The sequence below is a fragment of the Magnolia sinica genome, chromosome 19, assembly GCF_029962835.1.
Source record: "Magnolia sinica isolate HGM2019 chromosome 19, MsV1, whole genome shotgun sequence".
Taxonomy (NCBI): domain Eukaryota; kingdom Viridiplantae; phylum Streptophyta; class Magnoliopsida; order Magnoliales; family Magnoliaceae; genus Magnolia; species Magnolia sinica.
The window spans coordinates 17,009,701-17,081,789 of record NC_080591.1 but is presented as its reverse complement, the minus strand read 5'-3'; positions in this window follow the sequence as shown (position 1 = coordinate 17,081,789).

Here is a 72,089-nt window from a genome sequence, read left to right as displayed (position 1 = left end):
ACATCATAGTTGCCCCACCGTCCCTACCTTTGGACGGTGGGGATATGACCCATACATCATCGCTGGTCCCATCACCTACATGTGTGACACGTGCAGGGTGGGCCCCACATATGGACGGTTGGATATAACACATACCTCTGGTCAGACCCACAGAACTTGCTGACATGGGTACAGCAGCTGAGAGCTGCTAGGACCTCAGCTGCTAGGACCCACAGAACTTGCTAACGTCATCACATCAGCTATATAGTTGGGTGAGGTACTAGCTAATTAGCTCCCAGGTGGGTCCACACGTGTGGGACTCACTAGCTTTGGATGGACGATTTAAATAAAAACATAGCTCATGGTGGGGGCCCACAGACCTGTTGACGTAATACAGCAACTATGCTGCTCGTCCAACGGATGGATGGATGGCTTAGATAAAACACATATATCGGTGTGGTCCACAGTCCAGATGGACGGACAGCGTGGATGAGATCCATACATCAGGTGGGTCCCATAGAACTTGCTGATGTTAATGTACAGCAGCCAAGTGCTGCTCGTCCAGCAGATGATCGGTGTGCTAAAACACATACCTCATTATCAGACCCTTTGATCTGCTGACGTGGGACCACCAACAGATGGATGGTCAGATGTAACACATACCTGATGATTAGGCTCATAGAACTTGCAGACGTAATACAACAACTGTATAGCTGATGGACGTGTGATAAAACACTTGCATCATAGCTGGCAAACCACCGTCCAGCAATCTGGACAGTGGAGATATGATAAATAAATCATGGTGGGTCCACGAGCATGGCCCACTAGCTGATATACGTGTTTTCCCTGCATACAATCCAGAAGCATCTGTTGCTGGATGTCTATGGCTGGACGGTCAGGATGCAATACATCCATCATGGTAGCCCCCACATGTCTAGCTATCGGACGGTGTGGATCTAACCCATTCATTAGGGTGGGCCACAACAGGGAAAAAGAGAGAGGGAGAGAGAGAGAGAGAGAGAGAGACAGAGAGAGAGAGAGAGACGGTGTGTGTGCAAGGGAGGAGATCCGCCACTATGAGCTCTTCTCCGTTTACAACACATACGTCAAATGGGTCCCACCACAAGTGGGCCCTCAAATAAAATCAACAGTGGAAATTCTAGGATCACCCACCGATTGCTCTCCTTCTTAGCTCCTTGGAATCCCTAACACCTTGCCTTCTTCTTTGATGGAAGATGATGAAAGTTGAAGGGTTACATGAGATGAGGGATTGGGTGGTAGGGAGTGGGCCACACCTAGCTTCTCCTCTCCTTGGGAAGCTTGGACATTTGATTCTCCTTGGGAATTGCTTGGGAGTTAGAAATGAGAGAGAGAGAGAGAGAGGAGTGGTGTGTATGAAATGGGAAGCATGGGTCTCATTGACTTTTGGGATGAGATGAATGGGCTAAGCATGGGTTGCTTTGAATAGTTGGTGGGAGAGGTATGGGTGAGTGATGGGTTGTACTTGACTAGTAATTGATTGATTGATGTGATGTTTGGGTAGAGATTCTCTCGGCATTTACAAATGCGCAGCTTTTAAGATAAACGCGGGCCCACATCTCTTGGCCTGGGTATCGCATCGGTGCGCAAGACGCGGCGTTGGAACCGCGACGATGATGCGGTCATAATGGTATAAGTCTCGGGTCGAGTCAACTCAAATTTACAGGATACGACTCAGGGTCATGCACAAATACTATCTACACGTCACGGATCGCCGGAATTCGACCGGGAGGACTGCAAAAGTCTAGGGAATGGTAGGGACTAGGATATGGGCCTTACAAAGACCCTCGATACAACACCCGTGGTGAATCTATTCTTTAGGGAGGTCGTACGGCTATATGGGGTCCCTAAGACCATTACTTCTGATTGTGACACAAAGTTCATTAGCCACGTTTGGCAAACTTTACGTACTCGATTTGATTCACAACTTCAATTCAGGAGTGCCTACCACCCACAAACTAATGGGCAGACCGAGGTTGTGAATCGCACGTTGGGAAACCTCCTTCGCTGTATTTCAGGAGAAAAATCGAAGCAATGGGATTTGACCTTGTCTCAAGCAAATTTTGCATTCGACAACATGGTGAACTGCTCGACAGGAAAATCACCGTTCTAGATTATCTACAGACGAGTGCCTCGCCACACACCTAACTTGGTCTCCTACCCAAGCTCTCAGGCACAAGCATTGTAGCAGAACATATGGCAGACAGGATCATGGGCATCCATGCGGAAGTGCAGGCTAAGCTACATGCCTTGAACGAGAAGTACAAGGAACAAACAGACAAGTGTCGGCACCAAAAAGTGTTCGAGGTAGGAGATCGCATTATGGTTCTTCTGACAAAGAGATATTTTCGACCGGGACGTACAACAAGTTGAAAAATAAGAAGATTGGACCCGTCCCAATCATCTGAAAGATCAATGACAAAGCTTATATTGTTGATCCTCCAGATGACATGGTGATCTCACGGACTTTCAATGTCACGGACCTGACCGAGTATCATGAACCAGAGCAGGACAAGAACTCAAGGACGAGTTCTTTTGAAGTAGAGGGGACTAATGTAGAGCAGGTCACAGACAGTTTCATCGCCAAGATGGATCAGAAAAGGCCCGGTCGACTACATAAGTGATCCGGACTGTCAAACCTTAGATCGAGCGTATCTCATAATCCGGAATGAGTTATCGGGCGTAAAATATATGATTTTGGGGTAGAACGAGCTACTTTAGCCAACCAACCCCTCTGTGCCGGGTTACGTGAGCTGGATTTATGAAATACCCCTAGATCAACGATCGTTTCCTTATTTTAATTCCATTTTTACTATAAATAGTAAGTTTTAGTTTGATTATAACTCTTCATCTGTTGGGCTTTGGGAGTTGCGCCCAACGCGAAAAGAGCTTAGAAAAATTAGGAGAATAGCTTGGTGAAGCCAAATAGGACACTTACTATTTTTGGCCAAAAACCTTGCGCACTAGTAGATATCACGACTGTGTATAAATAGGAAGTTTACTATTTATAGTAAGTTGCGAATTCTAGGAGTTATAGTTGTAGTTTGCTTGTGATTTCTCTCTCATTGCTTGGTATCCCTATTTAAAGGGTTGGGAACTCGTTTATTTCATTTATTAATCAATTTCAAATTTTATAGAATTTATTTTCTATTTTGCTTGCTTTCTTTCTCGTGGATTCGAGAAGCCTCTGTGAGGAGTCTAGAGAAGTTCCATGGATTCGGAACAGTTATCCTCTTAAGGAGCATGGTGCTCGACCTCATCATGTTCATCCCTGTGTCAATCTACCTCATTTTTTGTCTCATGCCCCAAAATGAGTGGGAAAAATGGATGGATGGTGTGGATCAGATTCATACATAACAGTAGACCCCACAGATTTTAGTGGAAAAAAAAAAAAAAAAACTTTTTTCCCATAGCAGGGTTACAAATAAGCTTACAGGAAATGTCGACGTCAATATCAAGTGGTTGCCCTTAAATATAAGGGTGACTGGGTGAGTAATAATTACCCATATACATTTTATTTAATTTGTAAATTGGAAATCAAATAGGCTCTTAGTTGTTATAATTGCAGGACATGGCATTTTTGTATTTTAACTACTCTCTTTCTTTTTAAAAAGTGCAACATTCTCTCTCTCGAATCCCAACTTTCTCTCTCCCATCTCCCACTTCCCTCTCTCCGCATGCATCTCTTATGTCATACCCCATATTTTAATAATACCAAAGACAACATAATTACAATCATGGTAATAATAGAGCATAGCTCCAGTGCACATAGTGACCATTGAAGGTTGGCGTGTACTCATCATCCTTGTCGTTCAAAGATGGTTAGCATGAATTATAAGCATTACAAAACGTGAACAGGCAAAATCCCATCATCTCATGATATTTAAAGTTGGAAAATGTATTAAATTTTTTTTTTTTTTATAGGTTATAAGTCCTATGGAGGTTACTTTAAATATTCATTTGAAGCAATTTTAATTCTTTTCTTATTTAATTGGTAATTACCACATATGTGTGTGCGATCAACGTATGTACATGTTGCAAATGTGTCAACATGGCACGATAGGTCCAAGATCCAATCTATTTATCAAAATGGCACTATTGTATATAGATTATATGCAAAATTGCAAAGGACTGTGTTGTGCATTGAGTATGAAGATTAGATGAAGTAGATAGCGTACCTTATTGAGACACCATCGTTGTAGGCTTGATGTTATAGTCTTCCTGTTCTTACACCCTTAGAGAAGTCCTGTGATAGGAATTCTAGCTTCTGTTATATGTAGGATTGGTGACCCAACCTAGCTTTTTATAGTTTTAGAGAGTTGAGGAGTTTAAAACCCATTGAAACTCCTCTCCCGAGGCTCCACACGAATTTGGCAATCCCAGTCCCTCTAAAAGTTGTTTATGTATCACGGTTCTAGCATACCATGCCTTACACTATTTTAGATGTATCACAAGTTAGTGGAGTCCACTGGTACACCCGATCACACTATCCAACACTTTGAACAATCCATACCGTTGATCAATAAGACCCACTTTATAGAATTCTTACATTATATTGATGTTATTGATGTTTTTTTTTTTTTTTAACACACGCACACACACACACACCCCACACACACGCTCACAAATGCACACACACCCCACACACGCATGCCGTGGGATTTCACCACTGGTGGGTACTCGAACCCTTGACCCAGTGTTGAAACTCCTTGGAGTCTACCACCCGGGTAAGAGTAAGGACCCATGTTATTGATGTTATAGACCAACAATTAGGTTGATTCACTAGTTTGGTAGAGTATGGTTTGCAAAACAAATGTATGGCTCGGATCAATAATTGGTTGAAGTTTTCTAACCCATTCACTTGCTGCTAATGTTGGAGCCCACATGCAGAGTGGACCGGACTTTTTTTTTTTTTGCGAAAAGATTCACAAGGTCGGACAAACCCATTAGATGGACTAGTTCTTGTACCTACAGAGGTAAACCTGCTGTGGATATATATAAATCAGGCACCCATGGAGGTTAAAAAAAAAAAACAGAGAAATGTACATAATATATAGAATAAAACATAAAAATATCAAAAGATCTTAGATAGCATTCGTAATATATAGAATAAAACATAAAAATATCAAAAGATATTGAGATACCATTTGTAGGGAGAAATCATTGTCTCCAGCCACTGGGTGTCTAACAGCATTTTACACTTCATCTTACTCTCCACATTGCGTTTCATCATCATCAACTAACCCAGACAGTGCTTTCGTCATATGGTGCTTTCATTCGGTCCACAAGAACTTCAGTATTGACAATCAGTGGGCCCCACATGGTGGATAGTATATATCAACGATTGACCTTTTCTACTATAAAATGTGGACCATCAATTTTTATGCATTACATGGATGATGAGGATCATCATATGAAGGTGAGTTTTAAGAGGGATAGGAAATCAAAGGTGGGCCCCACATTACGGGCAGTCCATATCAACATTGGGACCTTCTCTATTACAATCTATAGGCATTATCCATTTTCTTAATTAACCATTGATTTGATGGTAAAGATAATCAGATCAAAGTGAAATTTTGTTAGGGATTATTAAAATTTTTTTTTTTTTTAAAAAAAGGCAACCCCAATAGTCACAATCAATGAGTGTACCTTTTCAACATAATAAATATGGCCTTCCTCTTCTTGTTCGTCCGTTATATGTTACATGCTACGATCCTCCAATGAAAGAGATTTTTCACAAGGATTGGCAATCAAAGATGAGCCCCACATTCTAGAAGGTCCAGATTAATCATTTGACCTTTATCATCATCAGTATGGGTTGTCTATTTTCATCAAAGTGACTTTCTGGGAGAGATTAAAAAAAACCAAAGTGCTTCTCCCACAAGATTTGAATTGTGGAGTACGAGTGTCCACAAGCTGATCAAAAGTTAAATTGATTGGCTGATCCTAATTACCTGATCGGAGGCTAACCAAACGACACTATTAAGAATTATGAAATTAAGGACAATTCCCATTGAAGATATTCTATTGAAAACATGGGAGGTGGGCATGGGCTTTAAAAATTCTTATCGCATGTGTATTCATGCAAATAATTAAAAACACAGGTGCATGAACATGATCCTCAACTCGCTGGACAAACATGTACCGCAAATCAATATAAAAAGAAAAAGGAATTAATGTTTTAGAATGTGAACAGCAAAAGTTTAAAATTCATGTCTGGATTTTGCATATAAAACTTTGAAGAAGTGTATTTTTGTATTGAATCTCTTGTGTTACTGGTCTAGCTTCGAATGTTGTGGGAGAAAGATATTCTGAGCATATAAAGTGGAGAAGATCATGATTAGGAAAAAAGGAGAAGAATATTATATAATGATTTGGAATAAATATGTAAAAATATCATTATGGATATTAATTGATAAAGAACTAAAAGTTAAAAAGAGAAATGTCAGAAACATCCTCATAAAATGAAAAATAAAAATAAAATCGATCAGGTATACCAAAGATTACTCTTGCTTTAAGAAGCATCTTACATAAGTGGCTCAAATTAAGTTTTTGTGACTCAGTGGATGAGCTGAATCAATGAAAAGTTCGACCAATCTTGTTCAAAACCTAGCATGTGTTTTTGGAACTGATCCATAGTATAAATTGACTAGTTTCTTTATGCCAATACCTTACTTGATTGGCTGAGTATTCAAACAATGTTCTTGCAGATTGAGTGCCTTCAATTTGATGTAGGTACGGGGTTTTTCGATCAATTGACAACAACATCGATCGATTGAGAAAATTCCAAATTAATTAATTTGCTTTCTGGACACTTTTGGGCATGTTCGATTAGATTGAACATGGGGTGTTGATCGATAGAAGATCGTCAATCGGAGTTGATCGATCGATGGTTCAATCAACGGTTAGCATTGGTTTTGCATAAGTGCAAAATTTTGTTTCTAATTCTGTAAGCAGGTTATATAAATTGTGTTTATATGATATTAGGATTAGTGCTAAGAATGTAAAACATGAGAGCTTGAGAGTCGAAGGGTTTTGAAGGGAGAAAACTAGGGTTTTCGAATTTATAAGTTTATTCCATCTATTGTAATTTTCTATTCATAGTGGATTATTTGTCACTTGTTGTCGTGGTTTTTTTCCTACAAAGGTTTTTCCACATAAAATATATGTGTTCTCTGTGATTGCTAGAATTTTTTGTTTCTTATTTGATTCATTCTAAGATTGCTTCCGAGCCTAACGTGTGGCATTTGTATATAATAAGTGGTATTAGAGTGTAGGCTTTACTTTGGGTTTTTTATATTGAATCTAAGACATAGGATCAAATGTGAAGTTCGAGACGGAAAAGTTTATAGATAAAAACAACTTTAAATTAGAAAGATTAAAGACGAAAATTAAACCTTCCTAATTCAGCAAGGGGTTATTAGTGCACTTATTTATGCACCTATTTGTCGATTATGTGAGTCCATGTATCAGTGAGTTGGTTGAGCCCTTGGAAGCTGAAGATCGATGACATAAAAGGATAAGAAGCATCAAGGAGTGAAGAACAGGTGAATCATGAGGTGCCTTAATGCCCTAACCTTATACCCAAAATAACCTAACCTTTAAATGATCTATTCCTTAATAAGTAAATCTTTATTTGATCATCTATCAGCCTTAGGAACTCATTTGAAACATAACAAATCTGGCTAAAGATGTTTAAATTTGTTGTAAACTAAACAGCCCAAAACAACAGACTCTCGATCAAAGCTCGATTAATCTTGATCAATCGAACATCGAGCTCAATCGATCGAAGATGGCAAACACTGTCCAATAAGTTCTTTGTCCTATTTCGACCAAGTTCGATCGATCGAAGGCCCCCGATCAATTAATCGAACTAGTCATTTTCTACCTATTTTATAGTCGATGCAAATCGATTTCTTTATAAAAGGCATTCGGGTTTTGAGCATTTTGATGTGTTTTCGTGTCATTAGATATTAGGTGATTCCCCACTCTTAATGTCTCTCCTAATCCTCTAAACTTATGAGATTCAAGCCATCTTCCTTGAGATTACCATTCGAATGAGAATTCTAACCTCTACTATGACGATGCACTTCATCACCACCATTTTCTACAGATCAGAAACCAAGCCTATAGGTATATCCTATCTATATCCTCTAGAATACTCATCTAAGTGAATTCCTACTGGGAATCAACTAAAACCATTAGTTGTAGGAGATTCAACCTAACTCCTACCACCTTAGTCACCTCATACGTATGTCGCACGCAATGTGCTTGATTGTGGAGCTGAACCATTCAACTTCAATGATCGTGAGAGTAAATGAGAAGTTGATTCAAGTACGGGAGAGCATTAAAGAAGCATCTCAAGAAGGTGTGACAACAGAACTAAATCCAGCAAGTAGTCATTTTAGAGTCTATACACTCCTTCCTTGTATTAAATTGAGTGTAGAGTTTGTGATCCAAACTCAAATAGGCTCTTGTGTGGGACTAAATTCACCGGACACGAGTGCATACGTATCAGTCTCTATAAGAGCCTCCGGTGGGAGCAAACATAGGGCATTGGATTAGGATCACATTCACCGGACACAACTGTGTACATGTTAATTTCCATCGGGAGCCTTCGCTGGGAGTGCACGTAAGATCTTGGATTAGGACTATAGTGGTTGTTGGCTAGCCAATAGAAAACTATTCAAGTTTTCGCAAGAGCCACCGACGCAAGTGGAAATGTGTTCCTCCAAAACGGGAGTATACATGTGTTAGGTCCTTGTGTGGGGTTGTAAAAGTTATATGTGAACCTAATTTAAAACCTCTGAGATAGTAAAATATGGTACACTCAAGGAGACTACATTCGTCAAAAGTGGAGTAAGTAGCCAAACCATTATATATGCTTGTGCTTTTTGTTGTCATTTATGCACATTTCTATTCACGTTTATAAGTTTAATCAGTTGAATAAAATGAATACTTGAATGGATTGTATGTTAGGCATTTAATTGATTACACGCGCGCGCGCATAAGCACACACTAAGATATCTATCTCACTTATGAATTAGTTAGTTATTTGTTGTATCTATTGTAGTCTATGTGATTGGACCCACTTTGGCTTGGAAGCCTAAGTGTTACTTACCTTAATTGTTATAATTAGTAATTTATTTAATTAAGTAAAGAATTTTAAGTGATCCTATTGTTGAGACTCAAATATTGCATAATTTTTCCCACTTATATCTTGGTTTTATGAACATGAATCAGCTTAATGTTCTATTTTTCTCATGTTTTTATTGCAATGTGAATTTAAGAGTTGGTGAAAAAGGTGCTAAAAGCATAGATATGATGCTCAAGAATCACCAAGGCAAGGGATGGATCTTAGAATACCAAGATTAAAGAATTCACATGCCAAATATCTAAGAAAATCAACTGAGAAATGAAGAGAATCAAAAATTTGAAGTAAAGAAAAGGAATCCTGAAATCGTCCTGAAAATGCATATTCTAAAACCCTAAAGTCTATTTTGAAAAACTGTGCAGAGTGAAGTTTATTTTAGTAAACTGCATAAATTTGAGGCAATTTCTAAAGTTTTCCAACTTAGTGCGAAAGTTAGAATTCCCCTCTTATAAATAAGGCTTCATAGGGCATTCATAAGCATTATTAAAGGCATTCCAAAGTAAGATCTAGGGTTTTTAGAGAGTTTTATTTATAGTTTTTGGAAAGTTTTATAATTTTAATTTATTTTTCTTTACAAGCTTTTTATTTTTTCTTGTTGCTTTTCTATTTTTCAATTTAATTATGTTTTTCTAAGTTCTCTCTAGCCCAAGCTAGAAGGAAAGCACATTGGTTTAATGTTTTCATAGTTATGATGATTGATTATTTTAATGGTGAGAAGAATGGTGTATGTATGTTATCTGTTGTTTAGGTTTAATTTTTTATCCTAATGTGGGATCCATATGTTTCCATCATATGATATCCACGTTGATGGATAGGCTTACCTTGGATCAATTAGATTTCCTAGATAGGAGAGGTTATCAACCTGCTACATTTCTTTGATTCATTATCTTATAAATATGAATTCTTAAAATCACTGGTGCTTGAGAATATATATCAATAGTGTAAATTCATGATTTTATTATCTTTTATATCATTTATTTAAAATATTTAAATTATTTTATTTTTCGAATAGGCTGACCATAGTGCTCGGATCTTAGTTGTGTTATCCAAGTCATCATGATTTTGGAACATTAACCTATGTGTGGAACTTTGAAGCTTGGGTATTGTTTTAATTTAGTTAAATTACATTCATTCAAAACTCACAAAATCAAATTATCAATTTAGTTTTTATTACTTAGTTTGTTTTGCATTTGGTTTTCTCCTTCTCGCGGTTCATCTCCCTGTGGGATCGACCCTGTATTCACGGGATACTACTTGTGTAAGATAGCTAAGGTAAGTTCTTTTCTAAGATAAGTTCTCTTCTAAACCCTCCAAAATTTCTATAGATTTTCTGTTTTTCTTTGAAAGTAAATTCAGTTGGGTCTTTCAAGCACTATCTGTGACATAAGGTTGCCCTACTTGAGATTTTATCACCCAAGTACTATGATTGTCCTATAGTTGCTGTTTGATCACAAAGATCATCTGCCAAATCTATTTTTCGTATTAGCATAGTTTAATTTCTGCATTAGTTTTACTTTTGTTGATTTATTTTTTATTTTTGCTTTGTGGTTTAAACCCTCATAGTCGGGTCTGTCGCCTGGGTTATTGATTTATTTTTTCTTTGTAACTTGAACCCTCATGATCAACCCTGCCGCCTGGGTTGTTAATTTATTTTGCTTTGTGGATTGAACCCTCATGGTTGGCCCTGCCGCCTGGGCTATTGGTTAAGTTTTTATTTTTATTTTAAGTATCATACTTGCTATTTGAATTAGTGGTATTTGTTGTGTGGTGTGTATGGTTTATGTCTCGTTGGAGTAGGGATCAAAACAATCGACTCTCCTCTGAAGGCGGACTAGTTCCAGGCCTTGATCATTCACTTAGAAGAGGCACTTAACATCACTTGGATTCCATGACAGACCCAGTTGATAATCCAAATCTAAATCTGTCAGATCCAACTATAAATCAAAATAGAGAAAATCAACGTAATCCTCCTCTTAAGGATGAGAATGAAGTTCATAGGAATGTGTTACACCAACCATGGACTTTACATGAACATCTATACCCTGAGAGATCAACTTTACCATCTTGCATAGTGTTCCCTGCTCACACAGATAACATTGATTTTAAACTAGGTGTGATTCAATTGATTCCTAAATTTCATGGCTTAAATTTTGAAAGCCCTTACTTGCACCTCAAAGACTTTGAGGAAGTAATTAAAACATTACAAGTAAACAATGGCAATAGGGATGCACTTAAGCTTGGGTTATTCTCATTTTCTCTAAAGGATCGGGCCAAAGCATGGCTCAATTCTCTAAGACCTATTACCATCACTACATGGCAAGCCTTAAGTAAAGAGTTTTTGAAAAAATTCTTTCCCAAGTACAAAATAAATGCACTTAAATAGGAAATCATGTCGTTCTCCCAAAAGGGGAATGAACTGTTTTTCCAAGTTTGTGAGCGCTTCAAAGACCACCTACTTATCCACATCATGGCTATGAACCATGGTACGTGATTGATGCGTTCCGAAATGAGCTCACCATGGATACTCATCAATTCATAGAGATGATGTGTGGTGGAACCTTTCTTGACAAAGATTATAATGAGGCTTAGGATTTTCTAGACATGTTAGTAGAGAATACGCAGACATGGGATGTCTCTGCTAAACCAGACCAAACTAGACCTATTTCTAGAGCGAAAGCGGGGATGTATGTCCTAAGAGAGGAAAACGACCTTAATGCAAAATTCGCTCCATTGGCTAAAAAGGTCGAAGCCTTGGAAATTAAGAAGGTTGATATGGTTAAAGAAAACACTTCCTTAGGCAATTTTTGTAGTATTTGTGGTAGTGCAGACGATGACACAAAAGATTGTCCAATAATCCCAGTTGTACAAAATATCACGCATGAGCATGAGCATGCAAATGTTATAAATAACTACCAAAGATCAGTTATGCAACCAATGAGAAACACGTACAATCCAAATTGGCGTAACCATCCTAATCATAGTTGGAGGAATGGACCACAAATTAATGCGCCCAATGCACCTTAAGGCCCTCCACAAAACAACTTCTTTGGGGCACCTAACAACGCACCATATGTACCTCCGTCAAAGCGATCATCTATGGAGGATGCATTTACCGCATTCATGAACTCTCAAGCTCAAATGAATCAGTCTCTAATCCAATCAAATCATGAATTAAATATGGTCGTGGCTAGGATTGAGACTCAACTAAATGCTAGGGAAAAAGGCATCATTCCTGCTCAACCTGTGCCAAACCCTAAAAACATATATTTCATTAGAGACTCAAATCCAAGCGAGCTACATCATGAACAAGCTAAGGCCATCATTACCTTAAGAAGTGAAAAAGAGATCGATAACAAGATAATGCAACCGGTAGAAATATCGGAGGATGAACCACCATCTTAAGAGAATGATGACCGGCTATGCTTCAAGAGCTGCAATAACAAAAGGACAAAGAGACTAAGTCATATGAACCTCCAGTTCTATTCCCATCTAGACATCGAAACTCAGCTGTCCCCATGAAATATCAAGAGGTGTTAGACGTGCTCCAAAAGGTAACTGTCAATATTCCTCTGCTTAATATCATTAGACAAATATTATCATATGCTAAATATCTCAAGGACTTGTGCACTATAAAGAGAATTAAATGTGCACAAAAAGGCATTCCTTACTGAGAAAGTGAGTGCTATCATTCAACAAAAGGCCATACCCAAATACAAAGACCCGGGAAGTCCCACTATTCCTTGTATTATTGAGAATTTTTAAATTGATCGTGCTTTGCTAGATTTGGGTGCACGTGTCAACTTAGTACCTTATTCCTCCATTAAGGTACCAATGAGAATTTTAGAAGACGTGTTAGTCCAAGTGGAGAAATTCTACTTGCTCATGTATTTTATTGTACTAGACACTGAACTATGTGTAAATGCTAGCGCTCAAGTTCCCATCATTTTAGACCACCCATTACTAGCAACTTCAAATGCAATAATAAATTACACGAATGGAATGATGAACTTATCTTTTGGTAACATAACTCTAGAGCTAAATATTTTCAATCTATGTAAGCAGCCCATTGACAATAATAAAATCTATGAGCTGAATTTCATGGACTACTTAATAGAAGAAGGAATTGGAACCTAATTTGACTAAGGAATTGATTCAAGTCTTTGGGGACTTGAAAAATTCTAATTTAGAAAAAGTGTTTGCTGAAATTTGTGATAATAATGAGAGCACTACCACCCGGGACATTGGTATGTACCAATGGATACCGCGCACTCAAATCCTATCTATTGAGGACTCGCGACCTCTGCCACCACCAACCAATGTTCAAAAGCTTGATCTAAAACTACTACCAAATGAGCTTAAGTATGTATACTTAGGTGAAAATAAAACTTATCCTGTGGTGATTTCTTCATTTTTAGACAAGGATTAAGAGATTAAATTATTGAATGTTCTAAGAGACCACAAAGGAGCCTTGGGCTAGACCATTTCTGACATCAAAGGTATAAGCCCTTCCATATGCACCCATCGGATCCACCTCGATGAGTACGGTAAACCAATTAGACAACCTCAAAGGAGTCTCAATCCAAGCATGATGGAAGTTGTAAAAAATGAGGTGATCAATTTGTTGGATATGGGAATCATCTACCCAATATCCGATAGTGTTTGGGTGAGTCTAACTCAAGTAGTCCTAAAGAAATCTTAAATAACTATCGTGTATAATTCTAATAATGAACTCATACCAACACATGTCACTATAGGTTGGCATGTTTGCATTGACTATAGAAAATTGAATTAGGTCACAAAGAAGGAACATTTCCCTCTACCATCATTGATCAAGTTTTAGAGAGAGTAGCAGGTCACTCCTTTTATAGTTTTCTTGAAGGAGATTTCGGATATAACCAAATAGCGATAGCCCTGGAAGACCAAGAGAAAACCATGTTCCATGTTCACTTGTCCATTAGGCACGTTTGCTTTCAAACGGGTGCCATTTGGATTGTGTAACGCCCCAGCAACTTTCCAACAGTATATGTTAAGTATTTTTTCAAATATGGTTGGGAAGTTTCTTGAAGTTTTCATGAACGACTTTTCTGTATTTGGGAGTAGTTTTGAGGAATGCCTCAATAATTTATCTCTTATCTTGTCTAGGTGTGAAGAGAAGCACTTTGTCTTAAATTGGGAGAAATGTCATTTCATGGTTCAAAAAGAAATTGTTTTGGGTCATGTTTTCTCCAAAAATGGAATCGAGGTAGATCACTCAAAACTGGACATTAAAGTTAATCTACCTATCCCCCGAACTATTAGAGATATTAAATCACTTCTAGGGTATGCTGGTTTTTATAGAAGATTCATCAAGGACTTTAGTGCCATTACTAGACCACTGACTAATTTTCTTCAAAAGGATGTTCCATTTAAGTGGACAGATGAGTGTGCAAGTGTTTTTAACAAAATTAAATCATCCCTTACCACTGCACCTATCATGCATCCAACAGATTGGACACTTACTTTTCAACTAATGTGTGATGCAAGTGATTATGTCATAGGAGTTGTTTTGAGCCAAAGGAAAGATAAACGGCCATATGTTATTCACTATGCGAGTAGAACTCTAAACTCGACCCAAGTGAATTACTCAACAACTGAAAATGAGTTACTTGCAGTAGTTTTTGCTTTGGATAAGTTTAAATAGTACTTGTTGGGATCCAAAGTGGTCATTTTCACGGACCACCCGGTTCTAAAATATTTACTATCTAAGAAGGATGCAAAGCCGAGACTTTTGAGATGGATCCTCCTACTCCAAGAATTTGACTTAGAGATAAAAGATAAGAAAGGAGTAGAAAACGTAGTGACCAATCACCTTTCCATATTGGTGTTAAATGATTCCACTGAGGAGATACATATCCATGACACTTTTCCTGATGAACAATTATTTACGATCTCTAAATTGCCTTGGTATGCGGATATAGTGAACTATCTTGTGATGAGAAAAATGTCATATCATTGGAAGTCACAAGATAGAAAGCGTTTTGAAACTGAGGTTAAAAACTTCTTCTGGGATGACCCATATTTATTTAAATATGGGACTGATCAGATTTTTAGGCGTTATGTCCCAGAGGATGAAGTTCAGAATGTTATTTCCTTTTGCCACGTGGAAGCATGTGGTGGCCATTTTTCTACTAAGAAAACCACTGCAAAAATCCTACAGTGTGGTTTTTACTGGCCAACCATATTTAGAGACACCCATGCTTTCTGTGTTGCTTGTGATAGATGTCAAAGGTTGAGAAGAGTGTCTCGACGCAACATGAAGCCTTTATCCCCAATTCTACCATTAGAGATTTTTTATTGTTGGGGTATTAATTTTATGGGCCCATTTTCTTCTTTTGGATTTCTTTATGTATTGATTGGTGTGGACTATGTTTCAAAGTGGATTGAGGCAATTCCAAGTAGGACCAATGACAACAAAGTGGTCATACAATTCCTCAAGGAAAATATTTTTTCTAGATTTAGAACTCCAAAGGCCATCATTAGTGATGGCGGGTCTCACTTTTGTAATAGGACATTTGAGGCTTTGATGAAGAAAGATGGCATCAAGCATAAAGTGAGCACCCCTTACCACCCATAAACGAGTGGGCAAGCTAAGATTTCTAATCGAAAAATCAAACATATTTTGGAGAAAACTGTAAGGCTAGATAAGAAGGATTAGTCCCTTAGACTATCTGACGCTTTATAGGCTTATAGGACTGCTTATAAGACCCCTATTGGAATATCCTCATATAGATCGGTGTATGGGAAGAATTGCCACTTGTTTGTGGAATTAGAACATAGAGTATACTGGCCAATAAAAAAAATTAAACTTTGATATGGACCAAGCAAGTGAACAAAGAAAATTAGAGTTGAATAAATTAGAGGAGCTGATGAGAAACTCTTATGAAAATTCTAAAATTTACAAAAAATGGACCAGAGCTTTTCATGACAAAAACATTTTGAGAAAAAATTTTGAACCTCGGTAAAAGGTCTTATTGTACAATTCCCGTATCCATTTCTTTCTGAAAAAAATTAAGATCAAGATGAACAGACCCCTTCATTGTGAAGAATGTATATACTCATGGGGCTATTGAAATTGAGAATCCATATAATGACAATATGTACAAGGTTAATGGTCAGGCATTGAAGCCTTATGTGAAAAACTTTTATTTGGGAGAGGAGTTCATCCCTCTTTATAAGCCAGAATATTCAAATTGATGCTCCTAGTATGACAGAGCATTTATGTAGGATTTGTATCATATTCAATTTTTTATTTTTTTTAGTGTCACTTAGCAGGTGAGTTCTTCAAGGTAGGTACTATCCACCCTTTCTTTTATTTTTATTGTTTTTTACATTACATTATTATTACATTGGGGACAATGTAGATTTTAAGTTAGGGGGTGTGGATAGTCATCCATGTGAATTTTTGTTTTAGGTTTTAGTTTATTTTTTATCTTTTTTAGGTTTCAGTTTATTTTTTAGATTTAAGGTTTCTGGGGAAATTTTTTCAACATTTTCAAAATAATATGTTTATATACAAGAATGTGAATATGATATTATGTGAATTTTAAAAGCAAAGTTAATATTTATTCTAGGTAGATAGTAATCAGAATTTTAATAACTGAAAATTATAGGCTTGAGTTCGATTATCTAATCACTAGTTTAAAGTAAGTTGTAATTTGATGTATTAAATTCACAATACAAGGGCTAAGTGAGGAATATGATATGTGAACTAAAATAACAAATTTTGATTCAAACAATGTTGAATGAATTAGTACCATTGATATATGCTTAAAAGAGAGAATATTGAAGAAAAAAAGTGAAGGAAAAAGAAAATTTTATCATAGAGCATGAATGCAATGACCATAACAATCGTGTCAATAATCCGAAGTAAGGATACCTAAGTATCCATTACTGTTATCATTACAAGTATAATACTTTAGGTTATGAAGCAAACCCAATGGAAATCTTCATCTAAGAGTGGTGTATAATAATGAGGACATGATGATAAAAGAAGAAATGACATAAAGGAAATGAGATAACTAAAGATTTCATATTCTTGAAATGATTGAAAGGAGTTAGGATAGAGAACATGCATATTTCTCAAAATTAAACTAGTGTCACCGAGTACCTAAGTATATTGGATCATAACTATTCTAAATTTCGATTAGGTCTCTGAACTCAAGGATGTAATGGATTAGGAAATTGATATTCTAACTAACTTCAGACTTAGGATAAATATTGTTTTGTTTTGGAATTCATATGATGAATTGAAGCATAATTGTATAAATTTTTGAGTGTTGAACTATTTTTCATACTTTCAATGTTTGTAGGTAACATTTCTAAAAACCCTCACGATATTATAACTCGTCCACTAGGGGAAACCTAGGGGTTTAAAAGCTTGTTACATATGCTAAATATAATCAAGATTACCTGCGAAAGTGGCATAGTTAAAATTTTTGTTTTCATTTTAATTTTATTTTTAGAAATGATTTTTATTCTTATTTTTATTTTTCTTCGCTTATTTTGCTCGAGACTAACAAAATGCTGGTTGGGGGTTGTGTTGAGACTCAAATATTACATAATTTTTCTCATTTATATTTTGGTTTTATGAACATGAATCAGCTTAATGTTCTATTTTTCTTATATTTGTGTTGCAAGATGAATTTAAGAGCTTGGATTGAAAAGGGTGCTAAAAGCATGAATTTGATGCTCAAGAATCACTAAGGCAAGGGATAGATCTTAGAATACCAAGATTGAAGAATTCACATGCCAAAATCCAAGAAAACCAAGTGAGGAATGAAGAGAATCAAAGATTTGAAGTAAAGAAAAAGAATCATGAAATCATCTTAAAAAAACGTATTCTGAACTCTAAAGTCTATTTTGGAAAACTGTGCAGAGTGAGGTCTATTTTATCAAACTGCTTAAATTTGAGACAGTTTCTAGAGTTTTCCAACTTGGTGCGAAAGTCGAAGTTCCCCACTTATAAATAGCGCTTCCCAGGGCATTCATAAGCATCATCCAAGGTATTCCAAAGCAAGATTTAGGGTTTATAGAGAGTTTTATTTAGGATTTTTAGAAAGTTTTATAGTTTTAATTTGTTTTCCTTTATAAGTTTTTTATTTTTTCTTATTGATTTTCTATTCTATAATTTAATTATGTTTTTCTAGGTTCCTTTTAGCCCAAGCTAGAAGGGAAGCACATTGGTTTAATGTTTTCATAGTTATGATGATTGATTATTTTAATGATGAGAAGAATGATGTATGCATGTTATCTATTGTTTAAGTTTAGTTTTTTATCCTAATGTGAGATCCATATGCTTCCATCATATGAGATCTACATTGATGGATAAGCTTACCCTAGATCAATTAGATTTTCTAGATAGGAAAGGTTCTCAACCTGTGACATTTCTTTGATTCATTATCTTATAGATATGAATTCTTAAAATCATTGGCGCTTGAGAATATATATCAATGGTGCAAATCCATGATTTTCTAATCTTTTATATCATTTATTTAAAATGTTTAAATTATTTTATTTTCCGATTAGGCCGACCATGGTGCTCGGATCATAGTTGTGTTATCTAAGTCATCATGATTTTAGAACATTAACCTATGTGTGGAACTTTGAAGCTTGGGTGTTATTTTAATTCAGTTGAATTACATCCATTTAAAACTCCCAAGATCAAATCATCGGTTTAGTTTTTATTACTTAATTTGTTTTATATTTGATTTTCTCCTTATCGCAGTTCATCTCCCTGTGGGATCGACCCTATATTCACAGGACTACTTACGAACCTCTGCACTTGGAGGGATGCAATCACCTATTCACTCCCCTATAGGACTAAGCTCTTATAAGCTTCCACATGTCGTTGTAAATAATCCACACAATTTCAAGAGTGTCGCATACTTCTTAGCAAAGCAAAATTTTCTAAATCGATAAAAGAAGATAATTGTGATGAACTTGATCAGAGGGTGATTAACGTAATTCAATTCTGCTTGGCCGGCAAAGTCCTTTATAATGTCATCAATGATACTACTACCGCAAGCTTATGGGCAAAGTTGGAGAGCATATACATGACAAAGTCGTTCTCCAATCATCTATATCTGAAGATATGGTTGTATACTCTGGATATGGCAGAAGGGTCGGATCTCTCTAAACATATCAACATCTTCAACAAACTAGTTTGTAAACTAACAAGTGTGGAGGCGAAGGTTGATGAAGAAAACAAAGCCCTAATTTTGTTGACGTCCTTTCCGGATTCCTCTGAAAATATAGTGGATACTCTATACCATAGTCGAGATACCTTGGACCTTGATATCGTTATCTCAGCCCTTCAGTCAAAGCAGCAGAGAATGAATAACAATAGAGAAGGTACTTATATGGGTGCACTAGTTACCAGGGGTAGATCGTCTGAGTAAGAGAATGGGAAAGTCACAATTGAGGTCCAAGTCAAAAGGCAAAGGAAAGTTAAAGTGTTGGAATTGTGGCAAGATAAGATATATGAAGAAGGATTGCATAAATCCCAAAACTTAGAAATATAAGAAATCAGATATTTCGTCGAAGGAAGCCAATTCAGCAAAATTTGATATAGGAATATCATATTTAGCCAGGACACTAAATTTGATAGCGCGAACAGATATAGATTGTATGACAAGGTTTCACATAGGATCATATTTAGCCAGGACACTAAATTTGATGAGGGTTCCTTACATGGGAAAGATGAGCACAATGAAACTGAAAAATCGATTATTGATGTCGAAACAGATAATGGTGAAATACATAAAGAATGCAAGTCGCGGGAAGAGGTACATGAAGAGGTAAAGCCACTACCTATTAGGAGAAATCCATTAAGGAATTGCTGAGTACCGTTAAGATATAGGGAAAAGAGTACACCAGTGAAAATCCAACAGACATGCTTACGAAAGTGGTTTCTATAGAGAAGTTCAGCTTTTGCTCGACTTCTCTGGACTTGACAAACGATGAATAAATATGAAGTGTACACATGAAGCAATGATGGAGGTATGAAGAAATTTAGAGATGGTGATAGCAGCTTGGAACAATGGAGATGCAAGGTTGAAGCAACAGTGGAGATTGTTTATTGAGTGTGTTCAATCTGATGCAGATACAAGATTTTTTTTTATCGATCGACAGCAACATCGATCCATCAAGAAAATCTTGAATTAATTAGTTTGCCCTTTAAACACTTTTGGGCATATTCGATTCGATGGAACATGGGGTGTCGATCAATCAAAATTGATTGGTCGATGGTTACATTGATGATGTCATTTATTTATTTTATTTTATTACACACACTCACACCTACAAACACAACAATGGGTACTCGAACCCATAACATGTGTTAAAACTCCTGTGAGTATACCACTGAGCCATGAGTAAGGACCCAACTAAACGTAATTTATTGGTATAATGAATTATGTAAGGATCTTTTTAAAGGTAATATATTGGTATAATGAATTATGTTATAATTCACATAATCCCATCAAACTAGATAGCCTCACTTGGAAGGAAGTAGTATTGGGACGAGTGACCTTGTGGAAATCCTCACGTTGCAACCTTTCCTTTGAGGTTGTAGTCCGTGCCTTCATGGTAGAGCGTGCGTTTCAACTCTGAGATTTGGGTTGGAGCTCATACTTACCTACTATTTAGTTCATGATAAGCATCCAAATAATCGCTTAATCATCTTACTTAGTTGTAATCCCTATAGCAACAACAACAATAATTAATGAGTTTTCAAGCCCCTTAAAGACAAATACATGTGGCACAATCAACCAGGGCTGTTGACCGACTTCCATGGTGTAAAAGAGGACCCAACCATGAACATAACTACATGGATGAGAACAGTCTACACAACAAGTGGGCCACATGTTTATCTTGAATATGTACAGTTGCAATTTATTTTTTTTTACAGACCGTTCATTTCCTTTTGTATAAGGGCAGCCCAGCTGATAGGTAAACCAGCACAGCTCAGCTGCGCTCGGACACTACTAAGGGTGCACACGGTTAGGTTCCGTCTGGTTTCAGGGTGAAGTCGAACCGAACCATTCCCAATAGTTCCTGGAAAACTAGAACTTGAACTAGACCATTTGCACCCTAGAACCGAATTGGAACCGCACTGTGAAAACTAGTTCAATTCTGATTCGGTTCTATGGTTCCAGGCTTTTTATAATCTAGCCCAAGCTCCTCTTCCGAAAATTTCCACAATGAGTTATCTTGTCCTGTTTTGCTTTTAAGATCCTTTTGTGTTCTCAAAATGATTTTGCTGCCAATGTTTATTCAATGTTGTGATCCATTTGGTGAATCTTATATTTTTTATGTTTAAAAAAATAAATTTTAAATATTTATTGACCAAGGGGTCTGGTTCCATGGTTCGGATCACGGTCCGATTTGATTATGCAAAACCCTATACTAAGAATCAAACCAAATTAACTGATTCTTTAATTTTTGGAAATGGAACCCAAACCGGTGCACTTCAGAACCGGACCGGTTTGGTCCGGTACCAGTTGGTACCAGTTACGTGTGCACCCTTAGACACTACCCATGTTGGTACTTTAGCACTTATGCAGCACGTAAAGGTGCTGCATTGGGGGCTACCAAACCTCTAATTATTATACCTGGTATGGACGGTTCGGATCTCACATGGAAACCTCCCAACTAACAACCCTAATCTCTTGTGGGACCCCACAAAATCAATTTCCTTTCATGGTGGTCCCCCACATGCTACAACCATCCGATCAAATACCTAGAATGTGCATAATAATTTCTAACACTAGATGACCATTCCAACTTTCTACGCCAATAATGGTAAAAATAAGATATGAAATTATAATCGAATTGCCCTTTTTAACCGTGCATATGACCAACTACATGTAATAAATATCTTACAGAAGTTAAAGTAGTCAGAAAATAATAGAAAATTAATGTCGTAGACTTGGTGTATGTAAACGTTTCCATGCACCTAGTTGAATTTCGAGTGTTTGGCATCCCCATCATCTGTTTGGGTTGTCCGTACACTCTTGTTTCACTATTGTGGAAAAACTACAGCCATCAGATGAAGGCCATAAATGTTCCTGGCTGTACATTTCTTCTACAAACGATCCTGTCCGTCCATTTTTTTCATCCCATCAAACAAGTGTTTGGATCGTCCGATCAGTGCGATTTTTCCAAGACAGCATAGGAAGAATGGATTGCACGTAATGGACGGTCCAGATAGGTTATTTGGAAGCTGAAGAATTCCAAATACAACTTACGTGCAAGCAAGGATTTTCCCACTAAGATAATTTCTGAAAATAAAAAATGTGAAAAGACCCATGCGACAAGCTTTATTTCCCATGTCGAGAACCTGAATCAAATCCTACAATATTGATTCCGACAAAAGAGGAATATTTAATCATATGAGATCACATCTCATTTGTTCTTGTGTGTCCCATTTTCCACTTTCCTCTGATTCGCTTTCTAATGTTGTTTAGAGAATTATATGATACTCGGCCTGAGGACATGGACTCCATGCTCGGGTTGTGGGTTTGTACACGTTGAGCACGTGTTGGAGTGTTTGGGGCCGTTGGTTCCCTGCGTGGATAGACCACAATCAAAAAATCTGGTACGTTGGAAGTCAATTGAATGTGTAAAACTGCCGTCCATTTCAGCCGTTGGTTCCCTGCGTGGATGGACCAACACCATTTTAATGGATCTAGACCCGTTAAGAATTCAGGAAGGGTTCATCAGCTCGGACCCAGTTAAAATGCGGTCAAATCGGATGCAGATGGGCTACTACCATAGCCCTTACAGGCGGTCTGAGGGCCCATCGTGATGTATGGATATTATCCACACGGTCCATCCATTTTTCCATATCATTTTAGGGTACAATCCGAAAAATGAGGTCGTTCCAAGGATCAAGTGGACCACACGGTGGGAATTAAATACCTACCGTTGAAACCTTCCTAGGGCTCACGGTGATGGTTAACTACCATCCAATCTATTCATAAGGTCACGTGCATTTGGATGAATGGAAAAAAACAAACCTTATCTTGGTCCAAAACTTTTGTGGCCCCAAAAAGTTTTCAACGGTAGTTATTTAATCGATCCACTTGAGCATTGGAACTGCCTCCTTTTCGGCCTTTTAACCTGATATGGAAAAATGGATGGATGGTGCAGCTAAAATCCATACATCAGCCCCTCAAAGCTCGGACCAGCTGAAGCGGATTGCATGGTGTACGACACACTACCAACCTTTGTGGTGGGTTGACGTGGCAAATTCTGTGGGCCCATAATAATGTATATGTTATATCCACACGGTCCATCCATTTTTAGAGATCATTTTAGTGCATGAGACAAAACAATAAGTCAGATCCAAACCATAATGGGTATCATTTCAACGGTGGGAATCATTGTTGCCACTACTTCATTGTGGTCTACTTGAGCTTTGAATCTGTATCTTTTTTTTTTTCAAGGCTTAAACAGTGGAAAAGAAATTCCTACCGTTGAAACCTTCCCTGGCTCCACCTTGATGTTTAGATGCCATCCAAACAGTTTATAAGGTCATTTTCACGGGGATGAAGTGAAAATACTAAAATCATAGACCGATATGAAACTTTTGTGGCCATATAAATATTCCAACGGTGGTCACTAAATATCCATTGTTTCCTCTCGTGTGGCCCATTTGAGTCTTGGACCAACATTATTTTTGGCTTCATATACTAAAATGAGCGCGAAAAAACGTACGTACTGGTTAGATTCCTCACAAACATCGCAGTAGTTCCCACCTAGAATCCTCACACGGGAACTTCCCGGGAATAGGTTTAACCGGAAATCCCGGGTAAAGCCTTTCCCATCAAGTTCATGCGCAGGGAACCTAGGTGGGGCCAACGGTAATGTTTGTGAGAAATCCACTCCATACATCCATTTTTCGAGATCATTTTAGGAGATGAGGCCAAAAATGAGCCAGATCCTACACCCAAGTGGGCTAAAAACATATGGATTAAACTTCCACAGTTGAAATATTCGTGGGGCCACAGAAGTTTTGAATCAGCTAATATTTATTTTTTAAGTTCATCCCAGTAGCAATGACGTTAAGAACGGCATGGATGGAATGTAAACATTACTGTCAACTCCAGGGAGGTTTCAACGGTAGGAATTTCCCTACCCACTCTTTCATTTAGTACGGCCCACTTAAGTCTCGGATCCTTCTCACTTTTGGTCTAAACTCCTAAAATGGGCTCACAAAACGGATGGACGGGGTGGATTTCTCACAAACGTCACGTTGGGCCCCACCTAGGTTTCCAGCGCCGGAACTTCAAACCAAAAGGCTTTTGCAGGAAATCCGGGTCCGGGACCAGCGGGCTAGTACCCAATCCTTATCCGATCGAGTCACGTCGGGTCAAGCCAGGCCCACTTTGATTTTAGTGATTTGATAATGTTATTATACATATTAAATATACATCATTTATTCTTATCAATCAAGTGATATTCTTAAGCCACATGCAAAAGAGCCCTTTTACACAATTTGCACGTGTCAAAATGGCACACGTTTGTAAGATCTGATCCATCCATCTGGTGGGCCTTACCATTCAAATACTAAGTTTGATCTACACCCAACTTGAAACTTAGGTCTAAAGATCCACCGGTACCCGAAATGCAATCCAATCCATACTTCTGGTGGGCCTTACCATTCAAAGGCTAAGTTTTTTCCAAACCCAACTTGAAACTTAGGTCTAAAGATCCGATGGGTACCACGCAAGGAATCGAAACCAACCAGATCTTGATCGAAACCCAAAGCCGGAAATCCCGGGCACCAAATCGACAACCGTTGACAGCCCTACAAAAATTGAAAGGTTGGGTTTGTAGCACCACCGAGATTGTAGGGTCATCGTCCATCCACATTAGTGGACAACAGATCAGTGGCCTGGATTACTTAACCATGGGCCCAATTGTATAAACTGGGCCAGGGCACGCCGTTCATGTCCTGGGTGAGTTATTCGATACTCTGTCTGTGTTTCTTGATATGCCGGCACATATAAATTGTATACGTGGCATACATAAACTCAAACGAATATGCCTAAATGGTAGAATCCACTAACTAATCCAGTCCTAAAGATATCATACTTTTCCTGTCTTTATGAGGTGACATTTCTTAATGGATATTTTTTTTTCTTTTCTTTTATTTGATTCGGGTCGTAGAAGCTTTAATGGCACGTTGGGTACTAACATAGGCTTCATAGGCGTATATTTTTCTGTGGTTTTTATTTAATTGATTTCTTTGGTGGGTAAGATATAATAAGCCTTCGAAATCAAAAGCATGAGTATGTGTCCCCCGCCCAACTTAATAATTTTTATAGAGAAATGTTAAAACACCGAATCATTGGTACGTATCACGGTTTTGAAATATGTAAGTGAGGCCCATGGTCCTGTGGTTCAAACCACTGTATCATTTCCATGCTTCAAAAGTCTCCCATATTAAACGATTCCAGCTACCAAGTTCGGAACATTTAGATGTATGAACTAGATTCCACGTCTTGTTGTTGCCCGTTGTTTTCAGTAGTTTGACCAGGTGGTGCATGCGGGCGTGCTATGATTGAATTTGTCGCTCAATTCAAACCGGACAATTATGATCTCAAGCGTCAAGGTAGGCAGATGTGCAATATAAGACTAGGATCGAATGAGATCAACCACCTATTCACCCACTCGCTCAATGTGTACATAGATTAGGCAATATATGTTCAGAAGGTAGGGTTCCTCCTTTAATGATGGGTTACTCCTATGCCTTCCGTATGAAATTACTTTTCAATATAGATAAAAGATAAATTAGAAAAGGATTCTTACAATCAATTGCAGAGAACAGTTGCGAAACACCTTTTTGGATGGAGAAGTAAATCGAACGTATGAGCATAGACTCAAATTACAGTTAAGATTTTCAGTTACTTGATTAATGCTACGGATTATACTATGGAATGTAAAGAGTGAGCGAAAAGTAAAACATTACAAAAAATAAGAGTGATTATACTAAGGAATGTAAATCACGAGCAAAAGAAAGGATAATTGAAAGATAATGTTGGGTTTGATTGGGTTGGTATGAGATGAACTTTCTCGCTGAATTCCTCTACTATTTGTAGCCTTACCCTGGCCGTCTAAATCATTCCCATATTCTAACGGTTGCTATAATCGTTCAACACTACATGGCCTTCTTTGCTCATACTCTTACCATATGTCCTATAACTGCTTCTACATGATTACTCCTCCCTCAAACGATTAAGGGGCTGCTTGATTTCCGTTTCCAACAGGTAAATACCAATAAATGTATGTCATCATTAATTAAGTTACCACCTACAAAAATGTCGGCTGAAATTGTGCTTGAATGATGTTGTTTGGTTGCATTCCTTGAGCACTGTAAATGACAGTCATTACACCCCACATAGTGTTTGTTTTTCAACGTGGAAATGTGTTGCATGAGCACTGTAAAATATAGCCATTACAGCGCTACTGACGTCACCAAGTGTTGTGGGGCCACCATGAAGTATGTGTTGCATCCACACCATCCATTCATTCGGATGGATGATTTTAGGGCATGATCCAAAGAATAAGGTAGATCCAAGGTTCCACTTGACCCCATCACAGAAAACAGAGGGGAGAGTAACGCCACCGTTGGAAACTCCCGAAGGTCTGCCATAATGTTTAACAGAGATCCAAACTGTTCATCTGTTAACGCAAACTATTCATATGTAAACGCAGACATGAAAGAAGGGAAAACACAAATATTATCACGGTGGAGGAAAACTTTTGTGGCCTTTAGAACTTTTTAATGGTGGGAGTCACTCTCCCCACTGTTTTCTTTGGTGAGGTCCACTACAGGCTTAGATCAGCCTCATTCTTTGGATCATGCCCTAATATGATATCTCCAAATGGATGGACGGTGTAGATAAAAAACATTCGTCACGGTGGGGCCCCTACAACTTGGTGACGTCACTTTGAGACCAACTACTCAACATGTCAGACGCTAATCTGTGTCTGCACCGTCTTTGATGAAACCGGAGCCACACCTAATCCACTTCTGCTTAAACCTAGGTACTGAAAAAGGACGCCAATGTAAGGCCTCCTCCCATATGCTTGAAAATTCCACAAGTGTGATAACTCCGGACCGACCATCTTGTAAGGTGGCTCACAAGTATTATATGGTACAAGCTACAAGCAGTTCTTCATATATGGTACAAGTATCCTATGGTATTTGTGGTCCAGATCCCATGTAAGTATCCTAAATATATTTGCTATAATGGTCCACACACCAGGTAAATTAATACACCTGCATCAATCGGTTTTCACATAGCTTTGGGTATACATTTATGTTCGAGACACGAATCGGGCCCACCATCACTTGCATATTTTATCCAACACCCTGCAAAACATCACATATCAATTTATCAAATAAGATATTACAAAGCAAAAGGCCAAGACAGCGTAAGAACATCATATAGTGTTTTACATCAACATGATACAAGATATGCATCTAAATAACAATCAAAACAATGTTGTCTATTGTTGGATATCCACTACTACAACTTTAATGGTTCATAGAGATGAGTTGAACCGCCATAATGACAAGCAATACGCCTAGTAGGAGCAGCAGTGCAGTACCATCATCTTCGTTTGATCTTATCTCCGCCTTCAAATGTGGGGGGGGTTTAAAGTTGAGGCCCCATAATCCGAGGTATTTTGATGGCTAATATGATTAACTTGGAATTCATGGTCATGCAACGCCTGATGTATAACCCCAATGTTATCATCACCACTCACGTTTGGAAATTCACCACTTGGCATGTTCGGATGTTGTGCTATCGCACTGAAAGCCTCTCATGCACAGATCGTCGTTTCTTGCGACTTATACGATTTGAATAACGCCCTGCAGAACTCGTCTACCTCCGTATTACATTCATCCCATGTAAAGTAAATACCAGGCCGTCTTCCCTTGAATACAACGTAGACCTTGCCCATCTAAAATGAAAAAACAACTTTCATTAAAAAACAGATATATATTTGAATACTACCATAAATAGAGACATTAGAGGACAAAAAAAAGTTGTCATTAGATGAACAGTTGAAACATAATTAAAATACTTTTTGAAAATAAATATAGCATAAACAAGCATAGCAAAGTTCCAAAACAGATCAAGCATCATAACATAACATCGAATCATCCAAAAAGAAAAAAGAAACCATGTATCAAATGTTTATGATAGGTGCATCCAGCAAAAACTATTAATTTTCTACTACAGCGGCCCAAGTGCTTCACTGATTGGACTTCATTAACATCTGGAGAAATTCCAGCCTCCTATGATTAGGAAGGTTAAAGAAAGCAACACCATATTCTTCCTCCTTGGAAAGTAGTTTTGTTACGCAAAGTACTTCTTGCCCATTCAGTCTATCCAACTACTCTAGTTCTATAATGATAATAGTCATTCTTACAAAATTCTTTCCCTTTGACATATTTGTCACAATCGATTGCAGAGCTTCAGCCATGCCAGTCAAACCGTGAACAATCATATCTGTCGGACGGGTAGCCCTCGACCTCTTCCTAGAGTTTGCACTGCTGTTAGTAGTGTTGGAATTGTTTCCCTTTGTTGGTGGAGTCGAATGTTGTATGTTGGCGCCTTCACGATTGTCCCACGACCATTGGATATTTGAGCCACTGTCCCCAAAATCATCGAATCCAAGATCAACTGTATGGAATTAAGGTCCACAGTCTGTGTCATCGGATCATCTGAATCCCTTAAGCCACCAAAAGAAGCCGTGTTAAAACTATAATTTCCTGTTGTACATCTTTTACCAGTAGCACGATCGTCCCCAAAAATGTACTCCAGATCATCATATCTTGAACACAGCTTACCACAAACATGTTGTGCGTACAGGTGTGACTATAAAGAAAACAAGAATAAGAAATGTCAAGGTAAGGGAGATTTAGTTGACTAAATTATAATTTAAATCGATATACACTTTTAAAAAAGAATATTGCTTCTCACCTTTATGTAGTCCACCCAAACATCATCTGTTACAACCACCATCTTCTAACCATCATCCCACCTGAAACCACTAACATTACGTAAATCCCAAATTGTAAAGTAAAATTTTTTCACATTGCGTAAGCGGTTAATGACGTTCTTGGAAGTGAGAATGATCTCTAATTTATCTCTGATGTTATCAACAATAGGTTTGTACGTCTCTTTCTTAAAACCATGCCCACTCTTCTTCCCATTTGCAACCTACTCCATCAGACTATCGATAAGACAGTTGTTCATGTCATTTGTCTAACGAACTATACCACCTACAAAAGGTGCCTTATCTACTGATTTTCCCGTATTCTTCTTTGGTGTCCTTTTTGGTGTTGTTGCATGACATCCTCCAGTCTGCTTTGTGGGTGTTGACGGTTGGGATCTCACATTCATTGAAGCTACTAAGGACCTATCTTCAACTATCTTTTTAAAAAAAGTAAATAACTGAGGTTCTTCCTTCTAATGGTTATCGTGAAGCTACAACTCTCTTTACAGAGTATAAATATATGGCCGACCTTCCCCAAATGTCGCCTACCGTTATCAACTGAGATTAAGAAGAAGATGAGCATCCCTTAAGTGCCACTCCTTAGGGCTCAAACAGAGGATCATCTCCTCAACCTATTCCTCCATCTGTTCAGCAATTTCCTTCAACAGTTGAAGAACCTCTTCAATTAGATGCAACACATGAGGTGATTGTCTATGATTAGACATTAGAAGAGACTCCTACAGTCAATGTCTCTCCACATAGCCCAGTCCTGATTCCTGCATCAACATCAATGGTCGTGGATGATGCCTCAGCCTCTTTTGCAACCACTAAAGACACACTTTCGATTGAAGACATCCTCTCCTCTCTCGAACGAGCTCTTGCCGACGATATCAGTGTGGCCAAGTCTCCTTCTTTCTCGACTGAATTGCAAAGCCTCAAAGAAGAACTTTGGACCCTTGTACATTTAGGATTATCCAGGACTATGTCGGTCGAGATGATTGATAGGCTCGCCTTGCTATTGATCCATACAAGGTTTTCTCTTATTCGGATGTGAGTCTCACGGCCAAATTACTGGCCCTCAATGATTTCTTAGGGTATGTTAAAGAGAACTACGAACTCTGCACCATTATTAGTCACTTTGAGACTAAGCACATAACAACAGAATCCCAGATGACAACAACCAAGGATATCACAAGTAAATTATTGGCCAACCACACGAAATCGAAAACATATGAGGCCGAGTTGGAGGAAATGAGGATACGGATCATTAATCTGGAGCTAAAGCTAATGACTCTAAAGAGAAACTACGAGGAGAGGAGTGTTGAATGCAATCAGCAAAAGAAAACAATTGAGGATTTGGAAATCTCCATTAAGGCCCAAACATCAAATATCGACCAAACTCGTCACTCCATCTCTCTCCCTCACTCCATCTCACTCTCCCACTCCCTTTAGCTCTCCCCCTCTCCCAAACCTGGGAAATGAAAGAAAGGGGTAAAAGCCTTTTTTATAGCCCCACTCGAAAATCGTAAATGTTTTTTGAAATCTGGAGCTGTTAGTCGGACCAACAGGAATCAACGTTTGTCGGGCCGACAAATGTCAATTCTATCATGTTTTTGAGCTACTAAAGTTGGTTGATCCAAAAGGGGCTAGATCGGTCCCAAATTGGCCTAGTTCACTATTCTCGGGGTCCTACGGATTTGTAACACCCTGGTTCTCATAACCCGAGGATGATCGCTCGCATATGAGAACCCGAGCATTACGTCATGAAGTGAATTACCATACATCTTAATTAATAGCAAATCTCGTGACATAAAGTAAGACAAATAAGCCATAGATGTCAAGAACATTAACAAGGAAATTTAATACATGTAAAAGTAAACAAAATAAAATCCCACAGCAGGGGATTTTAATTACAATCCGTGAAATTAAAAGCATAAGGTTCTAATACTGGAAGTATGTAAATCATAGACTACTAGTTGAGCTCATGTAAGTGCTATGCTTTCTAGCTCCTATGATTGTCAAATTTTGTAGTGCCAAAACCTCTTAAAATCTGTATCTTGTTTAGTTCATCTTTTTAGTCAAGATCATACAATTCAAGTACAAGTTCAAGATGTTCCAATTCAAGATTCAAGCATCACAAGTATAAGAGATTCACAAATTCAAGTACAACATCAAGTGATAAATCAAGCTTTCAAAGCTTCAACCTATGTCAAGACAAAATGTTTTACTTTGGTACTCATAGCTCAAGGTGAATCTCAAATCAAGTGTTTCAAATTCAAGCTTCAAAGTGTTACAAGTTCAAGCTTCAACATACATCAAGATATCAAGCTTCGTGAACTTCAAGATCAACCATCAACCGAAACAAAAGATGTTTCAATAGCACTTATAAAGTATGAATGACCCTAGATTGACCATAAGTTAGGTCATATTGATTGCATACTTTAATTGGGTCACTATATAAGTGTATAGGTTATTTCTCGACTAGTCTTAGCCTATGTTCAACTAGTCCTAAAATTGGCTCGATCAGTCCAAGAAATTTCTCGACCAATCCAAGGTTTGTTACTAATTTTTAGGATTTTCTGTTATAGCATCGACCAGTCCTGGAGACTGCTCGACCAGTCGAGTGAACAGTGCTCGACCATTCAAGCAGGCTCGACTCAAAGTCCAGCAACCAAATTGGGTCCCACACGACCAGTCGTGGGCATGGCTTGACCGGTCGTGGAGGCCACTTGACCAGTTGTGTAGGCCATTCGACCAGTCGTAGAATAGTTTTATCTTATCACGTCCGAATTTTCAAAAGTTTGTTGGTCCTTCGACCAGTCAAGCTGACCTCTGGGCCAGTCGAGTGAACAGTTTCTTCACTTATAAATAGAGCACGATTTTCAGAGTTTTTCATCGAATTCAAGCAAAATCAAGACACCACTCTGAAAGATAAGTTTGTGATATTCTTAAGCTATTTAGTGCCCATTTAAGATTCTCTTTAATTTAGCTTTTTGTATTTGATTTTGAGTTCTACATTCCAATCTCATTTGAAGAAGGGATTTTAGTTTTTCCCCTTTCTTAGAATCAAAATCAAATCAGGCTAGCTCAAGGTGATTTAATTTAAAAATCATTTAGAACCTAGACCTTTTCATAAGTGAGTGTGAACATTAAACATCTATGTTAAACTTCTACTCCGAATTGGTTCTACTGTGCTGCATCAAAGGAGAATATCCAGATAAGTATTTTACATTTCTGTAAATCTATTCTTTTGGTTTCTTTGAGATTGTGCCAGAAAAAATCTCTTTCTTTTTGGTTTGTCTAAGGTGATCCAAAAAACTCAAAGTATGGGGTTTTTGAATTGTGTAAGCCCACTTGAAAGATACAATTGTAAAGGTTTTATATGAACCTTTAAAAACCTATTTAATAGTGAACGCCAATATCAACTGCGGGAGGATATAGGGAGTGGAGTAGTTGTGTGGCCGTTATTCTAAACAGTTGGTGTACACACAAGCGAACCACTATAATTTCTAATTTTGTGGTGGTTGGTTAATTGTGGCATTTTGTGAATGTTGTAATTTCCTTTTAAGCATTTGTGGAGAATATTGCAATCTTGTATGCAAGTGTGGAAATGCTGTAATAGCTTAGTTATTTTCTTTGTTATTTTATTCTTTATTCCTCTGTATCAGTTTGATATTTTGATACACAAACCGTTCTAGGAATCAGGTTGTCCTACCATAAGCCATTGGTTTTTGGTGTAAGACGACATTTGTATCAACCTCTCAATACTTGTACATTTGAGGTTGTTATTCATTTCTGCTTTGTAAGATTATTTAAGTGTTATCTTTATTTACAATTATTTATTTTCGCATTTAATTTTTAATTTGGCATAATCCTATTCACCCCCCCCCCCCCCCCCAAGGACTCTTAGCTCGGCCTTTTCAAGTGGTATCAGAGCCTAATAGCTCGCCTTATTTTTTTAGATTTATTTCTTGAGCTAATCGATCTAAGCTTTTTAAGATGTCTAATTTTGATCGCCTTTCAGTCATTAGGCCTCCACCATTTGATGACTTCAATTATGCCTATTGGAAAGCCGGAATGAGGATTTTCTTAAAATCCATGGATGAGAGCGTGTGGCAAGCCACAATGACCAATTGGACCCCTCCTACCACTAAAGTGACTGGTACTGATGGATCTGTAACTGTAAAAGTAATACCTTATTTTACTTAGACCAATCTTTTGAAAAGTGAAAGTAGTGTCAATGCAAAGGCTCTGAATGCTATTACTTGCGCACTATCACCAAATGAATTCAAGAGAATTATATCCCGTGATACTGCAAAGCAAGCCTGGGATGTTTTGGAAATGAGACACGAGGGAACGAGAATTGTCAAGAAATCTAAAGTCCAAATCCTTACAACCAAATTTGAGAAAATACGTATGAAAGAAAGTAAAACTTTCATGGACTTCTATACAAGATTGAATGACATTGTTAACTCTATGTAGGGTCTTAGTGATAGAATTTCAGAAAGTAAAGTCTATGCAAAGATACTGCGCTCATTGCCTGAACGATTCAATTCAAAGGTAACTGCGATCCAAGAACTTCGTGATATGGATAATATGAGGGTAGAGGAATTGGTTGGTTCTTTACAAACCTATGAGTTAAACTTTAAAGCTCCTAAAGGTAAATCCATCGCCCTTAAGTCTTCTGAAAATATTTCTCAAGAAAATAACAATTTTAATTTAGAAAATTCTAAAGATGATATGGCTCTTTTGGCTAAAAGTTTTATAAGATTTTCAAAAGTAAAAAGAAAGTTGATTTGCAAAAACCTAATGAAAGAAAAGATCTAGATCTAAAACTTGGAAATTTTTAAAAGACAGTCAATGTTACAACTGCCATGAATATGGGCATCTAGCAAACAAATGTCCTAAAAAGGACAAACATAAAAAGAAAAGTATGTTGGCTACTTGGGATAAATCTTCTTATTCTGAAGCCTCTTCTGAGTCAGAAGATTTTGAAATCGAGTCCGGTAATGATGTTAAAGCCCTAATGACTCTAGCTAAGTTTACTTTTTCAGATAATGATGATTCAACCAGTGAAGAAAATCTGAATAGTGACCATGAAAATGAGGAAGATCTTCAAGATGCTTATAATGCCCTATACAAGGGAAGTTGTAAAATTGTTGTAAAACTAAAACTTCACAAAGAAAAGTTTTCAAAAATAAAAGAAAATTTTGATAATCTAGTCTTAGAAAAATCACATATTTTAGATTGTTTTGAAAAAACTAAGTGTGACTTGAATTCCTCCCAAGTTGAAAACTTAAAATCTGAAAATGAAAAGCTAAAACTTTAAGTCTCTTCACTTTTTAGTTTAAAATACACATGGAGGTATGCCCAAGGTGATCCTAAGTTAGAAAAACTCTTATCTAGATCCAGAAAATGTGGCGATCGATCTGGATTGAGTTATGACAAAAGTATTCCTCCCAAACACAAGAATACTCCACCCAAATTTGTGAAAGGGGAGTCTTCTAACTCAAAAGGGAGAAGTCAATCAAAATAATTCTAAAAATGCTAAGACTTTTCAAAACTTAAAACCTAAAAGCAATCATATCAACTATAAAAATCAGAATCATAATCCTTTAGTTGAGAAAATTGTTGATTTACTTAAGGAGCTCTTAAAATCTAACTCTGTATGTCAGTCTTATAACAACTACAAACATAAAAAGACCAACTATACTCCTAAATCCAAAACTATAACGAAATGGGTCCCTAAGGTTACTTGTTTGGTTGCCCACACCACTTTCAAAGCTTCGAGCCATTCAAAGTGGTACCTAGACAGTGGATGCTCCAGACACATGACAGGTGACAAAGGTTTGTTCACCAAACTTAAAGACATGACAAATGGTTCAGTAATATTCGGTGATGGTAGCAACTGCAGAATTATTGGCCAAGGTACGGTTCAGCTCTTTAACCTCCCTCTATTTGAGAATGTTTTATATGTAGAAGGGTTAAAATATAATTTATTAAGCATCTCTCAAATATGCGATAATAATCATAGTGTAAAATTCACCAACCAAGGGTGCGAAATTTTAAATAAAAATGGTTCTATAATATTAATTGGTCGCAGAACTTCTAGAAACTGCTACATTGTTTGTGATTCAAGCTCATCTAATCTATCGTGTTACATGGTCCATACTGATGAAACCGAATTATGGCATAAATGCCTCGGACATGTACACTACCACAACTTGTATAGATTGAGCAAAAGAGAGTTGGTAATACGTTTATCCAAAATACAGAAAGTAGATAAAATATGTAGCAAATGCCAGATTGGTAAACAAACTAGGAGTACTCACAAAAAGGTGAACTCCAATGCCACATCTAAACCACTCAAACTTCTCCACATGGATCTCATTGGACCAACTAGAACGGAGAGTCGAGGTGGCAAGAAGTACATTCTGGTAATTGTTGATGACTTTACCAGGTACACTTGGGTAGTCTTCTTGAGAGAGAAATCAGAAACTCTCAATGAAGTAACAAGGGTACTTAAACGTATCCAAACGGAAAAAGAATCACAAGTATCTAAGATCCGTAGTGATCATGGTTCAGAATTTGAAAATAGTGGTTTTGAAAAATTTTACAGTGATTAGGGAATATCACATGAATTTTTTGCGTAAACACCAAAACAAAATGTAGTAGAAAGAAAAAATAGAGTGCTTGTAATGCCCTGAAATTCAGGGGTATGCGATAGTATGCTTCCGTATCTTGGAACATACACTTATAATTACTTTATAGTGAAATAATGGAATTGTATGTTGTTTCTAAGATTAGTGCATAAATACTTGATTAAAGTAGTAATTTATAGCCTAAACTCTAAAATTTACATCCATGTAGGTTTAGTATGTAAATACGTCAAGCGGAAGTTCTAATAAGAGGATTTGTAATTTATAATCCTCAATATGTTATAGTCTGATCAGTCGTAATTACAAGCTATTTGTTTAAAATATAAGTATCTTAATTGATAATACACTCTTATCATAAATAACACTTGATCCCCGTACGCTCAAGGACCATGGCTCACATGGAACCCGCCTATAGAACTCGCATTAAAGTTTGAGTAACTCGTCTGTTTTACATCCTCATATATGCTCGCTCGTAGGGCTCTTGTATCAATTGATCTTGCATCAAGAGAGAGAGAGAGAATCGATATAGTTGTGATTTTAAAAGACTATCACAAAGTGGGAGTGAGTGATCAACTTAGTGGAACTATACATAAAGTTAACATGTTATCAATTCAATCAAGCAAATGATAAAGTAGTACAATCAAACATATCCTAATTACTCTTGTTAATGCAAGGATGTATGTAGAATGATGCATGCCCTCGACTGCACTCAGCATCTTCATCTTACGGTACACATGACAACCTTCCACAGTCCACAAAGCCAAGGCACATGCAATGCGATGAAGTCCATACCAAGTTACATCTTAAAACAATAGGATTAGAAAATCTGATAGGTGAACCTAAAGTGACATTAGACCCCTCTGGCCTAAATGTAGGTACCGATATTAGGCATAATGTGAGAAACGTTCCTACTAGCCATCTTAAAATCAGACTTTAGTTCAAAAGGCTCTAGAATTCAAAATATCAAATGGAGTAAAGAGTCATTTAAATGGATCTGCAAAAAATGAATGCTTAAAGACAATTGGTATAGACCCAAGACAATATGTCAAGACTAAAAAGCCACACTACACGAAATCAAGTCACAACGATGAGCAAAGTCTTTCAGGTTCTATACAAATTAATATGAGTCTTGACGTTTGTAAGAATGATGACAAGTCTATGTAAATCTATATTCATAAGATCATTCAAGGTAACATGGACAAGTTTGTGATTAGGAAATAGGATGAAATTGGTTGGTTGGGTAACTATGGCTAAACTTCAAGTCAAAACACCCCGAGTCTTAATCTCTAACAAATTGCTAAAACTTTAATTTAGAATAATGCAAAGATGATCTTTTGAATTTTTAAATTTCAAAAGTAAAAAATATTGAAAAATTTAAAAAAAATTTTAAATGTAAAATTTAAAAGCAACAATTGCATTTAGCATAGATTGTAGCAGAATAGATCCTAAAGAATCAACAAAAAAGGTTTCTGGGAAATCTTCATAATAAGCTTTGATCTATTCATGATAAGGCAATATTAACCATTTATCTAGTTACATTATAGAAATATTCAACAATGAGTATATTGGGATATACCATTTAAATGATAAGTCTCAAGAGTTATAATGCCATACAAAGGCAAAAATTTTAGGTAAAACTACTAATTTTCAAAAAAAAATCTAATTTGATATAAAGAATTAGAAAAATAATATTTTATATTTGTAATCAATACAATATTTCAAATCCAATTAACAAACTTAACAACAAATTGAAAACTAAAACCAATTCTAACTTTGAGAAATACACTTAGGTATCCAATTGCCAAGTCAATTTGACATATTCCAAAACTGGCGAAAGAGTTGATAAATTTAATTTCATCAAACTAGAATTCTCACCAAATTTTATAGGGATTTTAATTTATTACAAAATATTAAATAATTTAAAATTAAGCTTTTAAGATTAAACCTAAAAAATCGAATAATAAAAATCAGATCTAACCTTCAATTTCATTACTTCTCTCTGTAAAATTAATTCGTTTGGTTTGAAAAATAATTTAAATCATTTATTCTCCAAACCCGAACTAACACATCGAACCTATACTTATTTCCAGTGGGTTATTTTCAAACTTGAGTTTAAAGGTCCTTTTCCTGGGGTGGTTCGGCTTATCATGTATAGGTATGGGTTATTACCAAATCTGATTACTAGAACTTTTTGGATCTTTAATCGTATTGTTTGATCTTGTCAGGCAGAGAACCACATTTGAGGATCTTTCCTATTCAAGGGTAATTGGATCTATTAAGATGTCCAATTTGGTCCCGAAATGATCCCAATTAGGATTATTAAATTGAATAGAATGGTAAATTAATTTGTCTTGGCACCTTTGAAATCCTCTCTTGTTTGTGATTAACATTAATCATTTTACAGGTCCAACCGATAAGCCATATTGCGCAAGCTAATATGCTTGCATTACCAAGCAAATCTTAGTAATGGAACAACAATTCCAATCATACAAACATGTGAGCATTTGATGGATTTCAACTTAACATGAATTCACACCTAAGTAGTGCCTGAATTTAAACAAACAAAGAATGTAAATTGCATGTAGGAAATCATACACATAAATAAGATAGTTGAGAATCTCTTCTCAATGCCCATAAACAGGACATTATATTACACACTTCATCATTCAGACATTTCTACAAACACTTAGACCACATATTCCAACATACATGACGTATGTTGGTGATAACACACATTTGGACAATTCCTTTCACCAAGGATTGAGTGTACAACACCAAACACAGACAATAATCATGGCAAACAATCTCCTATTTCATGTAAGAATTTCTACCATACATGGAATACAAAATTAATATATTATAATTCAAGCAATTAAATATTTGCAAAATTTCACCCACAACAATAATAAACCATTAACCATTTGAAACCTTAAAACCATAACTATCGAATATAGCCGCACTTTAACAAATATGCGAACGATTCATTTGAACGATAATGTCTTCGTTGTAGAATGTTGTAATAACTTAAGGGTTTCAATAAATTAGATCTAGCTAGAAACATCAAATTTTAGACTATTTAATTCAAACTCAGTGTTTGGATTTCAATTGTTAAAAACTTAAAATATCAATTAAAACTTGAAGTCTCTTCACTTTCGAGTTAACAATTCACATAAGGATGCCCAAGGTGATCGCTAAGTTGGAAAGATATTCCAAAATGTGATCATCCAACTTGTCTCGACATTTCTCTCTCCTAGTATCCTCCTCTCCTTATGTAGGGGTCTCTTCAAAGGAAAATTCGTCAATGGAATTCTAGATGCTGAAGATTTTCAAAATCTTAATAACTAAAGCAATCATATAACTATATATCAGAATTAATGCCCTATGAGAAATCCATTGTTACTTAGGGCCTTAAACCAAATCGGATGTCGGTATTATAACGGATCCATAACGAGAGCACTTCTAGTAGACCCATATAATTCCTAAGGTTCTTTGGTTGCCCGGACGTTAAAGCTTACGACATTCATGGTATCTAGGTCAGGCTGAGATTTTTGTCTCCGATCAGTGATTTTCATTGCATGACAAGTTCCGTGTGCGGCACCCAGTATTGATTCGGCCGGTCGGTTCTCTTTGACCTCGCCACATAGTAATGTTATCATGTGAGGGATCATATTAACATCTCTCAATTCAAATAACAAGTGTAAAATTTGGGTGCGAAATTTTACTAATGGTCATGAATATTATATTTGGTCCGAACTATCAGAACTCGATTACTTGTTGTGAATTTAATCTTCTAATTATTGTTTACGTGTTCCAACTCTATCGTCGGCTCAAGTCGGACATTTCATACACAGTTTGGATTGATTGAGCAAAGGGGGTTGTAAAGTTATCAATGCGATCATAATCAGTAAAATAGTAGCAATATCGGGTAACAAACTTTCACAATGGTGATCCAATGTCCATACTGGACTTTCAATGGATCTCATTGAGCAACTGGGTTTAAAGGTGGATTCAGAAATTTCGGGTAATGTTGCAATGATTTACCAGTATTTGGTGTCTTCTTAGAGATTGAAATCTTAAAGTATCTAGTACTTAATTCTCATAAGCACTCTAGTTTCACACTTGCTAATATTAACCTAATTTCTAAAGGATTTGGTCCTGGGTGATTTCTGCCTGAGGTGGTACTCGGGTCTTTGTACGGATTTTTCTGAGACGTTACAGTGCTTCAAGAAATGGGAAATGTAATGCTAAATAGTATGAAGCTTCCTAAAAATCTTTGGGCCGAAGCCATAAATACAGCTTGTTATATAATTAACCGCGTTTATACTAGAAAATTAAATGGTAAAATGACTTATGAAATATGGTTTGATAAGAAGCCTACTGTCAAATACTTTCGAGTTTTCGGCAGCAAGTACTACATTTTACGTGACCATGAAAATCTGAGAAAATTTGACACGAAAAGTGATGAAGAGATATTTTTAGGGTATGCTCTAAATAGTCGAGCGTATCAGGTTCTTAATAAGAGGACTGGTGTAATTCAAGAATCCATTAATATGGTTATAGACGATCACTTAAATACACCAGCCTCAATTTTAGAAAATGATGAAGTTCTTTTACTTGATAAACCAGACTCTTCATCAAGTCAAAATAACACTGAACTGAGGACAGTTAAAGACCATCCATCTAATCAAATCCTTGGAAACCTTCTCACTAGTGTACGCACTCGTAAACAACTTAAAGATTTATGTAACTACTTATGTTTTACATCTCAGATAGAACCGACTTACGTAAAAGAAGCTCTTACTGACGAAAATTGGATTGTTGCGATACAAGAAGAGTTCAATCAATTTGTTAGAAATGATGTTTGGTATTTAGTTCTAAGACCGAAAGAAAAACACATTATCAAAAAAAAATAGATTTTCGAAAATAAGTCTGATGAACTTAGTAATATTATTAAAACAAGGCTAGGCTGGTTGTACAAGGGTACACTCAAATTGAAGGCATCAATTATGATGAAACCTTTGCCCCAGTAGCTCGTCTTAAATCAATCAGACTATTTATATCCATTACATGTTTTAGAAAGTTCGAAATATATCAAATGGATGTAAAGAGTGCATTCTTAAATGGCGATTTGCATGAAAAAGTGTATGTTAAACAACCATTGGGTTTTAAAGACCCTAAGCATGCTAATCATGACTTCCACCTAAAAAAAGGCACTCTACGGTTTGAAACAAGCTCCCAAGGCATGGTACAAAAAGTTAACTAAGTTTCTACTAAGTCATAACTTTATAATGGGAAGTGTTGATAAAACACTATTTGTAAAGAAACATAATGATCACATTCTAATAGTTCAAATCTATATTGATGATATTATTTATGGATCTACCTATGCTAACATGACGTTAAGTTTGCAGATCTTATGAAGTCTAAATTTGAAATGAGCATGGTTGGAGAACTAAACTATTTTCTAGGGTTGCAAGTCAAACAGCTCCCTGATGGTTTCTTTATCCCTCAAACCAAATATGCTCTAAACTTAGTTAAAAAGTTCAGATTTGAGAGTGGCAAAAAGGTTGATACTCCTATGAGTACTATAAAACTCTCTAAAGATTCAACCGGTAAGATTGTGGATCCTAAAGTGTATCACAGTATGATAGGTAGTTTGCTTTATTTAACTGCGAGCTGACCTGATATTGCATTTAGCGTAGGAATTTGTGCTAGATATCAGTCGGATCCTAAAGAGTCACATCTGATAGCTGTTAAGCGCATTTTGCGATATGTCGCTAGTTCAGCTAATCTTGGTCTCTGGTATCCACATGATACTAGTATGCAAATAGCTGGTTACACGGATGCTGATTATGCTAGTAACATTGATGATCGAAAATCAACCAGTGGTGATTGTTTTTATGTAGGGAACTGTTTAGTTTCTTAGCTTAGTAAGAAACAAAGTTCCGTATCACTCTCAACAGCTGAGGCTAAATACATTGCTGTAGGAAATGCATATACTCAGCTTGTATGGATGAAAAGAATGCTAAGCGATTACGAAATTGCGCAAGATACTATGGTTTTATATTGTGATAATTCAAGTGCAATTAATATCTCCAAAAATCCAATCCAGCATTCACGAACCAAGCATATTGACATTAGATATCACTATATTCGTGAATTAGTGGAAGACAAGACAATTTTTTGGATTATATTCCGACCGAGACTCAACTTGCTGACATATTCACAAAACCGCTCGACAAAAGCAGGTTTGCTAAGTTGAAATTTAATCTTGGTATGTGCAATATGAATTGATGATTCATGTCTTTCTATATCATAATGTATATATTTGTCATTTTAATTTTTTTTAAATTTATATTTTATAAAAATTGCCCATTTTGTGTTGTGCACGACTAGTCGAGTACATACTCGACCAGTCGTGGCACGACCGGTCGAGCATGTACTCGACCCGTCGTGAAACATGGGTTTAACCTTTTATTTGGGGAAAAATTACTTTTTCTTCATTTGGGTCTTCTTCTCCAACGAGCCCTACATCGACCGGTCGAACCTATCTTCGATTCCTCCATGGTTAGGGTGTATTTTCGATTTTCTTGTAGATTCAAGTCCTTTGCACTTCCTTTTCTTCATTTGTGTGGTTTATTTCATGTTTTATGTTGGTTTTTGGGGTTATCTATCAAAAAATCTGATCTACTAGAAACTCATTTTGCCTCTTTTTCAATCTCTTTATTGCTTGATTTCTTTGTTACAAATGGAGGGTAGAACCAAGAAGAAAGGATCCCGTGGTCCCTCTTCATCTCGTTCGGCTCCTATTACAGTGCGCCACCTTTGGTTGCCCGAGGATGATCCCAATTATGTGCGGGATATTCATTTGCACAATGTGATAGTAGAATGGCCTGTTAATGTTGATCATTTGGCTCCTTTTGGTATCCTTCCTCTCCTTCAGTCTGTAGGATGGGATAACATACTTCATTAGGGTGGGCCAGCATATCGCTCCATTGCGCAAGCTATGTATGCTTGCATTACTGATTTTTCTACTGAAAATCTTACATTTACTATTACGACTAGAGAAGGTCCAATTGATGTGGACCGTTATCTTTATCTTATTTCTAGATTAATAAACCTTCCAGTTAATGACAAAGGTATTCCCATTAGTTCTCTAGCGGCAAAACCTTCTGAAACTGAGAAGCGAATGCTCACTAGAGATTTATGTAATATGGATGCGGAATGGAGTACTGAGAATGCACTTGCCTTCAAGTTTATGTTACCCAGATACAGAATTCTTCATAGGATTTTCATTTCAAATGTCTATCCTCGATCTAATAACAAAACCGAACTTACCACATTCATGATTCGTATTCTTCATTCTATCATTTCTGAAATCTCTGTATCTTCCTTCTTTGATTTGTCATTGCATGATTCAATTCCGTCTCCACCCAGGTCACAGTGACATTCCCTTTGCTTATCTTATGACTGTATTCGCCACCCATAGTTTAGTGGCTATGCCTGTTGGAGAGGCTCCCATTCAACATCTACCCTTCAACAATTCTAACATTAACAAGATGAATTTGAAGTTGGCCCCAGGCCAATTTGATGTGGTTGCTAGTGGAGCTGCTACTGCGAATGAAGATGAGGGTGATTTGCCTCCAGATGATATCAATATGGATGATCTTTTTGATGAAATTGAATCCAATTTTGCTGCTGATCCTAATTATCAGTCATCTGACTTTGATGCGCGTTTGCACTCACTTGAGGAGAAGGTTGAAAGTATGAATGTGTCCCATGAAATGCAATTTAAATATATACGCAAGTATCTGAAGCGCATTAACAAGGGACTTCATTAAATTGATCATTCCATACCTGCTCCTTCATCGGGTTCAGATTAGTATTTAAATATGTGTTGTGTAATAACTTTTAACTACTTGAATTTCTCTTGTTTTATGTGCTTAGACATGCTTACTTATGGACTTGGTAATCTTGTTTCTATATTCTTTTATTCCTCATTATTCTTCTATTTACTTCCTTATTTATCTACTTCCATTATCATTTATTGGTTCTTTCCTTTGTCATATTGTGACAAAAGGGGGGAGAATTTTATCATGCTTTGTGGAACTGTAAATATGTAGCAATTTTTTTGCAGTATGGTATTAAGGGGGAGTATTGTCAAGTACTGATAAGAGTATTAGTGCTTTTTTATTTAACCAGGTTGTAACTGGTGCATGATTCTTTAACGAGGTTGTAACTGGTGCATGACTCTTTATTGTGCATATTATGCTTATCTTATTTTAATGAAGTATGTTTTGTCACAAATTTGACAAAGGGGGAGATTGTAAGTGTTATGCTTTCTAACTCCTATAATTGTCAAATTTTATAGTGCCAAAACCTCTTGGAATCTGTATCTTGTTTAGTTCATCTTTTTGGTCAAGAGCATGCAATTCAAGTATAAGTTCAAGATGTTCCAATTCAAGATTCAAGCATCACAAGTATAAGAGATTCACAAGTTCAAGTACAACATCAAGTGATAGATAAAGCTTTCAAGCTTCAACCTATGTTAAGACAAAATGCTTTACTTTGGTACTCAAAGCTCAAGGTGAATCTCAAATCAAGTGTTTCAAATTCAAGCTTCAAAGTGTTACAAGTTCAAGCTTCAACATACGTCAAGATATCAAGCTCATGAACTTCAAGATTAACCATCAATCGAAACAAAAGATATTTCAATAGCACTTATAAGGTATGAATGACCCTAAATTGACCATAGGTTAGATCATATTGATTGCATACTTTAATTGGGTCACTATATAAGTGTATAGGCTGTTTCTCGACTAGTCTTAGCCTATGTTTGACTAGTTCTAGCACTGGCTCGACCAATTTAAGAAATTTCTCGATTAGTTTAAGGTTTGTTACTAATTTTTAGAATTTTCTGTTATAGCCTCGACTAGTCCTGGAGACTGCTCGACTAGTCGAGTGAACAGTGCTCGACCAGTCGAGTAGGCTTGACTCAAAGTCCAGCAACTAAATTGGGTCCCACACGACTAGTCGTGGGCATGGCTCGACCGGTCGTGAAGGCCACTCGACCGGTCGTGCAGGCCATTCGACCAGTCGTGGAACGGCTTTATCTTATCGCACCCGAATTTTCAAAAGTTTATTGGTCCTTCGACCAGTTGAGCTGACCTTTGGGCCAGTCGAGCGAACACTTTCTGCACTTATAAATAAAGCACGATTTTTAGAGTTTTTTATTGAATTCAAGCAAAATCAAGACACCACTCTGAGAGATAAATTTGTGATATTCTTAAGCTATTTAGTACTCATTTAAGATTCTCTTTAATTTACCTTTTCGTATTTGATTTTGAGTTCTACATTCCAATCTCATTTGAAGAAGGGATTTTAGTTTTTCCCCTTTCTTGGAATCAAAATCAAATCAAGATAGCCCAAGGTGATTTAATTTAAAAATCATTTAGAACCTAGAACCTTTTCATAAGTGAGTATGAACATTGAACATCTACGTTGAACTTCTACTCCAAATTGGTTCTACCGGGCTGCATCAAAGGAGAATATCCAAATAAGTATTTTACATTTCTGTAAATCTATTCTTTTGGTTTCTTTGAGATTGTGCTAGGAAAAATCTCTTTCTTTTTGGTTTGTCTAAGGTGATCCAGAAAACTCAGTGTGGGGTTTTTGAATTGTGTAAGCCCACTTGAAAGACACAATTGTGAAGGTTTTAGGTGAACCTTGAAAAACCTATTTAATAGTGAACGCCAATATCCATTGTATGAGGATATTGGGAGTGGAGTAGTTGTATAGCTGTTTTTCTAAACAGTTGGTGTACACACAAGCGAACCACTATAATTTCTGGTCTTATGATGGTTGGTTGGTTGTAGCATTTTGTTAATGTTGTAATTTCTTTTTAAGCATTTGTAGATAATGTTGTAATCTTGTATGCAAGTGTGGGAATGTTGTAATAGCTTAGTTATTTTCTTTGCTATTTTATTCTTTATTCCTCTATATCAGTTTGGGATTTTGATACACAAACTGTTCTAGGAATCAGGTTGTCCTACTATAAGCCATTGGTTTTTTGTGTAAGGTTGTCCTTAGAATAACATTTGTATCAACCTCTCAATACTTGTACATTTGAAGTTGTTATTTATTTCTATTTTGTGAGATTGTTTAAGTGCTATCTTTATTTACAATTATTTATTTTTGTATTTAATTTTTAATTTGGTATAGTCCTATTCCCCCCCCCCCCCTAGGACTCTTAGCTCGGCCTTTTCAACTCAAACAGCTAAACCAACTAGCACGATATCCTTCCTTGCTAGACTCCTCATCAGTCATCCTAACTGGGTGTAATCATCTATCAATAAACCTGCATCTATTTGGTGCAACCGCATGATACGGTGCGTGATAACTCAATGGCTACTTCCCTCAAAGATTTCATGCATATTATAGTATTCTAAATTAGTTTTAATCAACTTAGCAATTCATAATGAGAGCAAAGTAATATGAATATATGAATGTATGTCTAAAGTCATAGGTCTAGGGATGCACATCCAGCTGTCAAAAGAAAGGGTCACCCACGGTAAATTAACTACCTGGAAAAGACCATGTAGTGAGTGCACCCAAGGAAGTTACCCTCCTAAAAAATCTTGAAGATACACCCGAGGATGTCTAAAAATCTGAAAAAGCCTCATGTAAAGAGAGCAGCCCATAGTGGCATGAATGCACTTATCTTGAGGTTTAAACTAGAATAATAAAATTCTTAGTAAACCTAACAGAATGTGGTTTATATCAAGCACTTGGTAAAGCTCACATGTCATGCGTGGATGTTATGCACCATGATGTCCATATACATTCCTTAGATCTGGCAACATCAGCCCTTAAATTATAGTCATTATCAAATCTTAAGATTCTTGGAAAATATTAAACATTCAACCATGAGCTTAATAAGGCTTTAACATAGATCTTTATAATTCCTCTAGGCTCAAATAAGCGCCCACAAATACAAAAGGTTAGTCTCAAGTACGATTATAGTATTTGGAATATTTAAGAGTTTATTCCACATTCCTTACAAAGGAAGATATTCCACATATATTCTTCATCATACAATTCATAAGACAAAGTGAAATGTAGTTGCAAGGCTCATGTCATAATTATTAGAAGTATACTTATATTCAAGTAATAATTAACGTAACATAGAGATAACAAGAATAAATTCTATTCACATGGTTAATCAATATGGAATTAGAGTAATATGATTTAAAGCATTACCTCATGTCCAACAATACTGAGAAAGAATGAAAGGAATGAATTCATATTCACAATATTCTAAAATTATCCATACATTGGATATAAACTAAGATGGAAACTACTGAATGTAAGAAGCATTGAGGGTAATTCCTCACCTTGGGTTTGGGGATTTTGTTTAAACATAGTTTAGGATGTGTAACCCGGCCCAATTGCGAATTGTAAGAGTATAAATCTGCCAACCGAGTCTAGTATTGGTGTACCTAACTCTCCTAACATCCAAATTTGTCCAATTGTATTCACCCAAGTTATATTTATTTTAGAGCTGTTGTTTGCATGGCTCAGGTTTTTACACAATTGATTAAACTACAAGATGTGAAAGTTGATTGGTGAGAAATAAAGCACAAAATTTGAAAGTTCAGCCTAATCCAATGATGGTATATGAATATCTCTCTGTTAAATAATATTGACTAAGTTAATTGATATCTATGCCAATTGAAACCTTATTATTATCTAAGTATTTATTATGAGAAGTCATCCACCCATTGAAGTTCTTGTGGGCGGATTCTATGTGGAACCCACTGTGATGTATGTGAGAAATTCAATCTGTCCTTCCATCAATTGCGAAGGCTTAAAATAGTACCACAACTTAATAATTGTTAAGATCCAGAACTAAGTGTGCCACAAAATAAGTAACAATGAGAATGGAACTTGCCAAAGTGCAATTTCCTCAACTGTTTATTGTGAGGTACTCCACTCCCAATTGTAATTCCATTACTACTAAGTTAGAGTCACGATTTGATGGTTAATCCTCCTTATAAGTACTATGAAGGTAATTTACAATTCCACCATTTCCACTCTGTCAAATTAATCATCACAATCCAATTCATTAGTGCATTCAAACAGAACCAAAAGTAGGCAAATCACCAAAGGAGAAGGGATTGCCTTATTTATATAGTCTACTTACCTGACCTCGAGACTACCTTGAGATATCTCACTAAAATCTACATCTTCAAGGAGAGAGGGAAAAAAAAACATTAAAGTTATCATGGGGTGATATAAAAGAGGTTATTCGACTAATGTGGATACTTAAAGAAATGGATAGTTCAGGCAATGACAAAGAATGTTATGGTAGAAACTACAGCCAACCAAAATTCATATGAATATCCAAGAAAACTTATTTGCATCCACTGGCTTTCTCTAATAATCTTGAACTTCTCAATTTTTCTTGGGTTCATTTAGAAGTGGCTAAAAATCATCAACCAATGTTAAAATAAGTGACCCCTGTAGTTCTCTTCAAGATGAAAAATGATTTTACCATACTTTGTATCTGTAGAGACCTTTGAAGTCATTGTTGCCAAGGTTATCCGGGTAACCAAGCACTAGCACATTTACACGACCAAAGAAAACCCCATGATATAATCTCCCCAAGAAGAACAGAGCAGTTGACAATGTGTGGGGAGATAAGACCACATCCAATATACGTTGGACTAAAATCAAAATAAAAGTTGCAGAGGCAAAAAAAGAAACAACAAGGTAAGATGGATATGATAAACCAATTTAAAGCTTGCATAGCTAAAGCCATCTTCTGGCGTGACATGGATGGTTGAGATTGCAGCTCTCTCAATGTTGTTCATGGAGTAGCCACATGGGTCAAACTCAAAATCACATATATTAGAACCCGGAAGAATCTTCTATATGCCTGAAGCGGTAGTCATCTCTGCTGTCGAGCTTGTTTTCGTCTTGTAAAAGACGGAGGCCAGCTTCCTATCCAGACTGATCATGCACATTTCCAGAGTGCAAAATGGGCCATTATCTTCGATCGTTGATGCTCCGCAAGAAGAATAAATGTGCCAGTGCTGGGATTCGACAAGAGTGCTCATCACACAAACCTTGCCACTAGAGCCAAGGTTGCCAGAGTGGTCAGTGACCATGGTCATATTAGATCATTCAGCCTTTGGAGGAGGGATAGAAGAATATCGCTATAGAAATCCCTCTATTGATCGCAGAAACCCTAAAGGAAATCCTTCAATCGATCGCAGAAACCCTATCAATCGAAAGAAATACCTCGATCAATCGTAGGAACCCTAGCAATTGAAAGAAATCCCTTAATCAATCGCCGAAACCTTAGAGAACAATGGAAAGGGAGAGATTTGCGGAGAATCGTATCGAAAGACGTAGAAGTCCTCATATTTAGTTATAGAGAGAGAGGTGGAGACGGAACTAAGGCGTGGGAGGGATTTTGGGGGAGAGAGATAAAAAAGGACCGCGAGAATGAAATAGCAGGCGGGTTTTTTTGCATAATTTTAGCTACAGCTATGAGGGCTTTAGCTACGGACTAAACCCGTAGCAATATAGCTATGTCTTTAAACCGTAGCTAAAAGCCCCCATAGTCCGTAGCCTTGGCTCAATTTTTTAATAGTGGAAGTACGATCGAATACATCTCACAGGCAATCTTTAGTTGAATATTCAATTTGATTTGTTTTTATGATAGATCCTATCGGATCAGACAACTAAACTAACAGGTAAGGAATTTAAGGAGTTTGGGTCCCACGAGCGATCTAATGTGGTTCATCTAGTTGGAGCACGGGGTTCAACTGAGCCATGGACTTCTAGGTTTGGCTCTGGCCTACGAATTTCTAGGTCTGCGAGTACACGCGCACGTGAGCACATACAACTTCCTATTTTAATTGAAATATTTATGGTAACACTTGAGGACATCCAATACCCAAGTATTAGATTGTCAGGGTGTTACATGTGGGCCCCACAATCCGGTTTGTTTTGAGGGGTATGAGTGCTTACCACTACACTGGATAGCAAACATATTTTGAATTGTATAAATCAAACGAAGGGTTTAGACCAATCAGATTAGTCTTAAAGTTGGTACATAAATTATCTATTAAGTATACCATCATCACACAAATTTGAGATCTATCAACTATACGTGGATACCACAATTTGGTCCATTTTGAGGGGTGTCAATGTTGATCATTGCACTTGACTGCAAACCTGGTCCAAATTACATAAATCAAACGAAGGGGTTAGACCAATCGAATTGATCCCAAATTCAATATGCATGATCCAAAGTATAATATCAACACATAAAATTTTGAATTAATTGGAAATCTATAGAGACCATAAATCTGGACCATACAGAAGGGTATCAGTGCTTACCACTTCACTGGACAACAAACCTAATCCAAATTACATAAATCAAATGAATGGGTTGGACCAATTGGATTCATCCCAAATTAGGTATATGCATGATCTATCCATTATAATATCAGCACACAAAATTTGAGATTAATTGGATATTCGTTGATACCATAAATCTGCATCATTCAGAAGGGTATCAGTGATGACCAATGCATTGGACAACAAATTTGGTCTGAATTGCATAAATCAAATGAAGGGGTTAGACCAATCGAATTCACATCAAATTTGGTAAACACATGGTCCATCAAGTTTACTATTATAACACAAAATTTGGAATCTATATAACATTTTATAAAAAGTACAATATCATCCCACAAAATTTAGGATTAATCATATATCCATGGCCCCCACAATCTGGTCCATTTTGAGGGGTGTTAGTGCTAACCACTGCACTAGGCAACAAATCTGGCCTGAATTGCATAAATCAATTAAAGAGGTTAGACCAATCAAATTGACCCCAAATTTGATACATATAGTCCATCAACTCTACTATCATCACAAAAAAGAAAAAAAATTAGGATCAATTGAATATCTGTGGACACCATAAATCTAGGCCGTTTAGTAGGGTGCCAATGCTGACTGCTGCATTGGACAACAAATATGATCTGAATTGCATAAGTAGGATGAATAGGTTAGACATATTAGATTGTTCCCAAATATGATACATATATTCTCTATCAAGTATAATATCATCAAAAATAAAAAAAAATGGGCCCAATTAGATATTTGCGGATACTATAAATCTAGGTCATTCAGAAGGTGTTGGTGCTAACCACTGCATTGGACAGCAAGCATGTTATCCACATCTCAATACGGTTCTCATCTAGAATCATTGGGGTCTAGTACACTCCGTCACTGGCCCACCGTCCATCGCGCACATGAACAAGTGAGTGGAAAAGACTTCACTATCCACCTCATCAGTGGTATGCTAATGCTCACTTGGAACGATAGTGTACCCATTTCACAAGATGATCATACTCAACCTAACATAAAACCCCCTTCACCCTGGTGGATAAGGTCACACTCCCTTTTAACTGACCCTAACACAGTGAGAGATGCAATATATTGGTATTTGGCACTTAAGCACTCATGTTATCCACTCAACTTGACGCTAGATCATCCTACGGCCATAGGGTTTAGGGACTTTCACCTACAGACATCCTACATGCTCTAATGCTAGAACATATTTCCGATGTCCATGCCCACCATATACATCGGCTACAGCAAAGCAACAAAAGCTACAACCTTGATGTTGCTAGGGTGTGAATGCAAGTGCCTCATGTAAATACGTGAATGTATGAATCCATCATCCGAGTCATGCAACAATGCCATGCAAACCATGCACACATGCAGGGCGGCTCCATCCCATACGGGACCCTTGAAAAGCCCTAAGTCGTAGGGTCATCAAAGCAACATTGCTGCACCTAGGCAAGCTAAAACCATGACATGAGTACCAACCACAGTCCACTAGCCACCAGTTGGACAATGTCCCAAATCCAGTTGTACTCAATCATGAACAAGTCATCATCCAAGTCATGCACATGTAATGTGAATGAGATATAATAACATAAATCATATAACCATTATGCATGAGGTGTGTAATACTGCATCAATCATAAAACCAGTGCTAAATCAATATAAGAGCAATGTTAAATCAACGCAAGAATAATGCCATATCAAGCACAAGAGGAATGCGGCATAAATATAAAGGAAGTGATATGTCACGTACAAGAATAAGGCTACATCGAACTAGACTATCAAGTCATCATATTTAGCTAAGTATGTTATGCTAAACATGGTCAGATTGCACCATGCACAAGAGTGAGGCCCACTTGGAATCCAAGTCCAATGGGACCTCACAAGACCACTTGAAGGGCTTTCATAATAATAGACCCACATCAAGCAAGCATATACTTAAACGTGCGTAATCGCACTAATATGGTAACTAAATGGGGCAACAATTGTAGGGTCCATAAGCAATCACGGTATACTTGAGACTGACATTAAAGTGGGCCTACACCTAACCCCAAGGCCCAAGAAGGCGGCCTACGATCCAAACAAGGATAGCCAAAGATGGACTCAAATACAAACATGGTGTGGACCCACACAGCATGCCCCCACTGCTCTAAGGATGGGTCCCATGATGAGACGGCACAAACACAACACATCAAAACAAGCTTGTGGCGCAAATACAACACCTATGTCAAGGCGTGCCTCATGGTGCAAATACAATACAAGCATTAAGGTGGGCCCACCGTACACCACACCAAAATCTATATTCAGGAATGGTTGAAAACTGTGGTTAAGAAGGGTGGCTCAAAAATTAGGAACGGTTGAAAACCGTCGCAACTTTTCAATTTTGAAACGGTTTTTAACCGTTCCTAAAATAAGGCGTCGCAAATTTTAAATTTCGGCAGCTTCCATATCCTGGTATTTTTTTTTCTCCTATTTATGATTGTTTTTCATTTGGTACCTGTACTTTTTTAAATATTTGAAACTCAAATAATTTTGCAATCTAATAAAAAATTAGCAACAGACTAATGTAAAATACAAAAATCAAATCTTTGATAACCAAAAATTATTCCAAATATTACAAATCATACAAGTAAATCTAACAAAATATACGCTAGTTAACAATTTTCTTAGTAAAAAAAAGATGATTACATCCAAACTAAAGTGTAAAAGAAAAGTAAAATCAAGAAACAAATTTTGAACATTTTGGATTAAACCACCAAAATGATTAATGTAGTTGAATTCCAAGTCTTGAATGGGCTTTAGTTTTGAGTTATAAGAAGAAAATGTCTAGGACCCTAGATTTAGGAGGAACTGAAATTCATGGAGAAAAATAAAAACAACATTTTTATACAAACTAATGAAATTCATGGTACATGATGATCAGCAAGAAGGTTCAAACTAATCAAGCACTGAACCTACTTACAATACAAACTACATTCCAATAAAACCTTTCATTGTGAAAATTTTAAAATAATTTGCCCTATGAAGAGAGAAGACAGCTAAGAATCAGCTTTCACTGTTTCACAACAATAAACAATTGATTAAGATGTGCAAGCCTTAATATCCAGTTATCCACCTACAAAAGGATCAGAGAAAAAAACTATTCTTGTATATTGTGGAATCAATGCATTCACAATCTTCCACCTTTGGAAAGGAAACTCCATGGAGTCCATTATTATTATTATTATTATTATTATTATTATTATTAAAAGACTAGTTGCAATTGAGTAATGGGGGTTGGCAGTACTATTATTTTTTTCTACCATTGCCAATGCACCATGGGAACCGCTAGATGAATGGTGCAGATTATGGACCATTCTGCTCCATGTCCGACTTGAGAGCGGCACATCCTCGATTTCCAGCTGAAACATTGAATTAAGAATTTAAAGCTTTAGTGTGAAGTTACTTGTCTAGTTTGCTGTATGGTAATTTCTCATAAGAGCAGAAAAAAAAATGTAATAGGTCGTCAAGAATTTATCGGAAAGGAATACCAAAAAGTAGGAACATTGGTTACCTCCATTCCTAGTGCATGTTCACCCATATGTGTGGATTGAATGATTTGAAGATTTTCCGCATTATTTGAGTCTCGGACTCACTAAAGGAACGGATCCACGGTTTTCTTCATATGGATCAAAATCCTAACATTAAAAGAAAAGGAAAGAGAAAAGTTCAGAGAAGAATAAGAAAGTAGACATAAGAGGAGGTATTATACAATGCTTGGTCGAAAGAAACGGCATTTTTTGTACATGACTCAGCAATGGCACAGGCAGAACCTGCCTTTTGGTAACATTATCTATGAATCTGGTGGGCCATTATGGGATAGGCCGTGCCAAATAGCTCCCATGTTGATGGTCGTAGCCATCTGCTGAAAATGGACAATTGCAATCAATGGTCCAACTCTAACATGAGAGAAATCAGATGGCTAGGATCATCATAACCTAGAGGAGTTTGGGTAAATCTACCTTCCAACGTGGGGCCACCATTGAACAGTTTGGATCTCTAAAAAGTGGGTCTCATATAATACACATCATTGTTGGTGCAGATGCTTGAATAAAATTTATCTCCTAACAGTTACATAAATTTATGCAAATCCTGCTGTCAAGGATCATACATTGTATAAAAAAAATAAAAAAAAATAAAAATCTATAACATGGAAGAAGGGCATGTTTGTTGTGAGAAAAAACCATGAAAAGGAACGGATGCGACAGTTTACTCTGTTTGAGAAACAAAACAAAAAGGAAAGAAAAGGAAGAGAATCAAGTTCTATGCTTTTATGCTAAAACAAAGGTGTGCGTGCTATTGGAAGCTGGTTGAAAATGAGATTGTCAGATTTTTGTACTCAATGGAATATTTACCCAACCCTTTTATCTATGAAAGACTACCTCTTCAATGTTTTCTTGTCACTGCTGATATGTGTGCAGTCCATCAAATGCAGGATTCCTGAAAATGACAGTCACAAAAGTGTTAAACGAAGAACATCAGCAAGCTATAATTTATGAGCAATCATCTGAACTATTTGTTTTGTAAGGAAAAATAGAAAACACCCAGACCATCAAATGAAATACACACACTGCTCGCTATACATGCAAAGGTATACATGAGGGTTGTGGTCATTGTCATTTTCAACATAATTTCGAGGGAAACATTTTACAATGAAAGCCTCCCCACACAACTCCCTACTGTTATCCGCATTCCATTATTTCATCCATGTTGATTATGAGCAGACCCGTTGAATGCTTGGTATGTTTCATTTGTCGAACCTCAGATTATCGCATAGGTGTCCTAGTTCAGGCCTGGCTTTCATCCATGCAGCGAATCCCTTTTCACTTGAAGAGCTGCAGTAAAGGTAAGACCTGAATGTGATTAGAAAAAAATATCGCCTGCAAATTTACAAAATAAAAAAAAAAAATGGCAGAATCAAATGACTGCTGCTCAAAACAATCAAAACAATTTGGTTTGCTTAACTCCAAACACATGCATATCCCAGCCCCTCGCAAACAAACATAAGTGTATACATTTCTCTCAGATTCACAAATCTGAGCCATCCATCAGGTGGGTCCCACTGTGATGCCCTGACCCAAAAACCAATCCAGTCCACTCAGCAGGCAAGCCACAAAATACGAGACACATGGACAGTTAAAAAATCCCAGCCAAGTTTTTCTAGACATCAATTTGTTTCAAACACCATTCCCCACCAGATGATTGGTCCAGGCTGATTTTTCGAATCACGGTGAGGCCAACTTGACCAACGCCTTAAGATCCACATGTGCATGCAATGTTGGCAGTAGTAGAGGCATGTAGAGGGGCTGGGATATTCATAGGAGCATTGGCATTCTCTCCATACAAAAAGATTAGAAAGAAAAAGAACAAAGTAATAGAAAAAGGGTATGCTATGATGTAAACCAATTCCTAACAGATTTCTTAGATGAATATCATAAAAAGATGAAATGGAGATTGTAATCAATGTATTGCAAACTTTCAGAAGGAAAAAAGAAAAAAAAAAAAAAAATCATTCGTGTTGTGGAAAAAGTAAACAGACGTTGCAGTCCATAAATATTTGGGGTGGCTTTTATATAGTAGAACAGAGAAAATTCTATGATCAGCTGTCCACCAAGCATCAACTATCGTATGAGGTCCCTTGGCATATGTTCAACAACCAGCATCCTACCTGATATCATCCCTCCTTTACTGGGGTTGGGGATCAGCTAGCCCTTCATTGCTACCAATTTTAGGAATGTTCCAGTACAAGATCCAAATCTCATCAGTAATTTCATGGAACAGATAAGTAGAGAATCAACAGATAAGTAGCAGAATAGAAATTCAAAAAGGAAGCATAAAACAGAAAGAATGATCCATTTCTTCATACACATGATATTTCACAATGGAAGATAAGAAAGAAAAACCTTCATCGTCTAACAAGAGAAGTACAAGAGAGAACTTTATGGTAGTAAGTTTCCACATTAGCAGATCCAATGTTAGCAGTGAAGGTCATAGAGAAAGGGATATTGTCAGACACATTGCTGAAATCTCAAACACATCTTAAGAACCAACAGTGTAAGGGACTTGAGTTTCTCGTTCAAGGACTGTTGCCAGAGCCGCTTCACTCAGCCCCATCTTTTGTAGCTCATTCAGGAATCCATTAACATCAGTTAAGAAAGAATCATAAGCATAAACATTTAAAGAACAAATATCGAACATTTTTTTTTTCGAAGGGCAACCCATGAATATAATCATTTCAATCCTTTTTTTCTTTTCAGCATATAGTGAAACCTGCAACTTCTCCAATATTTACTCCGAAGAATTTTGGTGTGAGCATTATGTGACCCATGTTGAATAAATCCAAGCCTACATTAGATAGTCTACCAAGAATGCTTTCCACCATTCCCTAGTGGTGACTAATCCACTTCACAGAGCATACATGCATGGGTCAAATTGTAGTTGCCAGAGATCACACTGTTCAAACGATCTGTCTAAATTGGTGGCCCTCAATTGGACAGTTTAAAAGGAAAATGGTCAGCTTCCACATTCAATGGATAATATCAGATGGTCGAGTAATCCAATTAGTGTGGTTTCTTTTGCTATGCTACATCCTAAAAGGGCCCATGAATGGGACAATCTGGATTGATTTCCATAGTCCATGTGTGTCATGTGTAGCTCCCAATAATCATAATTCACAAAAGGCACTTTCTTTCTTTTTTTAAACTAATGTGGATATCAGGTCAGAAAAATAAACGTAGCATAAATCGCAAAAACAGTTAAACACCTTGAAAATCTCCTCCACAGTCTCATAGTATAAAGCAGTTTTAGCCCATCCACCAGTAAATAGCACACTGTTCACCAGGTTGAGCTTCTGCAGTAGATGATCATTGCTTGTCAATGTTGAAATTCATGCCATCCTAATTAGGTACGGCTTTAATCCCTATATGAACCAAAAGTGTAGCCGTGCCTAATCAGGATTTTTGGTGTAGTGGTAAGATGCAATATATACATCAAGGTAGGGCCTACGGTTCACATACAACCCGTACATCAAGGCAGGTCTATGGTGCGACACAAAACATTACAGTAGGCCCTGGAAAGTTCCAATGGTGGGATTTCAGTCCCCCATTGCTTGCTATGGTGGGGTCCACCTGAGATTTACATCTGCCTCGTTTTCGGGCCACTAGCCCAGATGGACAACATGGGTATGAGACATACACTACGGTGGGCCCCTGAAATTTCAACGACTTGCATTCAATCCCACTGTTTCTGAGTGGGGCCCACGGGCTTCCAACGGTGGGGTTCATTGACTCCCGGTTTTCTGGAGTGGGGTCCACCTACTGGACCCAAGGTGTGCTCATTTTTGGGCTTGCACCCTAAAATGCTATGGCAAAGTGGATGGACGGTGTAAATATTACTTATACATCATGGCAGGTTTCATGGGCCGCGCGAATAAGACACATACATCATGGCTGGTCCAATGCTCGAATAAAACACAGACCATGGGGAGCTGCTGCTCGGATAAAACACATACAACATGGTGGGGTTCACAGTGGGCCCATGAATTAGGGTTGAAAGTCGGGCGGGTTTAACCCAACTGACCTGTGACCGACCCGACATTGAGTTGGGATCAGGCAGGATGTATCGGGTTCAGTCTCGGGCTGGGGCTATTCAAACACCAACCCAATAAAACTTGGGTAGGCTTGGGTTGAGGTCTCAGGTTGCCTGACCCAACCTAAACTTGATCGATATATAACTTTCTTATAAATTATAATTGAGTGTGGATTGTCTATGTTAAAGCACGGGAAATTCCAGAGCTGGGTCTCATTGGTCCCTGTCATTTTCGATGACTCAAGCTAACAAGTACGCGGGATTCCTCTCCCAAATAGATTGTGTGCTGCACAACACGGCTTTTAAATGAGTAGCTGTCCTATATTTTAACTTGTTTGCTTAGAAAAAATGAAATTCTTTACGATAAATAACTACAAATATAATTAATAAAATCATAAATACAACAAATATGACATGTATTGAAATATAATAGAATAATGTAATAACGAAAATATTAGCATATATCCACCAGACCGAGCCCATTTGGGTTGGGCTTGGATTGAAAATTCCGAACCCGAGGTTGGGTTGAGTTGGGTTGGGTTAGGGTTGAGGTATAGAAACCTTGGGTTGCGCTGGGGTTGAGCACCAACCCGTCCGACTTTCAGCCCTACCACGAATAAGTTGGATAACAAATAAACATTACAGTGCACCTCCGGAAGTTTTCAATAGTAGGTGTTCAATCATCACAAATAAACAATTACAGCAATGTAGGGACCCCACAGCGAGGCAAAAATAGCTGGACAGCAATCTGTCCAGCCATGTGTTCCACCAGAAATTTGGATATGAGAAATGTTTTAACGGCCCACAAGGGCCCATGGCCTGCTACCCAGCTCAAACAGGTGTACGGCCTTGGTGAGCGTCCCTACAACATGGCGGGAACCCACAGTAGGTCTTACAGCCCTTGGAAGGGTGGCAAACAAAAAGTCAAGTGGGCCCAACCCCCACATGTGATTTACCTGAAATTTGGATCTACCTAAATTTTGGTGGGCCCACCAAGGCCCGTGGGCCTTTTCAGTTGCTGGAATTGGTGGGCCACCTGGAGAAACCATGTATATCATGGTGGGACTCCACGTGGATTCCACAGCCCCTGGTTGAGCAGACATTAAAATTTACATTGGGCCCAAGAAGGCTCCAATGGTGGTAGTCACTACCCATTATTTCCTGTGTGTGGTCCATCTGAGATCTCGATCTGTCTCATTTTGGGGCCCGTAGCCTAAAATGATCTGGCTAAATGGATGGACGGCATGGATGGAACACAAACATCATGGTGGGCCTGCAACTGGACAGCATAGATAAAACACGTGCATCCTTCATGGTCGGCCGCCGATGTAGAGTCGGATCGCATACAATTTCATGGCCAAGTTGGAGTAGAAAAGGCCCCATCGGACTGCCAGAACCTTAAAACGGGTGTATCCCGTTAACTAAAATGAGTTATCCAACATAACATATGTAATTTTGGGTAAGAGAAGCTACTAACCTGCTGCGCTGGGTTGCCCACGTCCAATTTGCAAGATTCCATCAGACGTTCTAAATCTGATTTTATTTTCATTTTTTCTATTTACAATAAGTTTTAGTTTGATTGTAACTCTTCATTTATTAGGCTCAAGTGTATGCTTTATGGTTTGTCAAGTTTGGACCTATTTATCAACAAGTCAAGTTTGACTGGTTATTATTCTCCTTCGACAGGTGAGTGAGTTAAGCCAGATTTATCTAGCAGTGATGACACATTAACACCACATTGTATACAAGAATTGATCCCAATCCCTAATTTTCCATCTGATTCAGTGAAGTAGAGACCATACTATCATGTGAACATATTAGTTATTGAATATCTTCTCCCATTATAACCGTGCTCCTTTATTCAAAATTTTAAATCGCATATTATTAATTCTCTATCGTAACTTTTCTATAGTGCATAGGCAGCTATGGAAGCAGAGTAATTAGATAATGTCAACTCCAATCGCACGTAATACTCGCACACTTTCAACGAATCACACATACCTCTTATAAAGGCACACATGAGCACAATCAGCTCGTCGTCCAGTGTCCACAAGTGTGGCAGGATCAATTGGCCTGATTTTTTCTAGGCCGTCAGACGTAAATGCTCGGACGCACCTGATAAGCAGCCCGGATCTTGCACGCGTGGTGCTCAAAAGCTACCTTCACACGTGAGAGCTAGAGTTTTCAGGGAGAGCTCACTGAAAAGAGAATCCGGATATTTTGTCCGCTAGAAAAATCTGCTTTCCTGCGTAAAAATCTAATTTCCTGTACTGTGATTGGTCTACCCGTAACATTGTCAGCACCGTAGCCTTAAATGCAGTGTGTACTGTGTGATGATGTCGTCCAATTAAATTGTAACGATAAGATTTTCGTGCACAGGAATCGAATTCAAAGAAGGATCATTTGAAAAGCATCTCGGGCATTATTCTTAGGATATGCGAATTCCCTCCGATCCTTTTAAAAGAGTCAACTTCCAGTGAAAATACTACAGATAAGGAGACGTGCTCCAATGCTCACTATAAGTTTTGGTGATCCTAGTTGCATCGGTTCACTTGGACGGTCCAATCGGCAGATCTGAATTGTCCATTGAGTCCAGAACTCTTTTCATGTGTTCTCTTAAAAAAATTTCCATTGATAAGATAATCCAATCCATCCTTGATTTAACCTTTCTTTCTAGCCATCCTTTTCCCAGCTACAGATGGTGCAATTAGGATTGCCTACAAAAAAGTTTGTTTTAAAAAAAAAAAATTTTTAAAAAAAAAAAAGAAAAAAAAAAAAGCGATGAGCCCTAAAAAATACACGGATCAAATTGCTGATTGAACCTATCCTGTGTAAACAACCGTGACCGTCCATATTAAAATCCATTGATCAAACGGTTAATTTGCATGGTTGCTCATAAAATGCATGCTGGACCTAAGGAGCAATCTAGATCGATGGATTGGACTATCGAAGTGATTACAATGCTTGGAGAGCTACAGAAGGCAAATTAAACGTTGGATGGGAATTTCCAAAAAAACACAACAATCTGACAATCCCAACCTTTAAAAAAAGGCACCTATTTGTCCACCTTGTGTGGGGTCATGGATATCGGCTATCCAAGGTAGGATCTACCTGATGATCGGTTTAGATCTCGTTTACATTACCCACGTTTGTGAAAAACGAGCCTATTAGTACACCCGTCCATCTGTTTTTACAGCTCAGTGCCCGTGGCTTCGGTGGATCCCTTACTGTAGAGCCCACCTTGATGTATTTTCCTTACATCCGCTCCGTCCATCTTTTTTTACAGCTCATTTTAAAGCATGATTCAAAATATTGAAGCAGATCGAGACCTCACCACAGGAAACAGTAGTGACCACCGTTAAAAACTTCTTGGGGCCACTGGAATGTTTATATTCCATCCAACCCACTAATAAGACCTGGATGAAGGGGTCACCTGAGATTTGGATCTGCTTCATTTTTTTTGGATTACGTCCTAAATTGGACGGCGTGGATGTAAGGCAAATACATCACGGTCGGCCCCACAGTAAGCGATCCACCGAAGCGGCGTCCGTTTTCAAAGAGGAATTATAAGGTTTGAATGCTTTTTCGGTGCCTGTGGGACCGCTACGGTTATCCAGACCATTGATCCAATGAGTTCCATCATGGATGGACCATGGACCATTTCTTTTTCAGATTGGACGATTTCGATCCATCCGATCTATGACTGCTATTTGAGATAGTCGCTTGCTTAAATCCTTACTGTTTATCTGTTGTCAACTGAATGGAAGGGTTGGAATCGCCGAATGCAGTAGATTATCGTGGACATCACTGGTTCCTTCCTTCCTTGGGCACAACAGGGACCCCATTCACATCCAGATGCATCAAAAACTAGAATTCCAAAGCGGATTGCGTACTGCCTCTGCCTGGACTGGGCCCACCGTGATGTATGGGTTTTATCCACCCTGTTCATCCATTTTTCAAGATCATTCTAAGATATTATGCCAAAAATGACGTAAATGCAAAGCTCAAGTAGACCACACAACGGGGATTGAATGCTCGCCATTAAAAACTTCTTGGGGCCACAGAAGTTTCGGATCAAGTTTGCATTTTCGTTTTCCCTACATCCAGGTCTATGTGACCTTATTAACAGTTTGGATGGAAAATAAACATCATGGTGGGCCCTACGAAGGTTTCAACGGTGGGTATCATTATGACTGCTGCTTCCTGTGGTGTGGCTCAATTGAAAGTTGGAAGTGCCTAAATTTTTAATTTATAACCTTAACATAATCTGTAAAAGGGATGAACGGCGTGGATAAATCCCATACCTCATGGTGGACCTCACAGATACCCTGCCTGGAGCGGGGCAATAAGCAATCCGCTTCCTTAGATCTCCTGGTTACCAAATAACAATTTCTTTTTAAAATTCCCAGCGTCATGTGACCCATGACGAGACCGAGGGAAAATGAATATGTATTCCGTGCACGTTTATTAAAATCGTACTAGCGGACGAACATGCCATCAGGCAAAAGAGCGGAAGCGGATTGGCTGGTGTACCACACACCAGCAGTATAGCTGCTGTAGGTACGTGTCGTGCGAAGACCAGCACTGACGCTCCGCTCTGTACGAACGGTTCAAAGGAGATCAAAGTTACATGCCCCCCAGTGATGTATTTATTATATCCATACCGTTGATCTTTTCTTAGAGATCATTTCAGAGTATTATGCAAAAATTGAATCATATCCACCATGGATCATCTGAACCACACCACAAATAGTGCACAGATTAATGGTTTTCACCATTAAACAATTCGTAGGGCCCATCATAACATTTATTTTCCATCCAATCTGTTCATAAGGTCACGGACACCTAAATTAAGAGGGAAAAAAAATCATATTGATCCAAAACTTCCGTGACCCAAAAAGGGTTTCAATGATAGACGTTCAATCCCCCACTACTTTTTTGCAGTGTGGTCCACTTGATGGTTAGATCTGTCTTACTTTTAGTCTCAAGCCTTAAAACTAGCTCACCAAATGAATGGACGGTTTGGATATAACACATACCTCATGATCAGACCCATGGAACTTGCTGACGTCGATATATCATCTATATTGGTGTGAGGTACACTAGCCCATCCGCTTCCAAAAGAGCGAGATCCAGTGTACTCGCCGTTTGTTCTGGAAACGAATTGGCTACTCCCCCTGCCACCAGCCATTGGCTGGTGGTCGGTGCTCTGTGAGCCCTAAAATTACGTGTGTTTCATCCATGCCGTCCATCTATTTTTCTAGATCATTTTATGGGATGAAACTAACAATGAGATATATCCCAATCTCAAGTGGACTACTGTAACATTATGGATTTTTACTATTTTGGATTTTCAAAAATCCTTGAAATTTATTTTTTTATAATTAACTTATATTGTCACTTACTGACCATTAGCAATCAATGTTAGTTTACGCACGAGTGGAACCAGTAAAGAACCGCATAAGTCCGATTAATCAACCATAAGAAGCCAACGAATCCGCCCGATCACTTGAAATCAAGTTTAGCCCCATGATTTACTCACATAGGGCCCAAATCTAACCGACTCATCGCTAACTAATCAAGACAATCATAATTAAAGTAAAGATCTAACCGAACCCGAGTCAGATAAGGTCCGGATCTTGACTATTAGACTAAATCAACTCCGTTACTCTTTTAGCCTAAAACCGACGGTTTAGAGCAATCTTAACTAAATCTCCACTTTTACTGGTTATAAATAGGTCACACTATGAACATAGTTAATCCAAACCCTAATCATTGCCCACGAGAAATCTCAATACCCAATTCATTCCAAAAATGCCCCGATTTTTCGAACAAGCTCTAAACCGCTCGTTGGTGGGCCACTAGTTCCAAAACTATAGAATAATGTCCGTCTTACTGGGCTTGACATTCATCATAGGAGTCGAACATGGGAACTGTTCAGAGTCGCTCAACTTGAGCCAAAGGACGAGTGCATGAGAAATACAAATACCCTAAAGGAATAAGTTGAAACTTAAGTAAATTAGTTAGATTAGTTAGGTGTTTATGAATGATTAGTCAGGTGTTTATGAATGATTGTCTTTCATTAAACGCATAATATAATTGATGCCTATTATAACTTAAAACTAATAGTACCCACTTAGTTGATCACTCACTCCCACTCTAGGACGGTGTTTTAAAACACCAAGCAGACTCTCCCGTAGATGTAGGTGACACAGATCACGAGGAGCCTGACGGCGCGAGTCTTGACGAATAGGACGAGCTGTCCTTGTCACCCCCCAAACCCGGAAATCGGATTCACAGGAATTTCGATCGACGAATCCGGTGCCGACAGCCTCCGTAGTACCCCATTCTCGGCTCCTAGCGTTCATACGCCAGATTCCGATCCTGGGATCCTGTAAGGAGGATTTTTATTTTATTTTATTTTTTTCCAATGTACGTTTAACTCTTAATAGGCATAACCACAAGTATACCCAAATCACAAAGGCAACATCATCATCACATATCCACTAATATAAACATTTGAATACAATGCTGAAAGGGAAATACATATATAAAAATTACAGAAGTCAGCGACATACTCCGAACTCCATGCTGCTACAACCTAACATCACATGTACGCATCTATCGTGCATAAGCTTATAGAAAGCTTAGAGGGTGTTGTAAGTGTGTGCACAAGGTAAGTGTTAAGTATTCAATGCAATGTCATAATCATACAATGTCAAAATAGGCGTAAGATCATGAATCATACGTTATCAGAGTAAGCGAAAATACTGACAAGTCCATGAGTCAAATAATATCAGAATACGCAATATACATCAACTATACAAATGAGGAACAATATCAGAATACGCGATACAGATCAACTATACAAATAAGGAGTCATAAAGAGTCAAATATCAGATGTTGTATCTAAGCCATATAAATACAGAAACACGGGTAACCCAAAATGCTATATGCCGCGTATGTAATGCAATATGCGGTGCGAATGGAATGATCATGCTGGAGTGTGAAGTCAGGATGATAGGACGTAGTATCGCAGGTTATGGGTCCATCACAAGGGACTTCTATCCAAACCAGTCTCATACCTAAATTTGGATAGTTAGACTCAATGTGGTAAACTCCTTATCTCAGGTTAGTCGCTCGCCCCAACCGAAATCCTAGCCATTGCGAAGGTACACGTAACAAATAGTTGCGCACCACCAGCCCAAGTGAATAGTGAATGAATAAGTATGCAACTCCTACTCAATAAGTACACATATCAGTACTGTTCATCTCTGGGATTATCACCGGGGTTTAGTACACTTCAAATGGCACTGCCCCTCTCCCAGCAGTACAGTCCAAGTGAGCGTAAGAAACCTCACTATCCGCCTGGCCAATAGTCTGTCAATATCTATCCGGCACATCAATAGCGGACCCATTTACGAGCTGGTCAAACTCAGCCTAGTTATGCCCCCTACCCTCAGGCGGGTAAAGCCACACTCCCTCCCAACCGACCACGACACAGTGGGAGACGCGGCCTCCTGGTATTCGGCACTCGGGCGCTCATGTATCCACTCGGTCTCTACGTTGGGGCGTCTCCTGGCCCGGAGGTTTAGGGATTTTCACCCACGGCCATCTATGGCAACCCGATGCTAGTAAAAGATTTTCGGTGTCCCGTCTGGCTATCCACGATATGCCCGTGGAGGCTACGGCCCTGATGTCGTTAGGGTGTACAGTAATCATAATGTAAGATGCATGAGTCATACAATCCAATCATACATCAATCCGGCGCATACCGTGTACTCATGTGAGACAATCTCCGCATATCAAGGAATCTCATAACAACATGTCAAATGACATATGCAATGGTCAACTACATCTCATAACAAACATACAAATGATTTGTATGGGCATGTATCATGATGTTATGCTATCACATAATCGATATCAATGATCGGCATAGACAATCGACCTCGACAATGTAGACATTTAACCAATATTGCCCCCAAGGAATGGCCCACATAGAGCCTAACATATAGTGTACCCATGACCCCACATGAGGGCTAATTATACAACATCATGGGCCTCACTCAAGAACTTAATACACATCACGATGGGCTTTTCACATGGGCATAACATACATCACAATGGGCTCCATCGCCTAGCCCTCAAATGCATCACAATAGGCCTCATCACATAGGCCTCATATTCATCACATTAGGTCCTTAAAACACGGGCTGAATACACATCACAATGGGCCTCAAATACAGGCAGCATATACATCACATTGGGCCTCAAACACGGGCTGCATATACATCACATAAGCCAAATACACATCACAATGGGCCTCAACTATGGGCCGCATATATATCATATAGGTCTCGACAATCGAAATCGGCCTCAACAATTAGAATTGACACTCGAAATAGGCCTCGATACTCGGCCTCGACAATCGGAATCGACCTATACAATCAGCATCGATACTCGTTCTCGACAATCGGAATCGGCCTATACAATCGGCCTCGACAAATCAGAATTGGCCTCAATACTTGGCCTCAACAATCGGAATCGGCAAATCGGTCACAACAATTAGAATCAATCGATAATCAGAATCGGCAAATCGATCACGTCAATCGGAATCGGCAATCGGTCATGACAATCGGAATCGATCGATAATCGGAATCGGTAAATCGGTCATGATAATCGGCCTCGATCGCTAATCGGTCAATCGGCCACGGCAATCAGAATCGACAATCGGCCACAACAATCGAAATCGATCAATAATTAAAATCGGCAAATCGGTCACGATAATCAGCCTCGATCACTAATCGGTCAATTGGCCATGACAATCAGAAGCGGCAATCGGCCACGACAATCAGAATTGATCGATAATCAGAATCGGCAAATCGGTCACGATAATCGGCCTCGATCCCTAATCGGTCAATCGGCCACGATAATCAGAATCGACAATCAGTCACAACAATCGAAATTGATCGATAATCATAATCGGTAAATCGATAACGATAATTGGCCTCGATCGCTAATCAGTCAATCGACCACGGCAATCAGAATCAGCAATCGGTCACGACAATCAAATCGATTGATAATCAGAATCGATAAATCGGTCATGTCAATCGGAATCCACAATCAGCCACGACAATCGGGATCGATCGATAATCAGAATCGAAAAATCGGTCATGTTAATCGAAATCGACAATCGGTCACGACAATTAGAATCGATCGATAATCAGAATCGACAAATCGATCACGATAATCGGCCTCAATCGCTAATCGGCCAATCGGCCACGACAACCAGAATCGGCAATCGGTCACGACAATCGAAATTGATCGATAATCAGAATCGGCAAATCGGTCACGATAATCAGCCTTGATCGCTAATCGGTCAATCGGCCATGACAATCATAATCGGCAATCGGGCACGACAATTGAAATCGATCGATAATCAGAATTGACAAATCGATCGCGTCAATCAGAATCGGCAATCGGTCACGACAATCGGGATCGATCGATAATCAGAATTGAAAAATCGGTCACGTCAATCAGAATCGCCAATCGGTCACGACAATCGGAATCGATCAATAATCAGAGTCGGCAAGTCGGTCACGATAATTGGCCTCGATCGCTAATCGGTCAATCGACCACGACAATCAGAATCGGCAATCGGACACGATAATCGAAATCGATCAATAATCAGAATCGACAAATTGGTCATGTCAATCGGAATCGGTAATCGCCACGATAATCGGGATTGATCGATAATCGAGCCTCGATCGCTAAGCGGTCAATCGGCTACGACAATCAGAATCGGCAATCGACCACGACAATTGGAATCGATCGTTAATCGGCCTCAATAATCAGAATCAGAATCGATAATCGACCTCAATGAAAATGGGCCGAACAAGGCCTAAGGGAAGGTCACAACATGGACATTAAACCATCATTACCCATCAATGTGGCCATTTAACCAACATTGCTCCCAAGAAGTGGCCCACATAGAGCCAAATATAATATATAACGAGCCCATGGCCTCACACAATGGCCCAATACACATCACTTATGGGCCTCACTCATAGGCCGCATATACATCACAGTAAGCCTTGGCACATGGGCCATAAATACATCACATCGGCCTCATATACATCAAGTGGGCCGCATCAACGGGCCACACCAATGGGCCTCATAAACATCAAATGGGCCGCACCAATGGGCCTCATATACTAGGTGTGTCGCAAATATACATCACAAGCAGGCCTTGCATATTCCAAATGGGCCCCACCAGATGGACAACTAGCATTAAACATGTACACCACGTGGGGGCCAAATGAATGGACGGTGTGAATATACGATACATCACAAGCTGTACCGGATGACGAGGATAAAATAGATACATTATAGTGCGCCCTACACTACCCGTCCAAACGGACCGTGTGGATATAAATCACATATATCAAGGTGGGGGGTTCACATAGCCCAAAACGGACGAACAGCGTGGATGTTAGCCACATACATCATGGTGGGCTCCAAATGGATGGTGTTGAATGCAACACATATACAAACAAGGTGGGCCCCACCCCTCACACGTACAACACATATGGGGTGGGCCCACAGCTGCCAAAACATATAGACAAAGTTGATAAAATACATACATCATGGTGGGTCCACGCAGCACACCGTCCAGATGGACGGTATGGAGAAACATATACATCTTGTTAGCGTTCCACCATCCAGCGACAGATGGACGGGGCAGATACAACACAGACATCATGGTGGGGCCCACATGTGCCATCAAGGTAGGCTCCATAGCACAAAACAGTTTGGACAGCGGGGTATACAACACATCATTAAGGTAGGGCCCACCCCACACGTGCAACACATGTGGGTGGGTCCCACATCTCTAAAAACAATGGACGGCATGGATATAATCGACATATATCATGATGGGTCCCAAAACACCGTCCAGATCTCTGGACGGTGTGTTGGGACCCATCATGATATATGTCGATTATATCCATGCAGATCTCTGGACGGTGGGAATACAAAATACTGACATCAAGGTGGGTCCCATCCCATACATCTCACACATGTGGGGTGGCCCACACCTCATATCAAATGGACGGTTAAGAATTTCATACATCACGGCACCCTCAGAACTTTACTGACGCTCCAGCTTCGTGGGACCCACCATCATATATCAGATATAATATATTGTATTAATATAATATTTATATTACTTATTATTTTATTTTATTATTAGCAGCATCGAGCCCACCGTCCAGGTGCTGCATAGCACATGTGCATCACGGTGGTCCCACGTAGTGGGCCACCAGTATTAGATCAGGCTAATATTTGTGTTTTCCCTCCGTCCAGACCCAGCGTCTAGACGGTCTAGATGCGACACGCACATCAGGTGGGTCCACGTGGTGTGGTACATCAGAGTCTTAGATCAGCTGGGATTTTGTGTTTTTCCCTCATCCAAGCCTGTCCGGAAATGGATAGTAAGGTGGATTTCACCAACTGGATGGTGGATGTCCATACATCCATCATCATTAGGTGGGCCATCATATAAGGGGGGAGAGAGAGAGAGAGAGAGAGAGACGGATCGGAGTAGCGGAGGGGCCCCACCACTATGGGCCCCTCATGATACAAATCATACATCAAGATGGGTCCCACCATAAGTGGGCCCTCTAATCATCAAAATCAACAAATAAGATCACCCACCTTTGATCTTCTTGGATCTCTTCTTCTATCAATGCATCCTAAAGCTCCGAGGGATGCATTTTAACGGTGGAGATGATCATTGGATGGTGGAGATGGGAGGTAGAAAGGTGGGCCACACTAGCTCTCATGGGATCCATGGACGTTGGACTCTCATGGAATTGCTTGAAATGGAGAGAGAGAATGAGAGAGAGAGAGAGGCGATGGGAGAGAAGTGATGGGAGAGAGGGATGGTAAGTGATGGGAGGGTGTACTTTGTTGTAAGAGAAAGTTGACTTTAGGGATGGGTGTTGGTACTTGGGGATGGGATGTTGTACTTGACATGTGAGGTGATTGATGGGATTAATTGATGGGACATTAGGTAGAGATTCTCTTGGGTTTTGCAACGTGCGGCGTTTTCCTCGAACTGAACGCGGGCCCACATCTCCTGGCCCAGGTATCGCCTCGGCACGTGAGACACAGCGTCGGAACAACGGCGACGGCGCAGTCACCCTAGTATAAGTCTCGGGTCGAGTCGACTCAAATATACAAGACACGACTCAGGATCATGCACAAATGCTGGTAACAAATCGTGAGTCACGAAAATTTGACCGGGAGGACCGTGGAAGCCTACGAAAAGGTACGGTCTAGGATACAGGCCTTACAGTCCTACTTCCAGTTGATGGGCGGTTCTCCATCGGCTAAGTAGACGAATTTTTGGATTACTGGGTGTTGGTCTCAGCATATTATTCTTTTTAGACATGTGATTCTTTTTGGACATGTGATTCTTTTTGGTGATTTTGTTGGGCAACACCTTGTGCAACCCACTTATATTCTTTTGGACTTGTATATATTTCTCCTTTTCATTTCAGTAGACTGGTTGTGATTATGCTTCATGTTCTAAGTAATTCCATGCTGCACATTTAAAACTGATTAAACGTAAATTAATAAAAATCAGTTATAAGTGATACCCAGGAACTTGGGAGTCGAGTGTGTGCACGACCCCTAATTTTCAGGGCGTTACAACTATATTAAAGGAAACAGTATTGAATGAACCTAGACCATTGCTATAGAAGTTTTGGATCAAGATTATCTTTATTTTTTCCCTTCATATGGGTCTGTATGACCTAATCAACAGATTGGAGTCAAATAAACAGTACAGTGGGCCTTCGGAGGATTTTAATGATGGATATCCAATCACTATTATTTTCCTTTGGTGTGGTCCAAATTAGATTTATATCCCTCTCATTTTTTGGATCAAACCCTAAAATGATCTGTAAAAATGTATGAACGGAATAGATGAAACACATACATCATTATGGGGCCCACAAAGCACCGACCATCAGCCACCGTGTTGGTGGCAGGGGGAGTAGCCTATCCGATTCCGTTTGTTCTTCACTGTTTTTTCAGTGGCCCTATGAACTACCCTGATCTGTTGTTGATCAGGTGGACCACACTTTATGTTAATGTCGATCGTCGATTTGAATATTTCAGATCGTTCTTCTTTCTTATGCATCGCACCATTGTAGAGTTTAGGCAAGGGACATGAATAGAGGGTCCCACCTAACTAGTTTACTTAAAGGCAGATGAATTAGGGACGCAAATCAGGTGGTGTTGCCAAGGCCATGTGTTGGGCGCTATGGGGCCCAACATGATGTATATATTTTATATGAAATCGGATTGTATACTGAGTTACTCAGTATGCTTTTATCGTACTGAGTAAACTCAGTTGGGCCCACCTTAAATATATATATATGTCCTATCCATGCCGTTTTTCCATCTAATTTAAGGGGTTGAGCCCAAAATTGAAGCATATCCAAAGATCAAGTGGATCATACAGTAGGGATAATGATTTTCACTGTTAAAACCTTTCTAAGCCCCATAGTGATGTTTACTTATCATCCAACCTGTTCATAAGATCATACAGACATGAATAAAGGGAAAATAAAAATATAATCTTGATCCAAAACTTTTGTGGCCCTCAAGAATTTTTCAACGGTAGACGTTTAAATCAATTGTTTCCTATGGTGTGGTCCATTTGAACATTGGATATGCCTTATTTTTGGATTTAAGTCCTAAAATTATCTTTTAAAATGGATGGACGGAGTGGATAAAGTACATAAATCATGGTGGACCTCAAAGAGTTTACTCAGTACATAAATGAACTTAAAAGCAAAGCAAATCCGAAGCTCAAGCGGAACACACCATAAGAAACGGTGGAAGAGTGATATGTCAGTGTTAATCTTTTTAGGTCCACCTTAATATTTTTATCTCATCCTTCTTGAATACTTTACCACACTAGCACATGTCTTGTATTTTGTTTCAAAATAAACATTAAAATTTGATTTTCAAATTTTTCGGTTTCCCTCCACATTTAAAACTTTGGTGCTTTTGAATTGCGGGTTTTGTGCCACATCAGATTTTTCAAAGAAAATCTTCTTATATATAAGATA